Source organism: Cantharellus anzutake (genome assembly GCF_015039405.1).
Source record: "Cantharellus anzutake strain C23 chromosome Unknown EI90scaffold_69, whole genome shotgun sequence".
Classification (NCBI taxonomy): Eukaryota; Fungi; Basidiomycota; class Agaricomycetes; order Cantharellales; family Hydnaceae; genus Cantharellus; species Cantharellus anzutake.
In genome coordinates, this window is record NW_024067019.1 from 1 (window position 1) to 67134 (window position 67134).

Genomic DNA, 67134 nt, shown 5'->3' on the forward strand with positions numbered 1-67134 from the left:
AGAAACATGACTTTTCTTAGGCGAGAATCCGAAACGCCTGCCAGTCGAAAGGAATAGAATGACGTTGATGGCCCCGTGTGAGGCAGCAAGGGCATAGGGGAAGATCCGCATGCCAGGGGTTGGCTTATAGCCATGGAACTGACGGAAACGAGCCACAGACGTAGGAGTAGCGACGATAAGATAAGCTGAAACAGAAGAGATGAGCCAGGGGGTTGGGTGTATGTGATTATTGCACCCACTAATAGGATACCATCCCATCGCAATCGCAGCCCGCCTAAGGTCATAGTAAGCACGAAAAGGCGCCTGACGTAGCCACTTGTATGCTACCCAACCATATGCGGCGATCGAAACCGTTATCGCAACCCAGATCCACACAAATTGTGAAGCTGCATTCCAGATTCAGTTCCACGGGGCAATCACGGCAGCCAAGGTATTCTAAACTTACCGAACCGCAACCTCTGGCGGCTAGCATTTGTGCCAGAGATCCAACACCACAACCTGAGATGTGGGGTTAAATTAAGTATGTGTGATTTCATGTGCGATCCTCACCCAGCATTGCCATAATATGGATGGTTAATCGAAGCAGGAATCGCAACGACCAACGTGGCGAATACGATTGTAAAGCAAATGCATCCCACTACAAAAACCCTTGCTCCGTTTTTGCCTAAGAAGTCCCGGTGAACGACCTGAAGGTATGTCAATACCGCAATTGCCGTAGTAAACCAAGCTAGTGACCGTTGGGTTTCTTAGACATTGGCATTTGATGAAGTATAGGTCAACATACCGACGCCATTATTCCCGATCTGCATTAAAACCGACTGTCCCGTACAATATGGGCCCGAGGTAACTTCACCTTCGAGTACCCACCTGATGGACAGAACGTGCCCTAGTCCGCAGCTGCGGAACGTCCGATGAGTGATAAGTGACCTTGTTCATACGGGACTTACAGCATGTCCGCAAAAACACTGCACAGAAACAAAACTGATATAGGCTGGAGACCTGGTTCAACGTTGGATGTTGGTGTGTCGTTCCTTCTACGATACTTTTTGTATGTTTGTATCTATTGGGAGGCATAAAAAAACGGTTACTGATGTGCCTGAGCGGGTACAATTGTCAAGGACTCACCAGAGAATAACTGAGAAGTGAAAGCGGAAGAATGAAGGACAATAGGCCAGCTTCGACCACGAGCTCCAGACAATATCAGATAGCAGGCGTGCGACCAACATAAGGGCTCACAATAAGGCCAGCACGCAAGAAAAAATTGTTTTTAAAGCAGGGGGGGTCAGATTTTGAACAATCGGGAGCCATAATGTACACCGGGGGGGGGGACGAAGAGTTTTGAGAGAAAGGACAGGATTTTTTATATGTATGTGCCAGAAAAATGGCGCTACCTTGGGCGTGGCCTCAGCGACCGAAACTTGCCGGTGCATGGCGTGCCTAGCCGGGCGCCCTCACAGAGAGAAGCCTTTTTGGAAGTCGATTAAGGTGGATCGGGCGGAGGCGAATTGGTCTGATGCGCGCGATTGCTAAGGATCTTCGTACCCCTATCGCCAAAGACAGCATCAAGGAACGAGCATGCTCCACTCCCGCCCTTTTGGTGGTTTCCAAACGCAGAAAGATCACCCCGCTTAGCTGCACATCACCCTTTAACATGGGGCGTTGGTCTTACGCCGACCCTCAGGCAGTGCACGGCGCAACTGCACAACACGCGCGCAGAAGATGAAAAAGTTCAGGCGGCGCCCCAAATATGCGGATTAGCCTATTTGAAATTTGAGGTAGATTGCTCTATGCAGTGAAAATGCCTCTCCACGTGGATCTGGACCGCCATTGGATGGGACCTAGCTCTCTATCGGGGATAGGCTGATTGCCGGCGGTGTGATGTGAGAAGGGGAGTTGGCATTTTCAGCCAACCCATATTATTCGGGAGCCCTGAGCCGCCCTCCAAACGATCATATTTGGTGAGATTTTTCCTTCGTTTGGACGTCCCAATTACGCGGCCAGAGATTATTCTGCAGTCGCCTGGAAGCGAGTGGTCGGTTATGCTTCTCAGCTATGGAGGTGACAGTTGAAAGAGTGTTTGACGCATTGCATTACCCTCCACGAGGATTGATTGTAATGTGTGAAGGATGACTGGAGACCTGCTCTCCTGACGTCTTTCAACCTACCGAAAGCGGTAGTGGCCCCATGCGCACGTCACAGACACTCGGTAAGATGCAATTGGGCAACACTGATCAGTTACCCAAAACACCCGTCAGCGTCGGCTGGTTCATGGAGTAGATGGTTGACCGCCGTATATGCGTGTTCAGAGATACTCATGATTACTTCAAGTGCACTAGGACACATCTCCATTGCTCCGTCCCACTAATGTAGGACATAGAAGTTCTGTTACGCGGACCATGTGCCAAATTGCCCTTGACGAAACACCCGCCGGGTCCCAGCCTCAAACGTGAAACGACCATGAGGACCATATCAAAATAATCGATCTAGGTAGAGTGTGGGCTAGGAAATGATATGAACAACATATAAGGAATGACAAACCTCAGCGACAAAAGAACGGGATATTCCGATGGCACCGGAGCCCCTGTCAAAGGCCACGTGGATTTGTGACTTTGGCCGCTCGGGATGGCGGGAATTTAAGGGGGATTTGGCATTGCGTCATATCGTTCCCGCTACTCTGTAGCGGGTCATGGAAGCGTAGACTGAATGGCCGTGCACGATTATTGGTTGTACCCCTTTTTTACCTCAGCTTTCTGACACACCATATTAGCTCATCACGGTTACCGTCAGCTAAACACTGGAAAACATGCTCTACAACCTGACCCCCTCGCTTTTTGAATACCTCCTGTCTTCTCACGCCTCGCACTCCCTTTTGTATTCCGCGTGCATCGCTCTTTATGCTATCGACCCTAATCAATTCCCCCCCCTCTTTCGAAGTCTGCTGTGAGTTTTTGCTAGGTGTCAATAACATCCACCAACAATTCCCCAATCCGTTCACAATCTTGCGATCACTTGAACATCTCCCCCGATTTCAACTGCTTGCGCTTTGCATGTTGGTTTCATGGTTTACTTAACACTGTGACTTGTGGATACGCCCCATGTGAACATTTGCGTACGATCGTGTTTGAACATACCGTAAGCAACAGCCCATGCGATTTTGAATCATCCGCCCCGGAGGTTCGCACCCACTGTTGCACGCTTCCCACCTCTGACCATTTTTAGAGCAGAAAGAGTTATCACCAAATACAAATGAGCAAACAAGTGTCCGAAGACAATAATGTGCGGAGTCAGAACCAGAATAGACCCGGGTTCATCATCAGCGCAAAAAGCGAAAGAAGTGTTGGGGCCACTAGCCACCAAACTTGTTCTAAAGACAGACGACACGGTTAACGACAGAGGGTAAGGATGAGATCGAAAGAAGTGTCGATCGGGTACAAGACAACGGTAAAGGGATCAAGCTGAATAAAATAGCACACTCGAAATAGAAGAATGGGGTCAAGATTGAGTGCGATAAGAGCAGAGCGCTCGGCGAGTGCCAGGCTATAAACCAGCCAATCGACAGAATTTCTTGTGAAGACGAGAAAAAACGTTGGAGGATGGTTGTGATGAAAGCCAAGGCTCTCAGGGTGTGCCGAGACAAAGCACGTAGACTCCTGTTCACTGAAATCCCAATTCTCCAATCCCTTTTAAAGTCGAAAGCCTAGCCGCTGCGTCCAGCAGACACAAGGCATGAAGGCCGACGAAGGCACGAAGCCGAAGGCCAAGGACGCAAGGCATGCAGGCTGAAGCGCAACAGTAGGCGTGAAGGCACAGAGTCGAGGCCGTGTTGAATGCCTCCGCGTTACAGCGGACCAAATGAAGAAAGGGGTTGACGTGTAGTACAGTCACAAGAGAAACGAGTAGATGAAGGCAATCTGCTCAGTGGGCATGAGACAAGAAAGAGGGCATAGATGCAAATGCACTAAATGGGCACACTATAAGAAAAAAGAAGGCACGAGGCCAACGTGCCCAGCAAGCGAAGCACAAGAAAAGAAAGCACGGTAAGCTTCCAGTTGGATGACTTCTCATGGCCACCGTTGACTTGTCAGCGGGATGAGTGGCGGATATTGCCGCTTCAGGCGGGATTTGCGTCATATCAAACTCCCAGTCATGTATCTAATTTCATTTCAGTATGCCCAGCAGGTAGAGTCAATATTCCAGGAAAACAGGACCAGATGAGAGTACGCAGAATCGCTAACATTAAATGAAGGGATGTAAGCAACAGTAAATACATAAATTCGAGCCTACAAATATTTGTCGGGTAGTAATATTAAAACATAACATTGATCCAGGCTTAAGCTCTGCGCTGAGCTATGTACTATATGGCGGGTTTATAATGGTCACCGGAATGAGTGGGAAGAAGCGCGGATCAATTAATCTATATTGCTTATAACAATCGTTTGGTCGCTGTTCGGTGAACCAGGGATGGGAGAAAGAGAGCATGGATACATGTGAATGTCGTTTCCGCTGAGGCCGGGAGGCGAGGAAACTTGAGTCACTGAGGGAACGCTGCCATTAGGGCGTTCAGGCGTCCACGTTGGTGGGGGAATTGGAATGGTTACGGCTGAGTGTCGAACCCCATCACCATCCGTAGGAGTTGCTTGTGAGGTCGAGGTTTCAACATCTTTAAAGGAAAGAATCTCCGAGTCAGGAGAAACATTGTTCTTTTTGGGTGAGAATCCGAAACGTCTGCCAGTCATAAACCATAGAATGACGTTGATGGCTCCGTGTGAGACAGCAAGGACAAAGGGGAAGATCCGCTGGGCAGTGTTTGGTTTATACCCATGGAACTGACGGAAACGAATCGAGGATGAAGGCGCGGTGACGATAAGATAAGCTGAAATAGAAGAAATAAGCCAGGGGTTTGGGCTTGTATGATGATCGCACTCACTAATAGGGTACCATCCCATGGCAATCGCGGCCCGTTTAATGTCACAGTTGGTACGAAAAGGGCCTCGAAACAACCACTTGTATGCCACCGTGCCATACATGGCAATTGATACCAATATCGCAAGCCAGTTCCACACATATTGAGAAGCTGCATTCCAGGTTCAGTTCCACGAAACATCGCAGCAGCCAAGGTATCTTAGACTTACCGAACCGTAGCCTCTGACGGCTAGGATTTGTGCCAGGGAGCCAGCACCACAACCTGGGACGTGGAGTTAAATTATGTATATATGAGATTTCATGTGCAATCCTCACCCAGCGTTGCCATAATATGGAGAAACCATCGAAGCAGGAATCGCAATGACCAACAGGGTGAATACGGTTGTAAAGCAAATAGATCCCGCTGCAAAAATCTTTGCTCCTCTTTTGCTTAACGGGTTTGAGTGAGCCACCTGAAGGTAAGTCAATACCGCAATTGCCGTGGTGAACCATGCTGGTGACCGATGGCTTTCTTAGACACTGGCGCTCGATGAAGTATAAGTTGACATACAGACACCGTTATTCCCGATCTGAAGTAAAGCGGCCTGTCCCGTACAATATGGGCCCTCGATCACTTCACCTGCAACCACCCATCTGATGGACATAGAATGTCCTAGTCCGCAACTGCAGAAGGCCCAATGAGTCACAGCGAGTGATGGATGACCTTATTCACATCAGACTTACAGCATATCCGCGAAAATACTACAAAGAAACAAAACCGATATAGGCTGGACTCCAGGTTTAACGTTGGAGGTTGATGCCCTCTTCCGGCCATGGTACTTTATGTATAGTTGTCTCTATCGGGAGTCATTAAGGAACTATTACTGGTGGGCACAACTACGAAGGGCTCACCAGGGAGAAAATGAGGAGTGAAAGCGGAAAGATAAAGGACATTAAGCCGCCTTCAGCCACACGAGCTCCAGAAGATGTCAGATAGCAGGCGTGCGATCAACAAAGGCGCTCACGATAAGACCAGCACGCAAGTAGAAATTGTTCTTAAAGCAGGGGGGATCATGTTTTGAACAGTCGGTAGCCATGATGTGCACTGACGAGGGGGGCGGAGAGTTTTGAGAAAAATGACTGGTTTTTTATACCGCTAAGCCTAGCGTTAATCTCAGCGATTGAAACTTGCCGATGTGTGCCTGGCGGGGCACCCTCACAGAGCGAAACCATTTTGGAAGTTCGATCGGGTGGATTGGTCTGATCTAAGGATCTTCGCACTCAGGCTCGATGGTTTCTAAACGCGGAGAGATCACACTGCTTAGCCGCACATCGCCCTTTGACATGGCACATGGACCGACCCTCAACCGATCGTGCAATAGACACGCTGACGATTGGAAAGTTCGGGCGGCACTCCAAATATGCGAATAAGCGCATTTGAAATTTGTGGATTCGCGAAGGTGTTCTCTCGGCATGGATCTGGATCGCCGTGATCTGCCTCCTTAGGTAGGACCTAGCTCTGTATTAGAAGATAGACTAATTGCGCGCGGTGTGGTGCGATAAGAGCAGTTGACATTTCCAGCTATCCCATATTATTTGGGAGCCAGCCACCCAACCTACTGCATTTGGCGAGGTTTTCCCATCGCCCAAACATGAGGTCTACGCGGTTGGAGATTATTTTGCAATTGCTTGTAAGCGGGCGGTTCGGCTACGCCCCTCGGCTGTGGGGGTGACAGTTGAACGAGTGTTTGACTCTTTGTATGAAGACTGACTATAATGTGTGAAAGATGACTAGAAGACATCATCTCCTGACGTCTTTTCCTACTGAAAACAGTAATGGTCCCTTGCGTACCTTGTAGGCGCTCGGCAAGGCTTAATTGGGCCACGCTGATCAAACACTCACCAACATCGGCTCTGACTCGTGGTTCACGTCCGAGTAGCATCGGCACTATCGGGGTATGGCTGACTGCGGTGCATGTACGCATGTTCTAAGATGCTCACTACTTCCGGTGCGCCAAGACACAATCCCATTGCTTCGCCGGCTCCACCCGGCGGGGAGTAGAGTGGCGCTACAATGGCCCTTCTGGTTATTGAACTCGGTTAGCGTTTGTCAGCTCCCTTAAAGTTGACACTCGGTTGCTCTGTTGGACTGACAACACGCTGTTCTGACCACATCAAGTCACTATTGAAATAGAGGTTCTCTTTTCGCGGACCTTGTGTGCCAAGTCGCTCTGGTCATGACTTTGGCGCAATGCTGGAAACCACGACTAACAGTGTGGCTTAATCATTCTTGATTTCGACATCCCCTAGTCCACGCCGCATCCATGTGCAGTCAGGCGATTCCTCATGACATACCACACAAGTTACAATTTGGCCCTTTCTTCCTCTACACCCCCCTTGGTGAACGTTTGCACAACATTGACCCAGATCTGGGGCTCAAAATATTCACACCATGAATGTCCATACGCCTCTGAGGGCACACTCCCTGGCACCTTGCCAGTTGGATCGATTGCGATGCGTTTTGCATGTTTGATATGTCTGGTGAGATAATTGGATTCTGCGTAGTGAATGATACGATCTTTCGTGCCGTGGATGACTAGGATGGGAATTGATGATGGTATGGAGGGGAGGAGAGGGCGAGTGTCTGTGTTGCGGACCTGAAATGGCAATGACATCAAGGATCGGGTACCAAGAGAAAGCGGGTTTGCATACCGATAAGGCCTGGCGAGCTGCACGGCAATAACAAGATGAAGGTGAGTCACCCTCAAGCATGGGCATACGACACAACTCTACACACCAATTTGTTTCGAGGGTCTTTTAAGGATCATTGAAGGCAAGAGCTTTTCTACTTTCGCTTTTCCTTCAGGTGTCCTTAGAAAATCAGCATCGTAGCCAAGCTCAACCATAGGTCTCGCAATCATCATTTTCCCCTCATCCGTAAGTCGTACATCAACCGGTGGAGGTTTGGCAAGATATTCAATGAACTCCGGGTCACCGCGAGGAATTTTTGTCATTGTAGCTGCGAGAAGAGCATGGTGTATCCGGAAAGGAACTGCACTTGGTGTGGTAGAAGCGAGGATGAGGATTTGTTGGAGAATAACGCCCCCCATCGACCCGCCGCATGCATCTATGCCTCTGAATCCGAGATGACCGATGAGGGCGATTGCATCTTCTGCCATCGATAACGTAGTAATTTCCTCCCGCTTGCTCGTCTTCACTATAGAAGCTCCGAAATCTCTACATGAGGCCGGTCTGCATTCGTGGGCCACCAAGTTATTCATGTAATCCATACCGGTGATCGAATACCAATACTAACGCAGCGTATGAGAGTGAGCGCAATGCCATTAGAAAAAATTAACAACCTACCAGGTCTCAATTTACTGAGAGGCATGCTGAGGGTTTCCCAATCTTCATATCGCCCCGACATGCCATTAATGAGGACAATGGGACGGACACCTCTCTTCAAGTGATCGGCTCCTAGTATCTCGTACCCCAACTGCGCTCCATTCGCAAGAGGAAAAATCTGGGGTGTCATGATGTTGGTGGAATAACCGGACCCCGGCAAGGCTATTCCCGGATATTCCCATGCCTCACCGAATTCATGTGGCCGACAGCTGCTGTCAGCAGAGCTGTCAGTGTCAAAGCTCCGAAAGCAGGCACCCTACATCAAGACCACATATTGGGATGACTGGTAAGTGCGAACGTAGTGATACAAATGCTCGTGTCGGTATATACTCTACTGGTATGGCCTGCTCTTAAATTGGACCGTCTAGTGTGTAGAAACTGTGCATTGCGAATTGTGCGCCCAAGATAAGGCCCCGAACAATATGGAAACCCTGAGGATTTACTCCTTTGCCTCCCTATCCATAATCTCTTTCGTTGTTTCTATTCTAGGCGGATGCTGTCCTTTCCTCTCTTCAGACAGGAGCAGTGATTCCGGCCCAGTATCACTACCCTCAGGGCCAACCTCCTCCTCTCCAATCATCCTACCAATATTATTAAGACGGAGATAATCCTTCATGGAAACTCTTCGCACCAGGTATTGGAAAAGCACAGTGGTACACATGGAGAGTAACATCCAACCAATGAGTACAGCAGCGTTGAGGCCCAAGTGGTTCTTGGTGTTGAAGATGAGAGTACGGGTCGCTTGTGCAATTTCTTTCGGTAACTCACTTCATACCACCCTCTACTTCTTCGTTTCAGTATTGTCGCTACTCTGGCCCACAGCGCGCCATCATGCAAGTAAACGCATGTCATAGCTTGGATACCGCTCTGCATGCCCTTCCTCCTGTCTGGGCCACCCTCCTGTTTGAAGTGGTTGCGTATCTGCAACGCGATGACGTTCGATCTGACTCTGACCTAACATCTATATCATACTTCCCCTTCCCAGGTGAAATCCGCCAAACAAGACGAGGGACCACTCTCCATGTGCTTTCTTCTTCCAACGTTCAGTAGCAATGGTGTCCTTCTCATTCTCCTAAGTCATCATGAACTAAAGTGTGCTGTGGCAGAGACGGCGTTGATTGTGATGGAATTTGAACCAAAGTGGCATCATTCTCTAGACGGGCGTCTTTTCAAATATTTCAATGACCAAATATTAGGAGCCCAATACTCTCATCTTTATCCCCCGATTGCACCCGCGTGAATGGCTCAATATCCATGAGCGTGCAAGGAAGAGGTCTGGGCAACACAAGGAAATAATGATGTCAACTCAATAGGTCAAAAGGAGCAATTACATTCATATGCCAAGAATCCAATCCGGGGCCTGATAATAGGATGCCAGTAAACTCTCGCCTCCGATTGCTATAAGTTAAAATCAAAGACACCAGTTAAGTTAGAAACCAGTATTGGCAGTTACGATCCTTGTAAATGCCCCGAAAAATTAAAACCAACATGGTCATACCACGCAAGTGCTAAATGGAGGGGGGTACACGTCTGTCTAAATTGATGAATGCGATCATCCCTCTCTCTCCACCAATGCTAACATGATTACCGTGTTCCGCGATTGGACAGCTGGGCTTGAAGTAGTCGGGTAGCCAACAGATGTGCAGGGCAAGGTTTTCGCGCTTGATGCAAAGAGCGTTATGATCAAGAAAGAGATGGGTGGGTGAAGATTTGTGGAAGGATGTTGAAATTGGGTTGGATAGGTCGCTTAATTTTGGAAAGCTGAAATGTTTTGTCTCTTGCTGACCTCGGATGCGAAGTGTTAAGGCATCGGTGGAAAATAGCATTTGATGGGGACGAAAGATCTCATTGAGCTGTGTCTGCTCAATGCAACTCCTGTCGGCAATGTCCCAGGCACACACTCTGCCGTCCTTGGAGGCCGAAACAAGATGGCGTCCATCAGGCGAAAATTCCACACAGGATATGGTGTCAACATGACCTTTCGTTGCCTTTGGCCCTCGAGTGGGTAATTCCATCGTTGCATCCCAGACATGTACAGTGCCATCCCAAGATGCCGAGGCCAGATAACAACCATCTGGCGAAAAATTCACGGAGGAAACCCAACCAGTATGCCCTTTCAGCTCTCGAAGAGGCGCTCCTGTTGCCACATCCCAGATGCGCACTGTGCTGTCGTCTGAGGCCGAGGCCAGATGATGGCCATCCGGCGAGAAATCCAAGGAGTTGACACTATCGGTATGTCCCTTCAGCTCTTGAAGCGGGACTCCTGTTGCCACATTCCAAACACGTATGGGATTATCCGACAAGGCTGAGGCCAGATAACATCCATCGGGCGAAAACTTCACAAAATGGACGACGGAGGTCCGTTCCTTCAGTATTTGAAGAAGTGCTCCTGTCGATGCATCCCAGATATGCACGTTGCTATCATCTGAGGCTAGATAACGCCCATCTGGTGAAAAGGAAACGGACAGGACAGAGATATCATGGTCCCTCAATTCTCGGAGGAGCTCCCCTGTTGCTGTATCCCAAACTCGCACAGTGCGATCGTGCGAGGCCGAGGCCAGACGAAGGCCATCAGGGGAAAATGTCACAAATGTCACCGCGTTAGTATGCCCCTTCAGTTCTCGAAGGCATGCTCCCGTTACCGCATCCCAGAAACGCACAGCACAATCATCCGATGCCGAGGCCAGATGAATGCCATCTGGTGAATATGCAACGGAATTGGCCCTATCAGTATGTCCCTTCATTTCCCGAAGAAGCGCTCTCGTCGCCGCATCCCAGATGCGCACGATGCCATCCGCACAGGCTGAGACTAGATGACAGCCATCTGGAGAAAATGCCGCAGAGCGGGGTTTACTTGGGCTGTGGATTATCCTCACTTGCGGTGACCATGATTGGCTGCTATCCATTTGCTGAGAAATAATACGGCATTCAACAGTCCACTTCTTCGGAAATGCTGCATCCAACGCGCTACCTGATGGAATAAATGGATGGCTACTTCCAAGTATAGATAAGGACGAGGCCGCTAATGCACTCCGGGATCGCTCGACTAGACAGAGCAGGTCACGAATTACGTGACTTATACTATTGACTGCTTGAATACCGACCTTCAAAATGCCAAAGTGAGCCATACGCCAGTATCCAAGTAATTTTTGACGTACTAGCCATCGCTGTAGTTCTTTCATGCTTTGGCACGCTTGGTCAATTTCACCCATGATTGACATTGCGGCAATCCAGTGGAGAAGCGCCGGGACAGCGTTGGAAAGGGCCTTCATTATTTCACCATCGTGGGGCTCGTCCAACGTACAAAGGAGAGTGACCCAATGACGACACACAAACTTCAGCTGCGTCGTCATCAGCCTCTCAAACTCAGGTTGGAGATCAGGAATTTCTGTATCAAGTTGGAAACGCCATAGCGTTGGCAACTGATCCAGCACTGCACATTGCCCTAGCGGTTCCAATGCAAAAAGCACCGTGTCTTTACCCGGAGAGAGCTCAAAAAATGGATCCAGGTCACTTTTGAGCGAATCATAGGAAGGGCGATGCAGTGTAAGAGCACCTTGCAACTAGTGGATACATTAGACAGTTCACGACTCCGACTCCAGCGTGATCCACGTACAGATGATTCCAAGAGGTGTATGATACTCGATATTGGAGTGGTGAGATTATCTTGAAGTTGTTCCCATGATGGGAGGATCTGAACTAATTTACTAGAAAACAGGAAGTTAGCGGGAGTTGCCCGTTCAGTGGAATAACCAATTGATTTACTAACTCGGTGAAATCGTTTGGGAAGATCCGTGCGCCTTGGGTTCCATAGAGTCCATGTAGGCATTCGTGTAATGTCCGTTGCAATGCAGCAAGGAGTGCTTGAGTGGATGTGGAGATTTGGAATGCGTTGGGTGGGGAACTGTGATAAGCGGACTGATAGCTCAAACCTGATCAGTGACGGTGAATGACAGCACGCAGGCCATTCTCTCACATGGTGATGTTTTACAGTATCGAGGACAGACTTCACAGCCTTCCTTAGCCTTGAATCTGCCATTAAATCAGCGAATTTTATGATTGTCTCTGGATTAGCATTTATGTCTTTGGCAATGTGCGAATATGTCAGAACTGTGATGCGGTCTCGTCTCTCAGCACCGATTGTGGGATGGTTAAGAGACCCAGTCTCATACTTTGCCCCGAACCTCCGCAGCAACATTTCCTGAATGACGGAAGCGAAAAACCAACAATTTTCCTACATGTAGTCAGTGGATCACTGATGAGGACACCTGCTCGGCTATTGATGCTTACTTTGGTTAGCTTGTAACCAGGAGATTCTGCTGCGATTGCGTACAGAACTTGCGCAGCCGCGATCAGAGGAACGGGAGTGGGGAAGATCATGATGGCCTCTACGCCCGACTTCTTGTTGGTGAAATCAAGAAGGTGGTCGAGTCTACCAGAAACAGCAGCCTATCAATAGTCCCGCCTCTTAGCTGCGGTAAAGACATCGAAGGGTCCGCTACATACCGTATCTATCGCGCGTGACGTTCCCAAATCCCGTACCCCAAACAACAACAAGGGGACTTGGCGATCCCGTCTGCGATCCAACCGAAGGTAGAACTCCCTTCCATCGGCTCGAGTGACATGCATGATGAGAAATCGATGCGGCACCCCTTGAAGATCGCCATATCGTTGAACGGACACGATCCTGGCATTTGCGGCACGACGACTATTGAATAAGCTCTCGCAGAACGTTCGCACAGAAAAGATTCGATATGGCCTCGAATCCAAGCATTCGGCGAAGAAAGCGCCTGCCGACGCAATGCTTGCAACTCTCTTCCTTAAAGACGATGTGAACGATGCAGAAGATGTAAAAGATGGGGCGATTGTGGATGAACCATCGGATAAAGTGGGTGTTGACCAGGAAAATGGGACGCTAAGTCGGTCACGAAGCGTTGTAGAAGATGTGTCATTGGGAAGACGAGGCTCGAGTGAGGGCTCGATCCCCTCATCAAGCTTTAAAACTCGAATGAATGAGGATTCAAGACACCATAATATTGATTCTTACTTCGAAGAGAAAATCGTCGACCGAGGCAGGTTCTGGGAAAGCAGGAGGCTCGGTCGCTACCGGCACAAAGGTTGGCGAAGTCGAGCTTGAAGCGAAGGAGGGGATCGTGTCATGGAAATATCCTTCGGGGCCACGCTGAGACGGTAGTAACATAGCGATCGCTTCTGATAAGGAGGTCGATGGCTTGAGCAAGAAGGACCCCCAAGGCTCTGCAAATAGCAGACTCACTATCGACGGAATTGGTGACATTTTCGGTGGCATTTCCAGCGCCAGCAACAACATTTCCGGAGTCCTGGTGGTTTGGTGTTGTTGCAGCGGACGTAATAGAGGTCTGGGCCAAGCCTTCGTCCTCCGGAAGAACCAATGTAGGAACGTTCATGTTTCTAGATAGAAGAGATCGAAGGTGGAAGATGACTTGGAAATGGAACTAGGCGCGCGCTAGGCTTGTCAGCATTGTGACAAAGCCATCACCGTTGGGAGCCGCAGCGGAGGGAAAAAAGAGCAAGGTATCAACCTACTGCAAATTATCTGAGACCTTAAGTTGCGTGGCGTTGAAGCCGTCCGTCGCCGAGGTGTCCGATCCCGTCAAAATTATCTATCAGGAATGGTGGGAGAGATCAGCAATGTCTACGAAGCAGAGGCGAAGATTCGAGAAGACGTGTGGAAAAGGTGGGGGGTATTAGGGAAATGACCACGTGGATGCAGGCAGGGAAAGAAGCTCTTCATTTGCTTGTGAAGGTTGGACTTAATCCCATTGTGGAATAGTACTGTGTGTACCGAAAAGGTACAGATGGGCGGCGGAGCAGATGCATACCCACACCATGACTTCTCAACGGTTCATGAGGACGCCCGAGAAATGCGCTTGCATGTAGTTTCCGGGTGCAATCGAGCAAGACGTGTATCGGACGGCCATTGGCAAGAGGTTCCCAAATCGAGCATCCCCAGTTGAAGGCAATTGAACTTATTGAAGCCACAGCCATTCGTATCGGGCAGGTCCGTCGGCCCTGGACCCAAATAACACCCAACAACTAACCGCAACTAACTGGAGGATTTGTTGTGCGCACTGAGCACGACATACCGTTGTTCATGTTCTACTTTTTCGTTTCAGTATCGTCCGTCCTGCTGTACGGTGTCATGTAAGCCTGAGGCATGTCGTAGCTTAGATGCCGCTCTTCCTCCTGTCTGGGGCCGCCCTCCCGTTCGAAGCAGTTGCGTTTCGATTTGATTCTATATCGTGCTCCCCCTTCTCAGGCGGAATCTGCCAAACTAACAAGACGACGCAAGGGGCCACTCCATGCGCTTTCTTTTTCCAACATTCAAACGTGTGTTCTTCTCTCCTCAGTCATCGACTAAGCTATAAGCGTGTGCGGAGGCGGCGTGAGATTCGAACCGATGTGGCTGTTTTCCCCTAGGCTTCAGGCTCTAGACGGATCACCTGCTCTCCTGACGTCTTTTCCCACTGAAAGCGGTAGTGGTCCTTTGCATACCACGCTGATCAGCTGTCCAAAACATCGGCTCTGAGTGGTTCAACCGAGTAGCATCGACATTATCAGCGCATGGCGCGTACTTTGAGATGCTCGCTACTTCTGGTGCGCCATGACACATCCGGTCCATTGCTTCGCCGGCTCCACTCGGCGGTTGCAGTGGCGTTGAGTGGCGCTTCAACTTGGCTACAATGGCCTTTCTGGTTATTGGATTCGACCTCGGTTAGCGTTTGTCAGATTAATATACACTCTCCACGGTTGCCCTATTGGACTGGCGGCATGTACATGCTGTTCTGACCACGCCAAGTCACTATTGGAATAGAACTTCTCTTACGCAGTCCCCAAGTCGCCCTGGTTCTGCTTCATTGTGACTTTGACGCGATGCTGAAAACCACGACTAAGGATGAGGAGAGTGTGGCTTAATTCGCGACATCCCTCCAGTCTATGTCGCGTCCATGTACAATCAAGCGATTCCTCACGACATGCCACACACATTACAGTTTGATCCTCTCTTCCTCTACACCCCCCTTTGGTGAATGTTTGTACAACATTAACCCAGACCCGGGGCTCAAAATACTCATACCATGAATGTCCATACGCCACCGAGGGCACACTCCCTGGCACCTTGCCACTTGGATCGATTGCGATGCGTTGTGCATGTTTGATATGTCTGGTGAGATAGTTAGATTCTGCGTAGTGAATGATACGATCTTTCGTGCCGTGGGTGACTAGGATGGAAATTGATGATGGTATGGAGGGGAGGAGAGGGCGAGTGTCAGTGTTGCGGACCTGAAATGGCAATGACATCAAGGATCGAGTACCAAGAGAAAGCGGGTTTGCATACCAATAAGGCCTGGCGAGCTGCACGACAATAACAAGATGAAGATGAGTCGCCCTCATACATGAGCATACGACACTGACTCTACACACCCCCAAGATAAGGCCCCCAGCAATATGTAAATCCTGAGAATTTACTCCTTCGCCTCCCTATCCATAATCTCTTTCGTCTTTTCTATTCTAGGCGGATGCTGTCCCTTTCTATCTTCGGACAGGGCTAGTGACTCTGGCCCAGTATTACCACCCTCAAGACCAACCTCCTCCTCTCCAACCTTCCTCCCAGTATTAAGACTGAGATAATCCTTCATGGCAACTCTTCGCACCAGGTATTGGAAAAGCACGGTGGTACACATGGAGAGTAAGATCCAACCAATGAGTACAGCGGCATTAAGGCCCAAGTGGTTCTTGGTGTTGAAGATGAGAGTACGGGTCGCTTGACCTACGTTACTGTCCGTGAAGGGTTTATCAGTGATAAGCTGGAGGACTGAAAAGGGGACGACGGTCATACTAGATTGGAAAACCATATCCGTATCTGTAAATCCACGGCTCGAGAATAATGGGGAGAGATGCGGTGGAAACATTCGAAATGATCTAATTATTCCCATCCCCACCAATGAGAAAGATAACACCGAATCAGAGAAAAGCCACTTACGTATACCACCAAAAAATACGTGATAAATCGTTGTGTGAGCAATGTCACCATCGCTTCAGTCCCAAGTCCAAGTGCCGTCATGCTCAAATAAGTGATCGCCCAAAAACAAAAGTAGCCCCCCGCGTATGAATACCTATGATTGACGAACCAGGGAAGCGGCGGAGTAGCGGGGAAATGTTGATTCAAGGCAATCATAGACGAATGTGTGAGTTAAAGTGAGTGATGTTAAATATGATAAAACATACTTCGCTCCAAAGGGGACTTTAAACGTCAATGAAACCATCGAATAAGCAAGAGACAGAGGGATATAACATAAAGTAGGAACCGCAATTCTCAAGATAAGAAGTTCTTTGATTTTAAGGTACGGTTCGATTGCTTGACGGGCAGCGTAGCCTGCCATGGTCTGATAATGAAAACGTCAACGAGATCGGTAAAAGGGGAATAGAATGGTCACGAACGACTGTAAAGGCAAATACAATGACTAAAATGGACCCGACGAGCGTTAGTGCCGAAGCAACAGGAGCACTGCATCAAAGCTCAAATGAAAAAAACCGGGAAATGAGGAAAGGTGGAGATGAATAACTCACCTATAAGGTCTCAAATTGACCATCGTAAACCCAACGCTCGCACTTAATGTTTGTGGAGCTCTCGCCACATTTCCCATCATTGTCCCATTCGCACCATAATTCCCAAGAAATTCTCCAACACTCACAGCCCCAAACCGAGTTATAGTGGAAATCAATAATGATTGTGTATAAGGAACGATGAAATTGGCAGAGGCAAGTTCGTTTCGAGCTTGGGTGTAATAGACTGTTATGATGGCGGAGGAGTTGTATGTACTGTCGCCCGTTAGACGGGCGAGTGTTAAATTCTGGGAAGCCAGTGGTTGTACTGTTGCATAGTTTGGTGGCGGTGACGTTAGTGTTCATGGTACATTTACACCAGGGAAAACTGGAGGAAAACGCACCAACAACGGCTACCCAAACTTTCTCCTCCAAAACCCCTCTCTGGATCTCTTGATCTTCCCACCGGTCACCGGCGATTGGTATACTCCATCCCAACTTAGCCTTCGTCTTCGACCTTATGTTCTCCTCAAAAGCATTCTGGAAAAAGAGGCCGATTTCTCCCTTTGTTCCGTTCGAGTAATAGTCTTTGTTTATAAACCAGGAGGAGAGCTTGTCGGAGTAGGAACGTTGGTGCGCCAAAGAGCCAAAGAAAAAGGGTCTGTGAGTTGGAATAGCGGGAAGGACAAAGATCTCAGGTTTTAAACGGAGTCAAGAGAAGGGAGGGGAGCATACACCGCTATCCACATGACGAAGATGAGAAGTACGACGGTCGCCGCTATACCTTTCATGTATATTTGACGCTGCATCGCAACTTCGGGCGACCAGACTACGGCGAGATGGAAATTATGATCAAAGATTAAGCGAAATGGACGAGGCCAATGATGCAGCAGAAATGGGTAAATGAAACTATTAAATACGCGAACCAGTTGAACGAAAGCTTACATCCATGCGAGAACGGCACTAATTTTGGCTTAGAGAGCTGTCCCGGTTGAGCCTTTTCCGACTTGTGCTTCGAACCGCCAGGGACATCGCCACTGTCGCTCTTTGAAAGATCTTGGACTTGTGTACGGTTCGAATCGGACGTGCCTGGTCTTTTGGATTGGAGTGTCATCGCCTTACTATTTGTCAAGCTCTAGCTCTGCTTCTAAGCGTAGCCACTGCTGACGGTGCGAGAATGGAGGCGATGAAAGAGAGTGCTGGTGATTGCACGGTAGAAAAGCTGTCCTGCGCCAAAACGCAGCCTGAGTGCTCAACGAGACAAAGAAGAGCAGATGAGCACAAGATGAGCAGGCTGGTGAGAAGAAGGGAGCCGAGCAATCACGGCCGCCTACCGGCTCCAGAGTAATAAAAACAATGACAATGATGTCAGCCATGGTGCGGTCTAATCACTTGACACGGATTTGGATGAAGCAAGGCATGCCGAGAACCGGCATGGCCATGGCCCCAGTCTCAAGTGGCGGTTGTTCCCGGGGTTTGCGTTATCGAGTTGACAGACCGATCGCACTGGGGCTTTGGTTGCATGGATGCACATTTGATGCACAAAGCCTGCATACACACTAAGCCAAGAAGATGCATCCTCGGGTTGTTGCCGAGTGGTGTACTGGGACCGAGGGCGAGCAAGCCGATTAAGTGATCGAATCCGACGCATGAATCAAGAACCCCAATTTAAGGGTTTACGTAAGCGTCACCGATTCGACAATGGTTCGTGGCAGCTTTCTCTTTTTTCTTGTCTTCTTATACATACTTTACAGATTTTACCTTTAGGACCCAATGAGGGCGGTATTGTGGCGGAGTTGGCCGAATTTTGTAATTGGAGCGAATTGTGGGACCTCGCTTGTGACCAATCCAGTTCGCACTAGGCTAGGATATGGTTTGCGCTTACGAAATTTGACTCCGACCATGTCCGGTTATCAGACGATATGGGAAAGAGGTCGCTGTTTTTTGCTATGCGATGAAGTTTGCGCGCTATCTCGAGGACACCCAGGTGCGTTGGAAAACTGCACAGAGTCGGTATTGTCGTATTGACAACTTGCTTCCCCCCGCCAAGACTCCGGAATGGAAACGGGCCTATATGTGGGCGCTTTTGGCTAACAGATTGGTTGCGGGAAATCGACTACTAATATGGCTTCTCAGCGACTATCGCAAACTTAAGAGATGTGTTCGCGAAATTTCCGGTGTCCAGCTGGAGCGCTCAAGGTCTGGCCCATCTTCACGAACCTCGGTAAGATCAGGACCGACGGCTCCAGGGGTAGGACCAGACGGCGTAGTGGTATCTAGTGCGCGAACGCCAAGGGGTTCTCCGTTGACGTTCCGGGGCGCCAATCCACTGCCTCCCGCCTCTGAACACTCCTTCACCCCGTCTAGAGCAGGCAGAGAAGCGGATCGGTTGAGCGACAACAGACTCCCCTTCCCAACGTATGGCTCGCACGGGCACTCGCCACCTTTGACGAGAATGTCTTCTGCGCGGGAACCAGAGCCTACGTCTCCTGTGACGGAGCTACCACCGGCTTTGCAGGACCCTGCAGATGGGAGAGTACCCACTTCATCTGGGCAGGACTGGCAGACAGACCCACGTAACACGTCTAGGCGCCGTCTGAGTCTGAGTGCACAAATAAGTACCTACTTTCGGGTATCCCCTGCAAACGCTCGTCATCGAGCCTCTACCACTACTGGTTAGACCATGTTCTCATTCTATATTTTGGCGCTGAATCATTATTACTCACTCGCATATAAAGGCACATCCGTACAGAGGACTTACAGCTTAAACGAAATATATCACACTTTGCCGCCCCCAGAGCTACGTTTTTTCGATATTCTAGACAAAGAGTTGGATAAAGTCGAAAAATTCTACCTTGAAAAGTTAGAGGAACTCGTCATATTCTCGTCCTTGCTGAATGAGCAACTGCGCGAACTCGAGGCTCATCGTAAAGTTTATCACGTGTGTAAAGGCTTGCAGATTCTCTGTCGTTCTTGAGTTGACGATAGAGGTAGGAGGTACAGGACAATTCCGCTGCAGCCTCCCGACATTGGGGTCTTGTAGGAGATGCGTTGCATATTATCACCACTTCACAGGGTAGGACACGGGCCGAGGGACCCTCGGACGAGTTTTCTAGTACCCAAGAGCAAATCAGCGGAGCTCCACCCCCTCGTGATCCTGATCTGTATCATCAGAATAAGAAGAAACTCAAGAAAGCCACTCGCGAACATTACCGGTATGTTCTTATTCCAATCGTCAGATTTCCGAACCTATTACGTTCATACAGTGGAATCGAACTATTGAATGATTATCGGGTGCGCAAGGTCTGGAGCTAACTTCATCCTGTGTGTTAACATCCGTGTAGATTCTCAATTTAACTGGGTTCCGGAAAGCGTTGAAGAAGTTCCAGAAAGTGACCCGTATTCCCGCACAGCAGCCCTACATGACTGAGAAAGTGATTACCTTCCGTCTTCCCTAGTTTGATGCCCGTTCATTGGTGCGGTGATAGGTTGACAACTGCGCATTTGCATCAGAGCCGAAGATGCTTGAAATGATCTCCAACATCGAATCTTTATATGCTTTGCATTTTAGTAAGTGATGAATGCTCCACCGCGCACTCCAGAAACTCAATTCCCCGTCAGCTGATGGTGATAAGAAAGTTGCACGAGAGAGACTTCGAGACACGATGCAGGGAAACCCCCAACACACTCGATCTTTCCGGTCCGGATTATACACCGGACTAGGCATTGCTGCGCTTTCTCGCGTGATATTCCTAAGTACTATACGATATAATCACATTGCTGACTTCAACTGACTCGGTCGTAGGCTTCCAAGAGGAGACTCGGGAAGCAATCCCTGCTTGGGCTGCGCTTTTACAGGTTTATGGTGGATTCCTGCTACCGGTCGTTCTGGCATTACTTATTGGAGCCAACATGCTTGTGTGGAAACGACATCGGATCAACTACGGTTTCATCTTCGGTAAGCTCACCACAAAACTTATCCTACCCATATTTTGACACCCTGTTATGTTGTTGCCAATTCACCGTAGAGCTTGATGTCCGGACAATGATCGATCCTCGTCAATACGTCGAGATACCCTCATTCGCATTCCTTACGTTATCCTACTGTGCGCTACTCTCGTTCAGTCGTGTTGGCAACATTGCTGCAACTACCTGGCCATTAGGTACTCCCCGTTTTTATCCGCTTAATATTTGCCATTTGCTCATACTTGCGCGACAGTCTGGCTTGGATTCACGATTTGTTTTGTTCTGAACCCGTTGCCTATGTTCGCAAGATCATCAAGGCATTGGTTTTTGAAGAAATTCTTGACATTGTTCGTCTCTGGTCTCGTCCCTGTCGAGGTAGGCATCCTCTTGTTGGGAATTAGCCTACAGACATGCTGAATGTAATGGGGTGTCCATCTTCTAAGTTTTCAGGCAAGCAGAAATGTCACTACTCCCAACGCAAATCAGCTCTGATCCATACTTTCGCAGACTTCTGGCTCGGTGACCAATTCTGCAGTCTTACATTCTCCCTCGCTTCCCTCTGGACTCTTGCATGTTCAGTCCACAATGACTGGGCTCCCGATAGCTATGAAAAATGCGGACTTGCGCATCATTGGCAGACGCCGTTTGTTTTGAGCTGCATGCCGTCGTTGATACGCTTTGTTCAATGCCTAAAACGTTATTCCGACAGCGGACTTCGCATGCACATGATCAATGTCAGTCTGACTCCATCGTAGCAGTCATTTACTTGCCTGGTCTTCTGATGTGGGTACCCTCAGGGCGGAAAATATCTATCGAGTGTGATGTACTATGTTTTCTACTACCTGTGGAGGCACAACGGCGCAAAAATCGGAGACACTGCCTTCATACTGCTTTGCCTCAGTGGATCAGTCATGTCACTCTACACATCGGCATGGGTACAGTTTATCGCTGGTTTTGCATTTCGTCAAGCTCTCTGATCTGAATGTCACGTTCCCTAGGACCTGCTCGTAGACTGGTCCTTACTTGATCCGATGGCGGAGTACAGGTTCCTCCGCACCGAGCTCTTATACAGGGACTATATTCCGGTGCGCCACCAGGCCCAGCTATGGTAACTTGCTCACGTTTCGTCGGACAGCGTTATTATTTTGCAATCGTGAGCACTAAGGCAGTATTATTACTGGATATGTCCTGATGGTAGTTGCTAGGTATCCAACGTGCTTATTCGTTTTATTTGGTTCTCTTACTTTCTGGTGCCTTCGGGGCTGAACATCACGCCGAGAACGTTCATTGCCGCGTTTCTTGAAATCCTTCGCAGGGCCCACTGGAATATCTGTGCGTCCCTGGTGCCCCATCTGTCTGAATTTGTAAACTTGACATTTTGACACATGAAGACCGTCTGGAAAACGAACAGCTGGGTAACATGGACCAGTACCGGGCAACGCGGGAGATTCCACTGCCGTACACCTTCCAAGATGAAGGTGAGGACGACAATCGAGCCTCGACTGGCTTGAAAAAGGCCTTCTCGGGACGCCTACGGGACTTCAATCTCCCATCTGTGCGTTTACCGCAGATGAATACAGGGCACATCCGCGAGGTTCCATAAGGCAAGCTTGTATGAACTAACTCTTCGCTTTGCGGACGTTGCGTGTGTAGATTGGGCATCTGTGTTGATTGACCGAAGCATGCAACTAGTCATCACAAGCCGTGCAGTGACCACTCACCCAACTATCATGTGTAACCACAAGAGCTTTATGACGGCGTCTACTCTCTCTCTCTGCAGACCCACGTGTTCCTCTGAAACTGTTCGTATGCGCTATAAAAATACTCTTTTTTTGTAAATAGAGATTCTTAAAACGTCTGAGATATTAGGGACTTAGATTTGACCCGATTTCCAGCCGTTTCTGGATAATCACAAGACCCGCCTCAACAATAAATGTTTTATACTATACTGAGTATAACACGCTACTTTACAACCGCTATCCTGATATTTCTGACTTTCCATTGTCTTGCTTTGTTTGATTTATGTAATATAATATAATTTCGATGGTATCTGTTCTGCGCGGCTGGGCCCACCCGAACAGGGCATTTTCAACAGGGGGGCCCCTACCACCACACGCTATGATGTAAGCTGTGATCAATGGTCGAGCTTGTAAGGAATTTGCTCCCAGGTTCTTTTCGCTGCTTCGCAATTCTTAGATATGTTATGTATTACCTAATTTTCGACAGTGACACCCTCTGATTGTACTTCGGAGACACCAAAGGTGAAGCTGAAACTTTGTGGATCTCTGCAATTATCACCTCAATCTTGGCGGAGGTCATTAACGGAACAACTGAGTCATAATTTATCTACCTGGTCCTTCACAAACTGGGAGTCACCCATGCTGCGTCGCTATGCCCTAGTCCGCTCTTGTATCAGTTCAGAGCTGAAGGATGTGGCGGTTCATCCCTGGGAAATAGTGGGTATGTTGCGAACCTCGTCTTCCTCATTTTTCAGTAACACATCTTTCAAGTCTTGAAGAGCTCTATGCTCGTCCTGGGCCAAGGCTTGTTGCTGACACAGTCAAATGTTAGACATACGGGGAATTATATACTCTAACACATTTAACTCTAACATACGATTGATTTTAAATGTTTAAGTCGCTTCTCTCTCTCTTCGACCAAGGCCTTCCCTAGTTTTTATACAGGGTTGCTATGAATGAACAACCATATTATTTTCGCGTCCTGATGGTGTTTTGAAGGACTAACCCTGGCGTGTCCATATGGAGGTTGGAGACTCCGGAGGTATAGCATTGGTTGCAAATTGCCATATGAAGCTATTTCGCGTAAGGAACGAAAACAGCCCATAAACTAATCCTGAGGGCTCAATGGTATGGGGGAAACTCTTTTGATGATAGCAGATCTTCTCTCATTGAGTTCTGAAGAGGTGGGATGAGGAAGGTCTGTGGATCGATCTGAGTGAAATAGCACTTACGAGGGTTGCAATGGGTAGAGTCCAAACAAATAATACCACGAGATTCAGAGGTACAAAAAAATGACCAGGAGTAGGAACTAGTGCAATAAACGGGCGGGGTGCAGTGAATAATGGGGCACTGGTTTTCGATTCGGCTTCGACATACGGCTGGGCCATGTCTAATAATTCGACCTCATGAAAATTAACGCATTCATGCACAGGATCCGGTATCAATAGCAAACCCTAACCAAATGCTTGCGATTTACTGGGCTCAGGGCACCGGTATGATGGATCTTTCTTTTGATCACGTTGAAGGGATTCATAGAAGGTAAGAGGACTGATATCGTCTTCAGGAGACCTCGCATTCGGAAGATTAGGGCCACTAGGCGTCTGCATCTGCGCCTGCTGATAAAATAATCTCAGTGGGCAGATCTTCTATGCAAAAGATGAAGCTTACTCTCAGAGGCCCTGTCATGTTGTGAGAAAACTAGCGATGTATAAATGCTAGACAATTACACGTTAATGGTCTAATATGACCAAGAAGTACGATTCACCTCTGTTCACGATAGTGTAACTGGGGAGAGAAAAAACAGTCGCGACGAGTGGCTTTTAAGCCTACAACGCCGCCTATCAACAAGAAGAATAAAATGGGAATAGTGGACAATCCTAGGTGGCTGATAGGTCTGTGCGCCACTATAGTGGGACGTCGACCTTTTCTCTAATACATGTCCCTGGTCCCTGTCGAGGTAAGGAAGAACACAGGGCAGTGGAATTTGGGCATACTGAGTGTATGGACTCCGGCGCATGTCTCGGCTTGCTCAGCCCAAGGCAGGTTGGGCCCGATACCTCCTAGACGCAAAGTGGACACTCCAGTATAGATCCGCCATCAGAGCTGTCGATCTCAGCCTCGAACACACTGACCAGGTTGAAGGGTCCTGAGTGCGACATGATATCTTGGTCACCTGAAGCTCCCACTCTCGGAAACGATTTGCGGGCTCAAGCAGCGTCAAATGAGAACTTGTTGAGTAAACAAACACATCCACTTTGACGGCATCTTTGTGATGCGCGCGTCTATCACGTCTCTATTGGTTCTTCCGGAGGAAAGCCCGGCCCAGACCTCTATTACACCTACTGCAACAATGTCAGGCCATCAGAATCCCGGGAATGCTGTTGCTGGCACCGCTATCGAAAATCCCATTGATCCCATTGATAGTGAGTGAGCTATATGCAGTGCCTTGGGTATTTCGTGTTCCAGCCTTCTAACTCCTTATCAGAAGCGATCTCTATGTTATTGCCGTCTCAGCGTAGCACCGCTGAAGGATGTTCCCATGACACGATCCCCTCCTTCGCTTCGACCTCGACTTTGCCAGGCTTTTTGCCGGCAGCCACCGAGCCTTCCGCTTTTCCAGAACCAGCCTCGGTCGATGATTTTCTCTTCGAGGTAAGAATAAATTTTACGATACCTTGAACCCTCACTCATCTGAGTTTTAAAGCTCGATGGAGGCATCGAACCGACACTCAAGCCTCCGCTGCCTGATGACATACCTTCTACAACGGCAATATCACCTCGTGGCCGACTTAGCGTCCCATTTTCCCGAACGCCCACTTTATCATCCACAATTGCCCCATCTGTTGCATCTTCTACGTCTTTTACATCGTCCTTAAGGAAGAAAGTCGTAAGCATTGCATCAGCAGGCGCTTTCTTCGCCGAATGCTTGGACTCAAGGCCATATCGAATTTTTTCTGTGCGAACGTTTTGCAAAAGTTTATTCAACAGTCGTCGTGCTGCTGACGCCAGGATTGTGTCCGTCCAGCGATATGGGGATCTTCAAGGGGTGCCGCATCGATTTCTCATCCTCCATGTCACCCGAGTCGATGGAAGGGAGTTCTACCTTCGGTTGGATCGCAGACGGGACCGCCAAGTTCCCTTGTTGTTGTTTGGGGTGCGGGATTTGGGGACGTCACGCGCGATAGATACGGTATGTAACAGACTCTTCGATGTCCTCACCGCAGCTAAGAGGCGGTACTACTTGATAGGCTGCTGTTTCTGGCAGACTCGACCACCTTCTTGATTTCACCAACACCAAGTCCGGCATAGAGGCTGTCATCGTCTTCCCTACTCCTGCTCCTTTGATCGCAGCTGCGCAAATTCTGTACGCAATCGCAGCGGAATCTCCTGGTTACAAGCTAACCAAAGTAAGCATCAATTCTCGATCCTGTGTCACCATTAGTTGATTCATCAGCTACGTGTAGGAAAATTGTTGGTTCTTTGCTTCCACCATTCAGGAAGTCTTGGTGCGGGGTTTCGGGGGGGTGTATGAGAGAGGGTCGCTTAACCATCCCACAATCGGTGCTGGGAAACGAGATGGCATTAAAGATCTGGCATATTCACACCTTGAAAAGCAAATCAATGACAAGTCGGAGGCAATTCTTAGATATGCCAATTTAATTGCAGAATCAAAGCTGACGCAGGCTATCAAGTCCGTCCTCGACGCTGTAAAATATCACCATGTGAGAGAATAGTCCACATGCCATGCTATTCACCATTGGGTAACTGATCCAGTTTGAGCCAGAAGTTTGTTTATCACTATTTTTCCCTACTCAACGCATCTCAAGTCTCCTCATCCACCTGAGGACTCCTTGCTGCACTGCAGCAGGCATTACACGAACATCTACATGGGTACTATGGGATTCAAGGAGCACGCATATTCTCGAACGGTTTCACTGAGTTAGTAAATTTGTTGCCAACTGCACTTTTCACGGATTTCCGTTAAACTTTTGCTTTGCAGTGAATTAATTCGGATGCTCCCATCTTTGGAACATCCTCAAGAAGATGGCATCATCACTCCAATATCATCTATCATAGGCATCTTGGATTCATCGGTATGCAGATTATGCTGTCGGAGTCGTGAACTGTCTAATCTGTCCACTAGCTACAGGAGGGTCTTATACTGCATCGCCCTTCCCCAGTTACCTATGATTCATTCAAAAGTGACCTGGATCCATTTTTCAAGCTCTCTCCAGGGAAAGACATGGTGGTTTTTGCATTGGAGCTGCTTGGACGATGTGCAGTGCTGGATCAGTTGCCAACGCTATGGCATTTCCAAGTAGATGCAGACATTCCTAATCTTCAACATGAGTTTGAGAGGCTGATGACGACGCAGCTGAAGTTTGTGTGCCGTCATTGGATTATTCTCCTTTGTAAGTCGGGCAAGTCCCAGGACGATGAAATAATGAAGGCCCTTTCTGGCACTGTCCCGGCCCTTCTCCACTGGATTGCGGCAATGGGGATCATGGGTGAAATTGGCCAAGCGTGCCAAGGCATGAAAGAATTACAGCGATGGCTAGTACGTCAACAATTACATGGGTACTAGTGTATGGCTCACTTTGGTGTTTTGAAGGTTGACATTCAAGCAGTCAATTGTATAAGTCACGTAATTCGCGACCTGCTCTGTCTAGTCGAGCAATCCCGGAGTGCATTAGCAGCCTCGTCCTTATCTATACTTGGGAATAGCCATCCATTTATTCCCTCAGGTAGCGCATTGAGTGCAACATTCCCAACAAAGTGGACTGTTGAATGCCAGATTATTTCTCATGAAACGAATAGTAGCCAACCATGGCCGCAAATGGAGATAATCCACAGCCCAAGTGAACCCCGCTCCGTGGTATTTTCTCCAGATGGCTGTCATCTAGTCTCAGCTTGTATGGATGGCATTGTACGCATCTGGGATGTGGCGACGAGAACACCTCTTCGGGAAATGAAGGGACATACTGGTGGGGCCAATTCCGTTGCATATTCACCAGATGGCGTTCATCTGGCCTCAGCCTCAGATGATCGCACTTTGCGTTTCTGGGATGCAGCAACGGGAGAATGCCTTCGAGAACTGAAGGGACATGCTGGCGTGGTGAGATCTGTGACATTTTCCCCTGATGGCCTTTGTCTGGCCTCGGCCTCGTACGATCACACTGTGCGAGTTTGGGATACAGCAACAGGCGAGCTCCTCCGAGAATTGAAGGACCATGATAATTCTGTCCGTTCCGTTTCCTTTTCACCAGATGGGCGTTATCTAGCCTCAGATGATAACAACGTGCGTATTTGGGATGTATCAACAGGTGTACTTGTTCGAACACTGGAGGAACATGCCGACTATGTCTATTTTGTGAAGTTCTCACCATATGGATGTTATCTGGCCTCAGCCTTGTCGAGTAGTACCATACATGTCTGGAATGTGGCAACAGGTGCCCCGCTTCGAAAGCTGAAGGGACATACCAATGGTGTCGAGTCCTTGGATTTCTCACCGGATGGTCATCATCTAGCCTCGGCCTCAGGTGACTGCATGGTGCGCATCTGGGATGTGGCAACAGGAGCGCTTCTTCGAGAGCTGAAAGGGCATACCGATCGGGTTTGGTCCATGAATTTTTCGCCAGATGGTTGTTATCTGACCTCGGCATCTCGGGATGGCACTGTAGGTGTCTGGGATGCGACAATGGAAATACCTCCTCGAGAGCTGAAGCCAATGAAAGGCCATGTTGGCACCGTCTCCTGCGTGGAGTTTTCGCCTGATGGCTGCCATCTTGTTTCAGCCTCCAAGGGTGGCAGAGTGCGTACCTGGGTCATTGCCGACAGGAGTTGCATTGGGCAGAGACAGCTCAATTTTCGACCCTACCATATTTTATTTTCCATCGATACCTTAACACTCCGCATCCAAGGTCGGAAAGAGACGAAATATTTCAGCTTCCCAGAGTTGGGCGACGTATCCAATCCAAGTTCAACATCCTTCCGCAAATCTCCACCATCCCATCTCTTTCTTGATCACAACGCTCTTTGCATCAAGCGTAAAAACCTTTCCCTGCACATTTGTTGGCTACCCAACTACTTCAGACCCAGCTCTCCAATCGCGGAACACTATAACCATGTTAGCATTGGTGGAAAAGAAGGGACGATTGCATTCATCAACTTGAACGGACTTGTGCCCCCTGCCGATTAGCACTTGTGTAGTATGACTGAGGTTATACAAGGGACTCATTGTAACTGCTAATACTAAATTAGCTGGTGTCATCAGTTTCAACTGTCGATGGAAGGTGAACCTATTCTGAATTCTATTGGCTTCCTGCTATTACGCGACGATCAACCAGCGAGGACGCATGGCATATATATGGATCGATATGTTGTATGAGTCCGTCCATGATGACCAATCTATGATTATTCGATTCCCCATGAACCCTGGCCTGCCCCTGCTGGAATGGCCTTCGAAGCCTCGATCTACCCATCAAGCGCTAATCAATATCGACTATTGGCTGCAAGGTAAGAAACCTCTTGCGCACTTCCGGCTCGTCTCTAGTGGCGTGTGCGTATCAAATTGCCTCAGTACTAAACCTTGTCTGGTGCCCACGGTATAGTAAAGTCTGCAAATTCTTCGGCAGGCCAGTTAAGTTTGGTGGAGGTTCCCATGGGCTTGGAGCAGCAGCAACTACCAGATTCGACTTACTCCTTGCGCTTGATTAGATTGCACTTACGAGGACAAGAAACGAAGGGGCAAAATTAAAAGGCCAAGATACGTATGTTCCTTCTAGTATTTCAGTGCCACTCTTTGGCGCAAATATATAACTGGGCTCCTTATTTTCGGCTCATACATATTAATATCGATTCAAGCAGAAGGAAATTTGTCCAAGCTGAACAGGCTGACCGTTCATGCGCGCACTGACGTTGCTTCGTTCCGAAAGCATAGCTCGGAAACGATGGCCAGTCTCCGACTATCCGGACTTGTTTCCAACTAGAACTGGCTTCAGGCATATGGGGGTGCGTGGACCAAGTAGTAGAACGAACAAACTAAAACGAAAAAGTGAAGGTTACGACGGTATATCGTGGCATGGCTCTGTGCGCACGACTAATCCTTTTCTCGCGTGGCGCTTCCAATGCATTCTAGGAATGAGCGGTTCAGTTGTTTGGTCTGAAGCTGAGAAACCTCGGCTAACTCGATTTGGGAAGACCTATCCGACCCAATTCCAGCATAACCCAGCTTTATCTCTCTCCGCATCATGCAAGCGTGGACGTTTTCCTACGTGTTTGTTGGACTTTAAGCCCTGTTCTCCCATTGCCGAACACGTTAGCATCGGGGGAGAAGCAGGGATGATTGCGTTCATCAATATTATTAGCTATTACGCCACTGAACCGACTGGCGAGAATTCTTGGTAACATACTGACATCATCATTTCCACGCCAACGTCGGTCGAGTTCACAATGTCTCATTTTCTGATTATTCGGTTCCTGCGGACCCTGCAGAACGGCTGCGAAATGAATCTCCTCACCAAGTGTTAATCGATATTGACGATCGGCTGCGAGGGCACAGATCTCTTCCTTGTACGCTCTTGGATATGCATTTGGTAGAGTGCACATGCGGAACTGCCTAGGGTACCTATGGTAACGCACCTAAAGCCTATCTCTGGTGATGCAACGGTCTAATGATCTAAACCAACAAATGCCTTCGCTAGCCGGTCATCAAATCTACGTGATCTTAGAGTAATATTTGGTGAGGAAAAATATGATTCAAGTGACCACGGGTTTGGAGCAGCATGCAGTGGGTCTCATCACAGTGGCGTGTCGGTGGAGTCGACAATCACATACATTGTGGGGGTGATCGATGCTCGACGCCGAGGGAAAAAGCTAGCCGGTTTGGTGAGCTTAGGAACGATTAAATGGAGTGGAGCTTGGGGGTGGCATGGGCCAGTGTGAGAGTTGCATCGAGCGGTGGGGATGTGGGTGCAAGGACATCAGTTGTGCGTCCGTCCATTCATCGGTGCAGCCTGTTCGTCCCAAGATCATGGAGCGGCAGTAGCATGCAGAGGAAAAAGGAAATGAATATGGGTTAGCGTCCATCTTGAAGCGTGTGTTGGGGAACGAATGGAATGGTAAGATAAATGCATTCCTGAAGTGATTAGTTTTGAGCGCAGCGCATCGAACAAAACCCGTTTGCACCGAGCACCGTCCTCTTCGTTGTCTCGTTTAGTACGTTCCGCTCAGGAGGTGAAGGGCTGGTTTGAATTTGAGGCTAGATCTATATCGTGTGTGGTGCGTTGCGTGGATTGGGTACGGATATAGCTCAAGGATGTCTACCGTTGGACGGTGGCCAAGGCATAGGCACAATTATAGATTGCGGGTGCGATATTGAGGAGGAAGGGGAAAGGATAGTTGTACAATCGATTGATTGGGTGATTGAGTGTTTGTCGCTGCAGGCGGAGAGACGGAGGGAAAGCACGGACTATCACGGATTACGGTTAGTGCACGCCAGGCCAGATAATGTTCTCGGATTTAGGGCGTTGCTGAACGCTACTCTTCGGCCATTCGCGTGGGCGCAATCCAGAGATAAAGATGAGAATCACAGCCAATGCCATCTCTGCCTGTACCGCACACACTGTGGTTCAAGAAGAAAGCACATGGAGAGTTGCGTCGTCTTGTTTGGCGAATTCCGCCTGAGAAGGGGAAGTATGATATAGATGCTAGGTCAGAGTCAGATCGAACGTCATCGGGTTGTGGATACGCAAACAGGAGGTTGAGCGACATCCAAGCGACCACATGTGGTTACATGATGGTGCACTGTGGGCCAGAGGAGGGGACGGATACTGAAACGGAGAAGTAGAGGGCGGTGAAGATGAACAGTTGCTGCAGCGAAGTGCAACCACTACTTATCAACCGGGTGACCGTGTTCGTTTAAACCTGGTCCCATCGTCAATCGAAATTTCCATAATAAGCGGGTACGACATGGCCCGCCGTGTAAATGCAACACGCACTTAGCCGCTTGCATCGTTGGCAAGTTGTGAAACCGCTCCCCGGGAAAATACTTGGCGACCTTTTCGACAAAGCCGTTCGTAGTGTTCATCATGTAGCTGAAAAAAGATTCTGGGAGCAGGCTGACGTCTTCAAAGTCGATCAAGACTATTCTTTCCGACACCACAAGGAAGTTGCCGACTGTGGGATCGGCCTGAATGAAGACGGACTTCTCCATGCGGGCGGTGGCCTAAATTTAGAAGGAGATTTACTCAGCTGTCTGAAAATACGTAGCAAAGTGTAACCGTAACCCTATTCACATATCTCTCAACGGCACCGATGCTTGTGGCGGGCTGGCCCGCCCCCCAATTGGCCAATCGGCACATCGGGCGGAGCGGGGACGCGACGGAGCCAATCCAAGGCATTCGCAACCGCGCAGTAGCCAAGCGCATGCTGACTGGGGTTCGTACATTCCAACCAGGTTCCAATGGTGGGAGCATCGATGAACTCCGAAACCAGGTATGCGACATAGTCGTGGGTGAAGTGGGTGATGACCTTCGGAATGATTGGTGCGTCTGGGTCATCTCGTTGCGTCTTGGCCTCGTAGAGGAGCGATGGATCTCCAAACTTGATAAAGTAGTCCCCCCAACGTAGGTTATGGTTAGTGGTGTCGCTTTCGAGAGCCTCGGCGCTAACTGCGACGATTGAACCACAAAATGGGTCAAGGGAGTCAAAGGACATGTCGAAAGAGCTTGACCCATTCGTATCCAACTTCTTCGTTTCAGTATCGTCCGTCCCGCTACTCTGGCCCACAGTGCGCCATCGTGTCGTAGTTTGGATGTCGCTCTTCCTCCTGTTGCGTATCCTCAACGCGACGACGTTCGATCCGACTTCAACTTAACGTCTCTATATCATACTTTGCGGAATCCGTCAAACAAGACGACGCAAGGGACCACTCTCCATGTGCATTCTTCTTCCAACGTTCAGTATCAATGGTGCACGCGTCCTTTTCATTCTCCTAAGTCCCCGTGAATCATGAACTGCAGCGTGTGCGGCATGGGGCAGAGATGGCGTTGGTTATGATTCTCATCTTTATCCCCCGATTGCGCCCACACGAATGGCCAAAGAGTAGCGTTCAGCAACGCACTAAATCCGAGAACATTATATTCATCTGATGCGTGCACTAATAGCAATCTGTGATATCTACCCTTTTCTTTTATTCGCGGTCAGACTCACAACTCGAGTACGAACTGTCACGCTACTGTGAGTGAAGGCGGAGCGGAGATGTGTACATTTAAACTCCTGAATGTTTCGCACTTGGAATACTACGTGGACTCAGCGGTGCACGCAGCCTTGTCCTGCCCAATTCTCTTCCTCCAGCTCATTTCCGATCGTGTTTCCACCTGCAACGACGAACACTCAATCACCCAATCAATCGATTGTACAACTCTCCTTTTCCCTTCCTCCTCAATATCACACCCGCAATCTATAATTGTGCCTATGCCTTGGCCACCGTCCAACGGTACACATCTTTGAGCTATATCCGTACCCCTCTTCATTCTCTTCCCATCACAATCGAACCCTTTTCGTTTAGGCAGCTGCGTATGTGCCCCCCCATTGGCCAACCCACGCAACGCGCCACACGTGATCTAGATCTAGCCTGAACCAGGCCGAGCGGAACCCACTAAACGAGACAACGAAGAGGACCATAACTCGGTGCAAACGGGTTTGGTTCGATCCCGTTCCTTGCGCTCAAAACTAATCACTTGCTAATCCATATTCATTTCTTTTTTTCCTCTGCATCCTACAGCCGCTCCATGACCTCGGGACGAACAAGCTGCACCGATGAATGGACGGACGCACAAGTGATGTCCCTGCACCCACATCCCCACCGCTCGATGCAGCTCTCACACTGGCCCACGCCACCCCCAGGCTCCATTCAATCATTCCGAAGCTCACCATACCAGCTAACTTTTGCCTTCAGCGTCGAGCGTCGATCATTGTGGGTGATCGTCGTCTCCACTGACACGGCTGCATGCTGCTCCAAACTTATGGTCATTTTTCCTCACCAAATATCGCTCTAAGATCGCGTAGATTCAATGACCGGCTAGCCAAGGCATTTGTTGGTCTAGATCATTAGACCGTTGCATCCACCAGGCAGGCTTTAGGTGCGTAACCATAGGTACCCTAGGCAGTTTCGTATGCAAATACATGTCCATGAGCGTGCAAGGAAGAGGTCTGTGCCCTCACAGCCGATCGTCAATATCGATTAGCACTCGGTGAGGGGGTGCTTCAAGGTCGCTTCGCGGCCGTTCTGCAGGGTACGCAGGAATTGAATAATCAGAGAATGAGATTATCGTGAACTCGACGTTGGGACGACACACGGAAACGATCGATGATGTTAGTGAGTTGGCTAATTATGTACATATGCCAAGAATTTTCGCTAGTTGGTTCAAGTGGCGTAATAATTAGCTAAAAAATAATTTAGTATTGGCAGCTGAGCTCTACGCAATATCTCAGACGTTTTAAGAATTCCTATTTACAAGGAGTATCTTCATAGCGCACATGAACTGGTAGTAGATGCAGTTACAAAGCTCGTGGTTACACAGGATAGTCGAGTGGTCATGGCACGGCTTGTGATGACCAGTTGCATGCTTCGGTCAACCAACACATATGCCCAATCTGCACGCGCAACGTCCGCGAAGGGAAGAGTTGATACAAGCTCGTCTTACGGAACCTCATGGATGTGCTTTGTATTCATTTGCGGTAAACGCACAGATGGGAGTTTGAAGTCCCGTAGGCGTCCTGAGAAGGCCTTTTCAAGCCAGATGAAGCTGGATTGTCGTCCTCGCCTTCGTCTTGGAAGGTGTACAGCAATGGGATCTCCCGCGTTGCCCGGTACTGGTCCATGTTACCCAGCTGTTCGTTTTCCAGACGGTCTTCATGTGTCAAAATGTCAAAATTACAGTTCCAGACAGATGGGACACCAGAGATGCACAGATATTCCAGTGGGCCCTACGAAGGATTTCGAGAAACGCGGCAATGAACGTTCTCGGCATGATGTTCAGCCCCGAAGGCACCAGAAAGTAAGAGAACCATAACGAATAAGCACGTTGAATACCTAGCAACTACCATCAGGACATATCCAGTAACAATACTGCCTTAGTGCTCACGATTGCAAAATAATAATGCTGTCCGGCGAAACGTGAGCAAGTTACCATAGCTGGGCCTGGTGGCGCACCGGAATATAGTCCCTGTATAAGAGCTCGGTGCAGAGGAACTTGTGCTCCGCCATCGGATTAAGTAAGGACCAGTCTACGAGTAGGTCCTGGGGAACGTGACATTCAGATCAGAGAGCTTGACGAAATGTAAAACCAGCAATAAACTGTACCCAACATGAGTATGAAGGCAGTGTCTCCAATTTTTGCGCCGTTGTGCCTCCACAGGTAGTAGAAAACATAGTACATCACCACACTCGATAGGTATTTTCCGCCCTGAGGGTACCCACATTAGAAGACCAAGCAACTAAATGCACTGAAGAAAGCGTATCAACGACGGCATGTAGCTTAAAACAAACGGCGTCTGCCAATGATGCGCAAGTCCGCATTTTTCATAGCTGTCGGGAGCCCAGTGATTGTGGACTGAACATGCAAGAGTCCAGAGGGAAGCAAGGGAGAATGTAAGACTGCAGAATTGGTCACCGAGCCAGAAGTCTGCGAAAGTATGGATCAGAGCTGATTTGCGTTTGAGCCCCGGGTCTGGGTCAATGTTGTACAAACGTTCACCAGGGGTGTAGAGGAAGAGAGGGAGAGGGTCAAATTGTAATTTGTGTGGCATTTCATGAGGAATCGCCTGACTGGACGTGGGACGCGGCATGGGCTGGAGGGATGTCGAAGTGTGAATGAATCAAGGATGATTAAGCCGCACTCTCCCGATCCTTAGTCGTGGTTCCCAGCATCGCGTCAAAGTCACGACAAAGCAGAACCAGAGTGACTTAGCAGGACTGCGTAAGAGAAGTTCTATTCCAATAGTGACTTGGCGTGGTCAGAACAGCATACACATGCCGCCAGTCCAACGTAGCAACCGTGGAGAGTGTATATTAATGTGAACTTTAAGGGACCTGACGAACGCTGATTGGGTACGTTTAATAACCAGAAGGGCCATTGTAGCGCCACTCAACGCCGCTGCAACCACCGAGTGGAGCGGGCGAAGCAACGGGGATGTGTCATGGCGCACCGGAACTAGCGAACATCTTATTATTACGAAGTCATAGAGGCTGGAGTCCTGCCTACGAACATCTCAGAACACGCGTACACAGCAGTCAGCCGTTGAACCACTCAGAGCCGGTGTTTTGCAGTGTGGTCCTTACCGAACGCCTACGAGGTTACGCAAAGGACCACTAGTACTACCGCTTTCAGTAGGAAAAGATATCAGGAGAGCAGGTTATCCATTTCTAGAGACACATCAGTTCGAATCCCACGCCGCCTCCGTACACGCTTAGTCGAATGACTAGGAGAATGACAAGGACGCATGCTTGTACGGCACATGGACTCGGAGAGCGGCTCCTTGTGTCGTCTTGTTTGGCATATTATGCCTAAGAAGGGGAAGCATGATTCGAAACGCAACTGCTTCGAACGGAAGGGTGCCCCAGACAGGAGGAAGAGCGGCATTCAAACTACGACATACCTCAGGCTTACATGACGCCGCACGGGCAGAGCAGCAGGATGGATTATACTGAAACGAAGAAGTACAACATTAACAACGGTATGTCGTCCTCAGTGCGTACAACAAATCCTCCAGTTAACTATCAGGTTCTGCACCCGATCGATGCGGTTAGTTGTTGGGTGTTGTTTGGGCCCAGACAGAATTGCCTTCAACTGGAGATGCTCGATTTGGGAACACCTTTTGCCAATGGCCGTCCGATACATGTGTTACTCGATTGCACCCAGAAACTACATGAATATTTCAGGCGCCCTCATGAAGCTTTGAAGAGTCGTGGGTGAGTATGCATATACTCCGCCGCTCAGCTGTACCTTTCAGCACACAGTAATATTCCGCAGTGGGATTAAGTCCAACCTCCATAAGCAAATGAAGAGCTTCTTTCCCTGCCACGTGGTCGTTTCCCTAATATTCCCCCACCTTTTCCGCGCGTCTTCTCGAATCTTCGCCTCTGCCCCATAGACATTGCCGATCCCCCACCATTCCTGATAAATATCGAGAATTTTGACGGGATAGGACATCTCGACGACGGACGGCTTCAACTTAAGGTCTCAGATAATCTGCAGTAGGTTGGTGCCTTGCTCTTCTTTCCTCCGCTGCGGCTCCCAATGGTGATGGCTTTGTCACGATGCTGACAGGCCTAGCGCCTAGTTCATTTCCAAGTCATCTAACACCTTCGATCTCTTCTACCTAGAGATATGAACGTTCCTACATTGGTTCTTCCGGAGGACGAAGGCTCGGCCCAGACCTCTATTACACCTACTGCAACAACGTCAAGCCATCAGAACTCCGGAAATGTTGTCGCTGGCGCCGCTGGGAATACCATCGAAAATTCCATCGATCCCATCGATAGTGAGTGAGCTATTTGCGGAGTTCTAGATACTTCGTGTTCAAGCTTTCGACCTCCTTATCAGAAGCGATCTCCATGTTATTACCGTCTCAGCGTTTAGCTGCCGAAGGATCTTTCCATAATACGATTCCCTCCTTCGCTTCGAGCTCCACTTTGTCAGGCTTTGTCCCGGCAGCCACCGAGCCTCTCGTTTTTCCAGAACCAGCCTCGGTCGATGATTTTCTCTTCGAGGTAAGAATAAATTTTATGATGCCTTGAACTCCCACTCATCCAATTTTTAAAGCTTGATAAAGGCATCGAGCCCTCACTCGAGCCTCCCCTGCCCGATGACACATCTTCTGCAACGGCAGTATCGCTTCGCGACCGACTTGGTGTCCCATTTACCCGGTCGACTTTATCCGATTCTTCATCCACAATTGCCCCATCCTTTACATCTTCTGCATCTTTCACATCATCCTTGAGGAAGAAAGTCGCAAGCATTGCATCAGCAGGCGCTTTCTTCGCCGAATGCTTGGACTCGAGGCCATATCGAATTTTTTCTGTCCGAACGTTCTGCGAAAGCTTATTCAACAGTCGTCGTGCTGCAAATGCCAGGATTGTGTCCGTTCAACGATATGGGGATCTTCAAGGGGTGCCACATCGATTTCTCATCATGCATGTCACTCGAGCCGATGGAAGGGAGTTTTACCTTCGGTTGGATCGCAGACGGGACCGCCAAGTTCCCTTGTTGTTGTTTGGGGTACGGGATTTGGGAACGTCACGCGCGATAGATACGGTATGTAATGGACTCTTCGATGTCTTTACCGCAGCTAAGAGGCGGTACTACTGATAGGCTGCTGTTTCTGGTAGACTCGACCACCTTCTTGATTTCACCAACACCAAGTCCGGCGTAGAGGCCATCATGATCTTCCCCACTCCCGTTCCTCTGATCGCGGCTGCGCAAGTTCTGTACGCAATCGCAGCAGAATCCCCTGGTTACAAGCTAACCAAAGTAAGCATCAATGGCCGAGCAGGTGTCCTCATCAGGGATCCACTAACTGCATGTAGGAAAATTGTTGGTTTTTCGCTTCGGTCATTCAGGAAATGTTGCTGCGGAGGTTCGGGGCAAAGTATGAGAGAGGGTCTCTTAACCATCCCACAATCGGTGCTGAGAGACGAGACCGCATCACAGTTCTGACATATTCGCACATTGCCAAAGACATTAATGCCAATCCAGAGACAATCATAAAATTCGCTGATTTAATGGCAGATTCAAGGCTAAGGAAGGCTGTGAAGTCTGTCCTCGATACTGTAAAACACCACCATGTGAGAGAATGGCCTGCGTGCCGTCATTCACCGTCACTGATCAGGTTTGAGCTATCAGTCCGCTTATCACAGTTCCCTGCCCAGCGCATTCCAAATCTCCACACCCACCCAAGCCCTCATTGCCGCATTGCAACGAACATTACACGAGCACCTACATGGACTCTATGGAACCCAAGGCGCACGGATATTCCCAAACAGATTCACCGAGTTAGTAAATCAATTGGTTATTCCACTGTGAACAGCCTATTTACGCAACTCCCGCTAACTTCCTGTTTTCTAGTCAATTAGTTCAGATTTTCTCATCTTTGGAACAACTTCAAGAAGATAATCTCACCACTCCAATATCGAGTATCATACACCTCTTGGAATCATCTGTATGTGGATCACGCTGGAGTCGGAGTCGTGAACTGTCTAATTTATCCAGTAGCTGCAAGAAGCTTATACACTGCATCCCCCTTCCCCAGTTACCTACGATTCGTTCAAAAATGACGTGGATCCATTTTTCGGGCTCTCTCCGAGGAAAGGCATGGTGCTTTTCGCATTGGAACTGCTTGGGCGATGTGCAGTACTGGATCAGTTGCCAACGCTATGGCGTTTCTAAGTAAATGCAGAAATCCCTGAGCTCCAACATGAGTTCGAGAGGTTGATGACGACGCAGCTAAAGTTTGTGTGTTGTCATTGGGTCACTCTCCTTTGTGAGTCGGATGAGTCCCATGATGGTGAAACAATGAAGGCCCTTTCCAACGCTGTCCCGGCTCTTCTCCACTGGATTGCCGCAATGGGAATCATGGGTGATTTTGACCAAGCATGCCAAAGCATGAAAGAACTACAGCGATGGCTAGTGCGTCAAAAATTACTTGGATACTAGCATATGGCTCACTTTGGCGTTTTGAAGGTCGGCATTCAAGCAGTCAATAGTATAAGTCACGTATTTCGCGACCTGCTCTGTCTAGTCGAGCGATCCCGGAGTGCATTAGCGGCTTCGTCCTTATCTATACTCGGAAGTAGCCATCCATTTATTCCATCAGGTAGCGCGTTAGATGCGTCACTTCGGAAGGAGTGTACTGTTGAATGCCGTATTGTTTCTCATCATATGGAAAGCAGCCGACCATGGTCACCGCAAGCGGGGACAATCCACAGCCCAAGTAGACCCCGCTCTGTGGTATTTTCTCCAGATGGCTGTCATCTAGTCTCAGCCTGTGGGGATGGCATCGTGCGCATCTGGGATGCGGCGACGAGAGTGCTTCTGAGGGAAATGAAGGGACATACTAGTGAGGCCAATTCCGTTGCATATTCACCAGATGGCATTCATCTGGCCTCGGCATCGGGTGATCACACTGTGCGTTTCTGGGATGCGGCAACGGGAGCATGCCTTCGAAAACTGAAGGGGCATACCAACGTGGTGAAATTTGTGACATTTTCCCCTGATGGCCTTCGTCTGGCCTCGGCCTCGTGCGATCGCACTGTGCGAGTTTGGGATACAGCAACAGGGGAGCCCCTCTGGAAATTGAATCATGATAACTTGGTCTTTTCTGTATCCTTTTCACCAGATGGGCGTTATCTAGCCTCAGATGATACCAACGTGCGTATCTGGGATGCATCGACAGGAGCACTTCTTCAAACACTGGAAGAACGTGCCTCCAGCGTCCATTTTGTGAAGTTTTCACCAGATGGATGTTATCTGGCCTCAGGCTTGTGGAGTGGAATCATACATGTTTGGAATGCGGAAACAGGAGTCCCGCTTCATGAGCTGAAGGGACATACCAATGACGTCAAATCCTTGGATTTCTCGCCAGATGGCCATCATCTGGCCTCGGCCTCAGACGACAGCACAGTGCGCATCTGGGATGTGGCAACAGGAGCGCCTCTTCGAGAGCTGAAAGGGCATACTGATCGGGTTACCTCCGTGAATTTTTCGCCAGATGGTTGTTATCTGGCCTCGGCATCTTGGGATGGCACTGTACATGTCTGGGATGCAACGATGGAATTACCCACTCGAGGGCCAAAGGCAACGAAAGGTCATGTTGACACCATATCCTGTGTGGAATTTTCGCCTGATGGACGCCATCTTGTTTCGGCCTCCAAGGATGGCAGAGTGTGTGCCTGGGACATTGCCGACAGGAGTTGCATTGAGCAGACACACATCACGAAAATCGGACAGGCAACTAGAGCAAAGTCCCCTGGTCCAGAGCACTCCGGAGGCTCCAGAGCACCTGGGAGCATCTGGACCATGTGGGAGCGCCAGTCCGATTTTCGTGATGCAGCTCAATGAGATCTTTCGTCCCCACCAAATGCTATTTTCCACCGATGCCTTAACACTTCGCATCCGAGGTCAGCAAGAGACAAAACATTTCAGCTTTCCAAAGTTAAGCGACCTACATCAGCAAAAGTCTGTTATGCTCCGGAGCATCAAGAGTGGCTGGAGCATGTGGGAGACAAAACAGCAGATTGGGCACTCCTGGAGCCAATAGTGTTCTCCTGGGAGGGGGTTCAGGAGCAGCAGGGAGTGGTGAGGAGTATGTAATGTGCCAGGAGCAGTGGGAGGAAAATTTTGGTCTCTAAAAAGTTGAAAAAAAAATTTTCAGGAAAAATCAAAAAAAAATCAGGAACTATAGTGCCTTTAAAGTGCTTTCAGGACATATAATTATTTGCAAAATTGAGGAAGAAATGATGGAGAAAAATGGAAAATACTTTCGGAGACCCGAGAAATAATGAGAACTGAATTGATGGGAAAGTCTGAAAATTGAATAGGAAAGTGAGGGGAAGCCTTGTAAGCATTGTTATTTTCTGCTGTTCTGATTTTTCCTGATTGTTCTTGGTCTCACTCCCAGCTGCTCCTGGACCCTCCCAGGAGCTTTCAGGAGCTTCCAGGAGTATTGAGGAGCAGCTGGGAATGAGACCAAGAAGAATTGGGAAAAATCAGAACAGCAGAAAATAACAATGCTACAAGGCTTCCCCTCACTTTCCTATTCAATTTTCAGACTTTCCCATCAATTCAGTTCTTGGGTCTCCAAAAGTATTTTCCATTAGCTGCTCCTGGACCCTCCCAGGAGCTTCCAGGAGCATCCAGGAGTATCCAGTAGCAGCTGGGAGTGAGACCAAGAACAATCAGGAAAAATTAGAACAGCAGAAAATAACAATGCTACAAGGCTTCCCCTCACTTCCCTATTCAATTTTCAGACTTTCCCATCAATTCAGTTCTCATTATTTCTCGGGTCTCCGAAAGTATTTTCCATTTTTCTCCATCATTTCTTCCTCGATTTTGCAAATAATTATATATCCTGAAAGCACTTCAAAGGCACTACAGTTCCTGAATTTTTTTGATTTTTTCCCTGATTATTTTTTTCAACTTTTTAGAAGTCCCTATTTTTCAAATTTTCCTCATTTCCCTCTATATCCCCCCCTCATTCCCCTCATTCCCCCCCTCATTCCCCCCCCCTCATTCTCCCCCTCATTCTCCCCTCATTCTCCCCCTCATTTCCCCCTCATTTCCCCCCCTCATTCTCCCCCATTTCCCCCTCCCCCATATTCTGCCAGCCCGAAAGTGATTAAGTTGTCAGATTAATCATATATCAGGCCATAAATTTTGATTGTGTATTGGTGAGTCTCAGTGTCCTTGATATATAGTATAGTGTTTGATCTAAATGTTAAGCAGTGTCTTGTTGTGTTAGTCTTGTGGTAGGAGGTATTCATGGGGGATCTTCCCTCTTTTTTTCCTTTTCATTTTCAAATGCTCCAGGAGCTCCCAGAAGCTTCTCACCCCTATACACTTTGAAGCATTTAAATTGTATTTACTGGATATGTTTGTGCACAAAGCAATGCTCCAGGCCCTCCTGGGAGTGCCCTGGAGTACCTAGCCAACTCCGGAGGAAATGAGCTGTTCCTGGACTGGCCAATCTCCTCCTGATTCTCCCAGTGCTCTCGATACTCCGGAGCACTCAGGAGCATAACAATTTTTTGCTGATGTATCCAACCCAATTTCAACATCCTTCCACACATCTTCACCCACCCATCTCTTTCTTGATCATAATGCTCTTTGCATCAAGCGCGAAAACCTTTCCCTGCACATCTGTTGGCTACCCGACTACTTCAAGCCTAGCTGTCCAATCGCGGAACATGGTAACCATGTCAGCATTGGTGGAGAGGGAGGGATGATCGCATTCATCAATTTAGACGGACTTGTACCCCCCTCCATTTAGCACTTGCGTGGTATGACCACGTTGGTCTTAACTTTGCTGGGCATATACAAGGATCGCAACTGCCAATACTAATTTCTAACTTGACTAATTTTTAACTTTTAGCGATCGGAGGCAAACCTGTTCAGAGTTTACTACATATTAGCAGGCTCTTGGCATATGCATGTAATTTGCTCCTTTTGACATGTTGAATTGACATCATCATTTCCTTGCGTCATCCCAATGCCCCGTTCATGATGACCAATCCTGATTATCCGATTCCTTGTGTACCTGTGCCTCATGAATGAACATTTAGCTTTTCATTGGGCATTATATAAGGTCCGCACTCGGATACTTGAACAGGTGAATCTACCACTGGGCTAATTTACAGGGAGTGTGGGAGACGGTAAAAATGGAGGAAATCATGTATATGAATATTGAGAGGGGTACGTAAGACCCCAATCTGATGTGCAGAACCTAGGAATTTGTGTAGGATCCCTTGCGGATGGTCTGTAAACGAATATGATGGGGTAGAATGGAGATGTTCCACCGAGGGGTGTCATGCAGCGTCCATACCGTGCCACAGGTTTATAGGAGGGCACATAGTGATTGAGAGTGGATGATACTGGGACGAAGAGGTAGAGAATAATTAGGAGCGGACTCGTGTACCGGATATTGGCCAGCTTGCATAGTGGGTCTATAAAGTATCTAGGAGGTGTTGAACCCAACGCCCCCGGGCTGAGCAGGTACAGCATGCCGAGACTCGCGCTGATGTTCATACACTCAGTCCGCTCGCAGCGCACAGTTGACTGGACAGTGACAGAGAACGGGCTTGACCCCTGTAGCCTTCGTGGGATCCGGCTCGGATCTCAAGTGCTTGGCATGGCTGTGGCTTTCAACTGGAGATGCTTGATTTGGGAACCTCTTGCCATTGAATGGCTGGCCATCCAATACATGTGTGTTACTCGATTGCGCACAGACACTACATACAAGCGCACATCTCAGGCACCCTCATGAAGCTTTGAGGAATTGTGGTGTGAGTATGGATGTGCTCCGCCGCCTAGCTGCAGTACACTCAGCAATAGGATCAAGTCCGACAAGAGCTTCTCCCTGCCTGCATACACCTGGCCGTTTTCCCGATATTACCAATGTAGTTCCACACTCTCACCATGCGTCTTCTCGAATCTTCGCCGCTCTGCTCCGTAGACGTTGCCAATCTCCCCCATCATTCAAATTGTTGAGGATAATCTGCAGTAGGTTGGTACCTTTTGCTCTTTTTCCCCTCCGCTCTGGCTCCCAACGGCGATGGCCATATCACGATGTTGACAGCTCTGGCGCCTAGTTCTATTTCCAAGTCATCATCTTCCACCTCCGATTTCTTCTATCTAGGGACATGGACCTTCCTATGTTGATTCTTCCAGAGGACGAAGGTTTGGCCCAGACCTCTACTGCAACGACACCAGGCTACCGGAACCCCGGCAGCGCTACTGGCTCCCGGAATGCAGGTGAAAGTTCAGTAGATTCTGTTGGCGGTGAGTGGTATCTGTGAGCCTTGCTGTTCAAGCCTTCGATACCCTTATTAGAAACGCTCTCTGTGTTGTCCCTATCCCAACACACAAATTGCCGGAGACTCTTTCAATAATGCGGATACCATTTCGGTTTTCAGTTCGACTTCGCTAAGCCCTGTGACCATCGATCCTCCCTTATATCCTGAACTAGCCTCCGTCGATGATTTCCTCTTCGAAGGATGGGTTTTGTAACATCTCGAACTTTCACTCATTTTGACTCTAATAGCTTGATGCCGGCATCGAGCTCTCACTCGACCCCCTTCCGACGATGACGACGCGTTTTCCATGAAAGCACCATCGCTTCGCAGTCGACTTAACACCCCCATTTCCCATTCCTCCTCTTCATTATCAGCATCCTCTGCAGTTGCCCCATCTATTACTTCCTCCTCGGGGCCCGAACGCCTTTCCTTCAACAACCCATTTTCCATAAAAGCACCGTCGCTTCGCAGCCGACTCAGTGGCCCCTTTTCTCGTTCCTCCACCTCATTATCAACCTCGTCCACAATTGCCCAGTCTTTTACCTCGTCCTTCAGGAAAAAAGTCACAAGCATTGCATCGGCAGGCGCTTTCTTCATGGAAATGCTTGGACTCTCGGCCATATCGAGAATTTCCTGTACGAACTTTTTGTGAAAGTTTATTCAACAGTCCTCGTGCTGTTAATGCTAGGATTGCGTCTGTTCAGCGATATGGCGATGTTCTAGGAGTGTGACGTCAGTTCCTCATCTTTCATGTCGCTCAAGCTGACGGGAAGGACTTCTACCTCTGGTTGGATCACAGACTGGACTGCCAGGTCCCGTTGCGGGCATTTGTGACACAAGGTTTCCAGATGTCAAGTGCCACAGATACAGTATGTAATGATGAATTTCTAACGATGGCCCCAGAGCTAAAATGTGGGACCCTGACAGGCTGCTCTTTCTGGTCGACTTGACCACCTCCTTGATTATGCAAACAAAAAGGCCAGCGTAGAGGCCATTATGGTCTTCCCTACCCTGCCTCCTCTCATTGCAGCTGCGCAAATTCTATGTGCTATTGAAAAAGAGTCCCTGCAATACAGGTTGACCAAAGTATGTGTCAATGTTCACTGCTTGGCTATCACCGTTGATCTGCAGACACATAGTACAATTGCTGGTTCTTCATCTCTACTGTCCAGGAAGTGTTGCTGCTGAGGTTTGGGGCCAACTATGAGTCATCTCATGGTTAATCAGCCCGATTTATTTACCAGTTACTTCAGTACGTTCTTCAAGCTCTGTCCAAAACATGAAGTCGTGCTGTTGGCAATGGAGCTACTGGGGAAATGCACGGTACTGGACCAATCGCCAACGGAATGGCATTTCCACATAAATTGTGACATTTCCAATCTCCAGCCTGAACCGGGAAGTTGGTGTCGACCCAGCTGAGGTTTGTGTGCTGTCATTGGATCACCCTCCTTTGTGAGCTGGACTCCCAAGATGATGAAGTAATGCAGACCCTTTCCCACACCGTACCAGCACTTCTTCACTGGATTGCAGCAATGAGGATCATGGGAAAAATTGATCAAGCATGCTGAGGCATGAGGGCTACAAGCAGGGAACATAGCAACAAGTGTGGGTAATTTGCTTCGTAGAGACAGTCAAGACAATAGGTTCAACGGTGCAGTGCAGGACAGGAGTCCAAAGTTGTTAACTCGATGACATGCAGCCCCAGGCCAGGAACGATCGTCATTCGGAGCAGAGCCAAAAGCTCATGCAGTCTCGGCACTACTAGCTGTCTTACGAAATTCCCTGCATCAAGTGGTAGATGTTGACTGCTTGTTTTAACTCTGCTGTTGGTGCACGTCATATGTGTAATGAATCAAATCGATCTCGGATATAAGTTATTCATCCAGAAATACTATCATGGCACGGCCTCTCAATGGCTTGTTGACCATAGAAGATAAATGACACCCCCAAGTAGTATGAAAACAAACAAGGAGAATGTCAGGGCACACCCACCTCACCCAGCTCCACCCAGCTCCACCCCACCTGCTACCCCCTTCTTCCCCTTCCTGTCTCCTCCTCCCTCCACTTCCCCCTCTTCTTATTTCTCCTCTGTCTCATTCTCTATTCTTCCTATTTCTATTTACATGGACGACTTTCCTTGATCGATGTACTACTAACCCACCTGCGACCCATGCACGATGCACCCAGCCCCGGACGCTCCGGACGACCCCCGGGTACGCCCAGCACGCGTGCCTGCAGCGGATCCCTTCGTGATCCCCCATGGTAATACCCGGGCGGCTGGGGCTGTGCATGGGGACGATGTGGCAACTCTCATGTGACCTGAGCACCATGTATATAAACATACCTGGGGTGGGAACCAGAGAAGCAGTCTTCTTCTCACCATTCCCACTTCAGGGACATCTGCCTGTGCCGGACCCGTTACCGTACATGCCCGCTTCACACCCCACTGGGCCCTCAGCGCCAGGCGATATACCCAGACGCTCTCGACCCCGGACCGGTCCCTGACAGAGAAGAGTCATCTCTTGGCGCGATGTTTAGCTACCAGTACCCCTTCACCCAAAGTAACAAAGTAAAGAACCCGGGGAACCACACTGAAAAGCAAATCATTCACCAGGTAACCAATGGTGTTTTAGGGTCTGATGACATACTTTGCAGATTTGGAATCATGGTGGTGGAGTCGGTGACGGTGAGAACACCAATCGAGGAGATAGCATAATGGTATGTAAACCTAATAATGACAAAAGCCACGTGCACAATGATGAAAATGAGGAAATATATTTTAAAACCAACTAGAGATGTGAATATGTATCATATTTTATCATAAATAAATGATCAAGGTGTGGGGATAGTGTCAGGGATGGGTCCGGGGTGGAGGGGGCCCGGATGTAGCGCCCAGCAGAGGGACCCTCTCGAGGTGTGAAGCGGGTGTGCATGCTGGTGGGCCTGATGCAGGACAGCAGTCCCTGGCCACTTATACTGAAGTGGAAAAGGTGAGAAGAAGGTTACTTCTTCGGTTCCCACTTCAGGTACATTTATGTACATGCAGCTTGAGTCACATGATGGGTGCCACGTCATCCTTGGAGACAGCCGCAGCCATCCAGGTGTCCCTGCAGGGGATCCCGAGGGCATCTGCTGCAGGTGCGCGTGCTGGGCATGGCAGGGAGCTGTCCGGGGTGTCTGGGCCAGACGGGTCAATAGTACATTGATGCAAGGGAAAGTGGTCCATGTAAATAGAAAGAATAAACAGGAAGAGAATGATGGGAAGAATGAAATAAAGGTGTCAGGGACACGTCCGGGGTCGAGGCGGTCTGGGCGTAGTGTCCGGTGCTAAGGACCTCACAGGGGGTAGATCGGGCATGCATACTGGCAGGCCCGAAGCGGGACAGCGATCCCTGGCCACTTAGACTGAAGTGGGAATGTTGAGAAGAAGGTTACTTCTTTGGTTCCCACCCCAGGTGTGTTTATATACATGCGGCTTGGGTCACATGAGGTCTGCCACATCACCCCACATACAGCTGCAGTCACCCGGGTGTCCCCACGGGGGATCCTGAGGGCGTATGCTGCACACGCGTGCACTAGGTTGCACCCTAGAGCCATCTGGGGCATCTGGGGCTAGGCATGTCATGTGCACCTTGCGGGTGGGTCGATAATACATAGATATAAGGGAAAGGTCATCCATGTGAGATAGAAGTAGAAATAGAAATAGAAATAGAAATAGAGATAGAAGTGGAAGAGGGATAGAGAGGGGAAAGAACAGGAAGGAAGGGTGCAGGATGAGAGAAGAGGTACCGGGTGAGGTGGGCCCGGGTGGAGGCGGGTCGGGCGGGTGTGCCCTGACAAAAGGAAAGAGAAGAGAGAGAGAAGAAAGAAAGAAAGGGGAGGGAAGGAGGAAGGAGAAGGATGGGCAGCGGGTGAGGTGTGGCTGGGTGGACCCAGGTGGACCCGGGTCAGGCAGGTGTGCCCTGACAGATAGTCTCTGAATTGCTCAACTCTGAATCTGAACTATGGTATAAGCAACCCAACCCAACCTGACTCATTTTAAAAAATAGACACATACCCAATACACAGCCACCAACCCCCCCCCCCAACCCAATGCCCAATGCCAACCCACCAACCCAACAACCCAACAACCCAATCCCCTGGCCCAGTCCCAGGGGGGAGTAAAAAAAACAGCATAATAGCTACAAATTGAACTGAGACCCAACCAAATCAATGATGAACGGTAATTCATTAGCCATTAGGCTGAAGCACCACCAATTATGTACTTGCCAGAACTTAATTTGTAAATACCCTTTTATAAACATTACAAATATGGAAATCTGGAATCAGATTTGCAGAACTAATTTTATGATTTTTGAGAGATTTTTTAGCGCACATGCCTGTGCATGTGACTTTTGTCCATTCTACTAAGGGGTGTTAGAACTGGGTGAGGGCAGATGATTCTGGAGTGGAACCGGAGACTTAGCAAGGAGGGACCTTGGCCTCAGCGACTCAAGGGGAGCACTGTGCCATTGCTGTTTGTCCATTTGGTCCTTAATTTCAGAAGCAGTGAGCAGGGAGTCCCTAGGGGGCATTTCTGGTCTATTTTAGACTGAGGGTCCAAAACGAGTATGTACAAGTGCTTGTATATAATGGGGAGATGAAAGCACAAGGAAATCAAAGGTGTCCGAATGGAGACAAAGGGAATTACGGAAACGGAGCAGTACCGAAGGTCATGGGTTAGACTCTATGGTACATCTGAAAGGAGGTAGGGAGGGCAAAGCCCAGAGGGGCAGGAGGATGAGGTGAAGTGGGGTTGATGACTAACTGGCTAAAATAGAAGGAAGCAGTAGTCCAAATAGGGATGAGGGGAAAGTGTGAAGATACAGTACAAGCAGTGAAGGTGCCAAGAACATTCTGTGGAGCTTGGAGGTAGCAGAGCTTATGGAGGTTGTGGAGGCAGAGTCGGAAGTCTGAGGAATATTGGCAATGGCGTTTATAGGTCACCAATGCAATGGACTTAAGCTGAGGTGGAGTCAAAGTCCGAGGTCAGGACCATGATGGAATCTCGGAGCGAAGGCATGAGTGGTGTCCAAGTACAGGGTACGGGATGGTGGTGGAAGGTCATAACTTGGTGGAGGTTGGCAGAAGAGGGGCAGAAGGAGAAGGGTGATGAGGAGAGGAGCGATGTGAGGAGTGAGGAGAGGAGCAAGGTGAGGAGGTGACAAGACAAGTGAGGAGAGGAGGTGACAAGACATCTGAAGGTGGGTATTGGAGCGGGTGGGGGTAGGGTAGGACTCCGGAGGTGGTGAAGCGGAGGGTCCGGGGGTTGGATTGGGATCAGGTATGTACAGATATGACAAGGGGTGTTGTTAGGTTTACTGGAATGTTCAGAAATGGATGTGGTGTGTGAATGTGATAATGTCCTTGCATGACATCGTAACATTGAGATCTGCTGGTTGTGACTGCATTGAGCAAGCACGGTTTTTGCTTCAGCACAGACGACACAGACATACATTGCAGGGTGATTGGGCAGCAAAGATTGAGTTAGACTTTTCCAACTGGAGTGTCTTGGAGAAATGGGAAAACTTCTTGGGCCAATGAGAGACACAAGAGTGTTTTCCACTCTTTGTAAAGAACATCAAGAGAGAGAGAGCGTGGTGGGGTGCTTCTCAGGATAAACAGCAGGTCGAAGCAAGACACAACACATGATAGGCACGTTTGCTGAGGATCCAAAGGGCAAGTTGGAAGTGTGAGTTACATATGTCCAATCACACACACCCATGCTGGGCTGGAATTCCAACAAGTATGTAACAGCCACACAATTACCATGTTGTTGTTTAGGCATGTAGGTGAACACTGAGAAGCAGCAAGAAGCAAAATCACAAGGGAGGAGAAGTTGGAAACTAAATGAAGTGAATTCACTTGAATGAGGGAGTTGATAGTATCCAAATCACCTTAGAATGGTAACAGATCAGTCTCTTACCTTCAAACATGGAAACCACTTATTTGGAAACTGGGTATGTACAGACGTGCTGACCAAGCACTCAATGCAGAAGTGGTAGCAGTTGGCAATGTAATCATGTTTCATTCATCGTTAAGAACTCTTATAAACCCTCACTCATAGCATCATTGGTGATGGTGGATTGAGAAGCTGCTGGTGCAGCTCAAAAAGAGAATGGCCTCCTGAACAAGGAGTGAGCAAATGCCTTGGCATGGACAACAAACCTCACTTGAGTTGGCATTTGAGGGAAGGAAAGAAATTACAGCAACCATCAAAAAAAACTGCACATCAGATTTGGATGCATGACCCGAGTTGGATCTCATGATTGTCCAAAAATGGTCGGAAATCAGGGTCAATTTCAGTGTCAATACATTCGGCATTTAGCGCTTGTGGTGCAGGGGTCTTCAGGTTCACAAGAGCCTCTTCCATACTCATGTGAGGCATGGATAATAATGATATAGCATGAATACTAAGAGCGTCGTCGGCCACGGGTCTCAGCAAAGGTGGTCAGGGGATTCCTGATAAGGCAATACTCAACTCGCGATCAATCAGAGGTAAGCTAGAAACTATCTTGTCAACGCACATCTGTGCATATTTATCAAGTATTTATACATACACGAAATATATTACAACGTGAATATACATAAAATAGGTAACTGCGCAAGCGCGCATATGCAAGCATGAATATCCTGGAATTATCTGGGGATTTCCCACAATAATCCAGAATATTCCGGCAGGTTCTGGTCACTTGCGGATTCCAACAGGATTACAGAGATCCTCATGGATGGTGCATGGAGACAGCTGGGTTACTGCTGAAATATCGTGTGTGCTCTGTTACGGGCCTCATGGAGCTAGGACATAGGATCAAATGAGATGGAAGCAAGAGAGCTCAGATCACGAGAACAAAACTAGGAGCCAAAGTCAAATTGAGGCAGGTAACCTGCGTTGACCAGTTAAGGGACTACTCCTTACTGGTCAACCGCATTATATACACATCGTGTAACAGTTCTGACTAGGCAAATGTGGTCCACTTATAAACTAGGCTGGATTATCGGGCAAGGTGCTTGGGTCCGAACTAGATCCGTCGGTGTTACGTCAAACCGTAACATTATCTTCCCCTTCTCAAAATGCGAGGCCTAACTCGTGATCGAATTCGTGATTCTATCTTTGTTGACGGGGCGAGATATGCGACCTGAGCGTAAAGTCGTCTGAGGCGGCGGTGTGTACATGTTGCTGGGTCTATCCATTGGTTGCAGGGGAGGAGCAGGAGCCAAAACGTCGTGTGATCGCTCAGATGTCGGTTTCGTGTCTGGGAAAATTCTCCGTGGCTGTGGTAGTTTCGTATGTCGACAGTGGAAAGTTTCTAACAGTTCGTTATAGGTGTCCGGAATGTCGTTGAGCATGAACCAGGATGTTTCTGAGCTGGGTTTATCTGATTGTTCCAACAGGTACTCGAAACGTCTGCCCACTTTTCGTACATCCAAGATTTTCTTGATGTTTAATGGGTTGTCTTCAGCAAGCAAGGACAAGGCTTCCCAGGAAGGGTGCTCCAACCTTAGTCATTTTGCCCACTCTTCTGGGTGGATGTAATGCTTGAGCAGGTTAATGTTGAACACTGGATGTAGCCTCATGTAGGAGGGGGGCAATTGCAGACGGTACGCGTTATTCCCTATTCTTGCCAGAACTTTACATGGTCCGATTTTCCGGTAGTCGAGTTTTGATGAAGGGCGGCCACTTCGAATGTTTCATCGAGATACCAATACTAAATCACCCGGTGTAAAGTCAGGCGAGTCCGATCTTTTCCCATCATAAGCTCTCTTTGCGGATTCCTGTGCCAATTTCAACTCCTCCTGCAGTTCTTCTTTTATCAACTCCATGTGTGAAGCGAATTCCGCTGCTGCTGGGTTTACCACCCTCGTACCTGGAACCAATGTGAACGTAGGGTGGAAGCCGTAGTTTGCCCAGAAGGGGGATACTTGTGTAGGTTTGTGCTGCAAATTGTTGTACTGGAACTCTGCTATTCCAAGGAAATCTACCCAATCATCCTGCTGGTATGAGCAATAGACCCTAAGGAATTGCTCCAGTACTTGGTTTACACGCTTGGTTTGTCCATCGGTTTGTGGATGATATGTTGTTGATAAGTTCAACTGAACTTGTAGCTGTGACGTCAAGGCTTTCCAAAATTCAGACACGAAGACTGGTCCTCGATCGGATACTATTGAGCGTGGAAACCCATGCAGTTTGAAAATATTCGCAATGAATAGTTGGGCTAAGCTGGGGGCATCAAGTGCTTTGTGTGTCGGAATAAAATGTGCTTGCTTAGACAGACGGTCTATGACTACCAGGATGGAATCATAGGTGTGTGATGGTGGCAAGTCTGTGATGAAGTCCATTGAGATCGCTTCCCAATTTCTTTCTGGAATCTCCAAGGGGACCAGTTTCCCATAGGGTGCATGATGGTTCGATTTAGACTGTTGGCAAATGTCGCAAGATCTGACATATTGCCGGACATCCGCACTGAGACGTGGCCAGCTATAGTCCCTGGTGATAAAGCCGATCGTTTTTGCCCATCCTGGGTGACCTGCCAACAGGCTATCGTGATGTTCATACAGCACGCAGCTTCGCAAACTCAGGGGGACATAGATCTTTTGTCGAAACAATGGGAGCCCTTCTTCCAACTTCCAGTCTTTGTCTCCTGATTCCATCGCGGACTTCCATACTTCGTCATCAGAGAGCGCCTCATTCAACTCCTCCTCAGATATTGAACTCGAACTAGGTGGTTGTGGTGATGGAGGAGGTGATGGAGGAGTAGCAGCTGCGGATACCTCAGAAGTAGACAACATGAGCAGGTCAGCATCGGGTGTAGCGAGCAGGTCAGCTGTGGTGCTTGCTGCTGTTACTGGTGAGTTTGTTGGTATTTCCACCCATAATCTCTCCGTATGTTCCTGAGTTAGCAGTTTCTGAAAGTTGACTTCCTTTTCGGCATCTCCGTCTTCAGGGACAAAGTCTGCCCGGCGAGAGGGGGGGTCCGCTGGGTTCTCTTTTCCAGGGGCATATGACAGTCTGAAGTTGAACTCTGCAAGTTCTAGTGACCACCGAGCTTGGTGATGGTTGAGGTGTCGAAGAGTCATGAAATATTCGAGATTTTTGTGGTCCGAGATGACAGATACCGGAGTGTCCGTTCCCACTAGCCAAGGCCTGAACTCTCTCAGGGATTCCATGATGCCCAACATCTCCTTATCGTGGATACCATAATTTATTTCCGACTTGGACAGCTTTCTTGAAAAGTAAGCTAGTGGGTGTAGATGTCCCTCATCATCTTGCTGATGGGGAATACCCGAGATAGCGAAGTCAGAGGCGTCTGTGAAGAGGAAAATTGGCCGAGAAGGATTGTGGTGTGCAAGTACTGGGCTTGAGGTGAATGCCCTCTGTAACCTGTGAAAAGCCTCGAGGGTCACCCCTGCCAGTGGAAACACTCCTGGTCCTTTTTTCTTTGTCAGTTCAATCAGTGGGATTGCAATTTCCGAGTAGTGCGATATAAATCTGCAGTAAAAGTTTGCAAATCCCAGAAGTGACTGAACCTCCTTTACCGTTTTTGGCACAGGCCATGACTTGATTGTGTCGAGCTTCCTGGGGTGCATTGCAATGCCATCTTTACCCATGATGAAGCCAAGGTACTCCAGTGCCTCCTTATCAAACTCACACTTGTCTACCGATGCAAGCAGCCCATTTTCACTGAGAGCTTGGAGGACTTTAAGGACGTGTTGATTGTGCTGCTCCTGTGAGTCCGAAAAGATTAAAATGTCATCGAGGTAAACCACACAAAAAATTCCCAGGTGTTCACGTAGAACCCATTGGATAAAACCTTGAAAAGCAGCAGGGGCATTTGTAAGACCAAAAGGCATGACCAAGTATTCAAATAATCCTTCATTCGTTCTGAAGGCTGTTTTCCACTCATCTCCACTAGCCACCCTGAGGAGGTTGAATGCGGATTTTAAGTCGATTTTCGAGAAAACACTGCATCCTCGTATCACTTTGAGCAGGTCATTGACTAGAGGCAGTGGGTAGCGGTTTCTCCTTGTAATCGAGTTCAAACCCCGGTAGTCCACACAAAGTCGCAATGAACCATTCGACTTCTTAACGAACAATATCAGTGATGCTGCAGACGATGTTGAAGGACAAATAAACCCTTTGGCCAGGTTGTCAGAGAGGTAAGTTCGCAAGACATCCCTCTCCTTATCTGTCAAAGCGTATATTGGCCCAAAAGGGGGATTCTTCCCATGTTCCAGCTCGATTTTGATATCATGAGGTCGGTGTGGTGGAAGCTCAGTTGCCTCTTTATCCACAAAGACATCCAGGAACCTATGGTATTTAGGAGGCACTTTAACAGCAACTGACTCACGTGAAGTATCGGCAACCAATGGCCCAGGAGACCCTACACTTGAGGTGCAGGCAAAACTTGGAGCAGGGGAGAAACTGAGAAGACCCATGTGGGAAACATCCTTAATCCATAGGAACTTGTGCACTGAGAGCACTGCGATATCTAGCAAATTAGTTTTTTCCTGAGATTGAGAACTTTTTTCCTGAGATGTTACCGTTGTGAACCCAGAACCCATGCAACCTGAGTCACAGCAAGAAAACTGCATGGAACCAGACTTCCAATTTATGTCCGGGTTATGCCTTCGAAGCCAATTGATGCCCATTAATAAGTCCCAAGGCATCTTGACAATGCCAAATGTCTTGAATTCCGAATGATCCCCAATTGTAACATTGAGAATCACAGCATGAGAAATTGAGCCTTTAGAGAGTGGATTGCCATCTAAACCCCGAATAGGAATGGCAGGCCTGATGGGAACACGATTTAGCTGATGTTTCATGACGTACGTTTCTGATACCAAAGAGGACTGTGAGCCGCTGTCGACCATAGCACCTGCAAGAAAAGCTTTTCTATTCGGTACACGGACTGTAGTGTCACATAACAAATGTTCCGCTGCTAATAACCCAACAACTTCTGGGACAGACCCTCCAGACATCCATGTATCATCCATCAATCAACTATCCTGTGTTATAACCCCAGCAACACCCCCAGATGTATGGCCCCTTACATCTGAGGTGGGACTTTTCCTGCATCAGGATCATGCAAAGAGTCAAGGCTTGCTGCTGCCGTCATGGTGGTCCTTTTTCCAGGGCTACGGCTGGTCTGGACATTGGAAGTCTTCTTGAGACAGTTCGCTGCCACATGGTTTGGCTGGCCACAGTAGAGACAGAGGTTTTCTCGGCGTCGGCGTTCCTTTTTCATCTTGTGTGAGATGGGAATGGGGCGTGCCAGGACGGGGCATATCTTGACTGAAGTTAGTATTCATCCTAACGGCATCGACTTCCATAGGTGCTGGCCTGTTCACAGGCGCCTTAGCCTCCACCAAAGGCTTCGAGCCATAGTCCAAGATATCGAGCATATCAGTCCTGGTCTTCTTTCGCATGTTCATCTTGAACAAACGCATGTCAATCTTGATAGACTTGGCTACCAGGACATCCAGAGTGTTGGGGACATCAGTCACCATATATCGTTGGATTGCAACATGGAGCCCGTCAAAATAGATGGAACGCATATCATAGTCGGAATGTTGACAGTCAACAAGAATACGTTTGAACTCGGCAGCATAATCTGCTGCTTTGCCAATAACGGTGTGCCTGAGATTGCACAGCTTCCTATGGGCAGTTTCAACATAGTCTACATCGCCAAAATGTTTCTCGAAAGCGCCCTTCAGATTCGTGTAAGACTGTAGAAGAGCCTGATCGGAGCGAGTGACTCCCATAAACCATTTGGACGTGGTCTCATTTTTAAGCCATGCTCCAAAGAACGTGGTTTTAGCAAACTCGTTGTTGAACTGGTTAAAAAGGGTGAAGCATGATTCGATCTCGGCGATATAGGATGGGACACCGGACGGTTTTCCAGTGAAAGCGGATGGGTCTGGGAACTTAGCTGTAGGCGTGTGCATGGCTGAGACAACGGGTACATTAGCCGTAGGGGGGATCGGTGCTGCTGCAGCAGCCATGTTCTGAAGGTGAATCTGAAAGGTTTCCATCATAGCCTGCTGCTCTTGCTGTTGCGCCTGGATCGCGGCCATCAGGTCCTGATGTTGAACCATTTGTTGATGCAAGAGATTCATCATGACCTCCGGGGTAAACGTGGCTGGGCCTTCGCCTGGGACAGGGGTAGACCCCATAGAAGAGTCCGAGAACGACATAGCTTCTGGAAGTTTGTGTAGAACTGGTCAAACTGTTACAGGCCTCATGGAGCTAGGACTTAGGATCAAACAAGATGGAAGCAAGAGAGCTCAGATCACAAGAACAAAACTAGGAGCCGAAGTCAAATTGAGGCGGGTAACCTGCATTGACCAGTTAAGGGACTACTCCTTACTGGTCAACCACATTATATACACATCGTGTAACAGTTCTGACTAGGCAAATGTGGTCCACTTATAAACTAGGCTGGATTATCGGGTGAGATGCTTGGGTCCGGACTAGATCCATCGGTGTTACATCGAACTGTAACATGCTCATCAAGTTAGGCATCGTGATGATTAGATCCTTGGCTGCGGGTTTGAGGTGTCTGCCCACTAATGCACAGCCTCTATAACAATAGAACGATGAGTAATATCCTTTTTTGGTGGTGCCATTGGGACACGGTGATTTTTCCCTAAATCACAAATCACATGTTTTGCCTGATATATCCATCAAGATTTGATGTGCAGATTTTTTTTGACGGTTGCTGTAAGGTTGGAAGAATGTGCCAACATGGGGTTGGGTGGGGAGGTGGAGGTGGAGAGTGGAGAAGGCAATGGGGAAATGTGTCACAGTCATGCATTCTGGCCCATTAGTCACCTGTTCCAATGCCACCTGAGCCCATCCTGCTGCACGAGCATGAGTGTGAGCCCCAACCCTCATCCCTATTCTCCTTGAGGACCCCCTGCTCACCCCCCTGCTTTCCCCTAGGCTCCCCTGCACCTGGCCAACTCCCCTCCAGCCACACCAGCCTTCCCACCCCGAGTCTGCCTCCGGCACCATGCCCAGCGTGACTCCTTCTACCCCACCCACTTGGCCCTCACTGGGCTGCTATCATTCCCACACCCGACTCCGGCCCAACTCCGAGTCTGGCACCACTACAATACCATCACCACTATTGTGGCCCTATGTCATGGCCATGCATTCCAGCCTGTTAGCTGCCTGTCCTGATGCTGCCCAAGCCCATCCCGCTGTGTGAGCATGAGCACGAGCCCCGACCCTCATCCCTATTCTCCTTGAGGACCCCCTGCTCACCCCCCCACTTGCCCCTAGGCTCCCCTGCACTTGGCCGACTTCCCCGCAGCCACACCAGCCCTCCCACCCTGAGTCCGCTTCCAGCACCGTGCCCAGCACGACTCCTCTGTCAGGGCAATGGCCCTGAACCCCAAGCCATATGTAATTATGACGTACATATAGTCACGTGGGTAAGCGGGAACTTCCGGTTAACCACTTACACACACTGTAAAATACACATCATCGTATCACTTATGGCCTTGTGTGCTGAGCAACCCCACTGAGACCTCACACTTTTTTAAGTGTATGAGGTGTGTTTTACAACACAACCCACAAAACTATAACACATTGCTTTAATAACTTGACTTGGTAGTGCTGATGGTGCCAAAACATGCCTGCAAGGGCAAGGTCGCTTCTGCAGTGACGATAAAGAAGAATGAGCGGTTTATAAAGAAACTGCAATCTCCCATTATGGGAGATTCAAATTGTCAGATGACGACGAGGATCAACATGATCCAGGAAGAACAACCACATCAGGGCTGGTCCCTGAAAGTTTTAAAAACTTATGTGGAGTAAGTGCAGGGCCCAATACCCCTAGAACTCCACATCACATCGATCTCACCCAAGTTGGGGAAGATCTCTTGCCTCCAGAGGAGGTGATTGACTTGTGCAATAAACGCGTAAGTGCTGAACAATCAGCCCAAAAAGCTGATTGGATACAGTTGCAGGAAACTCCAGGGCCCCACTATCCCCTGGAGTCTTCCCCCATTTCCCCAAGTCAAGCCCCAAAGGCAGACAAAGGGAAACAGAGGGAAGAACCTCTGCATCGGCTATCTGAAAAATTACTGGACTTGTTCCAGGTCCCATATGAATGGAGGATGGGAAACGAAGGACAACTTCTTCTCAGGCCTTTAGCCTGAGAAGGTGCAAAGAAACGCCCTGAGAGCAGGATCTCTCAAGCGCTGTAGGAGAAATAACGGTCACCCTATGAAAACTCATTATGGAAATATGTCAGATAAATCATGAAAAACCCCATAGGACAAGTAGATATCAGAAAAAAGAAGAACCTAAATTTTAACAAATTTTTACGAATTATTACAACTACATACGATAAATTGGGAGAAAGGAAATTAATAAAAATACTTCAAGCTTAGCACCAACAAGACGGAATGCTTGGGGGAATTTATAGCGAATATTGAACAAGGGACTAGGACAATCAAGCAAGATTTGACTATAAAACCAACCAGAGAACCTCCATGGAAACTACTTTCCCATGCCTGCACACGTAGCCGAGGTTGGAAGTACCACGGAACAAGGATTTCTTAGGAACCAATGCAAAATTCAAAGTCGTGTTTATAATAGGGAATGTAGATGTCTCTCAAACGGACCCAATGAAAGTAATTTCAGGGAAAACTACCCATAGACGATGGAGATATGACCGAAACTCTCGGAAAACGAGGACAATGTTCAAAAGGAAAGCGCGAAGAACAAGCAGTAATGACCGAGACGAGTTTGATGGCCCATTAGAAAGGAAGGGATATATTCTTAATCCACCCAAATTTTCATAATAAAAGGTTCACGCATCAATGAGATATTCATTAACAGGATGAGCAACATCAAAGTCATGGCTCAGGGAAAAGATGACGTTCATGCAAGATCCATATTTAAAACGCATAACAAAATTTACATGGAAAATATAATAAATTGGAAACTATCGTTATGCAAAGTTTCAGCCCAAACGGTCCAGCCGTTGTGAAGTTACACCAACAACGGGAATATAGAAATCCACATCATGCTTAAAGACATGTGAGGGTGGCAATGCGAAGGGAACCGGCTGTTGGAACTGAGATCCACACTTCAGCAGATCGTGAAGACCAATTGCTGTCCAAATAAGGAAGACCCCGGTCAAAACAAAGCATGGAAAGTACAAAAACACCTTAGATCATGAGGGAAAAATCTGAAATAAATCATGGAAGCCTGTATTGAGGATACAAACACCTGCGCATACAATAAATTCCGAACAATTAAACAGAAACGGCACCCACATACAAATGAGTATGGGAACAACACATGTGATTACTGAATGTGCGTGCGAACTTTTGCTAACTTGACGAATACCGAGAGATAGAGTACAATTTTAGTACCATTGGAAAGGTGGGAATAAATGAAAATTTATGATGCCGAGAACGTGAAAAACCATTCAGAAATGAATGAGATACAAGGACATGAAGTTAGAAACCTGAAAACGTGTGGGAAGAGAGCTTCTAGAGGTCCCAAGCCCCAAATAAAATACATAAAAATATGATATCTTTGAGGACGACCTATTATAACAACGAACAATACATATGAAGGACTAGGATGCAATAATACAAATGGGAGTCAGGGGAGATGGACAAAATCCACGAAATCCACTAAACTATGACAGACCATGGTGGGAATTTTAGGGAACGATATACTAATAAAGCAGAGAGCTATAACACATTCGTTTGATCAATTATTGACTACTAGCAACTTTTTCTTTTGGTTCTAAACCTGAATAATTCACTCATTTATCATTTCAAGTCTCATTTCAACTAAATGTCACTGGATAAAAATAGAATAAATCAGCTGAAGGTCTCAGCACAGCCATATGCACAGTAATGCGAAGTGTGAATTCAGAATCACCGAGTCATAGCAGACTTAATGGTAAATAAGAGGAATTTGAAATAGAAAACTGTGACAAATGCAGCGCAGTCAAGTTCTAATTAAAACCATTAAAATAGCTTAGGCAAGGAAGGACAATAAGGATTCTAGGTGCAGTCTGACTGCAGTAGAGCCACAGTTCAGCGCAGCTGAGTGCAGTAGAACTATAGTTCATTTTTATTCAGTTTGAGGAAAATACACTGTAAATAAATCCTGTAAATACGAGGTAGAGCATGAAAAAGGAAGGCAACCCAAGGAGTATAAAAGGGAGACCCTTTCTGCGACTTTTTGCCCCCTCAGAGAAGTAAGAAAATAGAGTATTATTTTTCTCAAGCATTTCTGGTTATCACTCCAGCGCAAAAAAGTGATATACAGTTAAGATTGTCACTGTAGTAAAAGGCAGCAATTAGGGAGAGGAATATTAAGTAAATATTTCAACAGGAGAGCTGGTTAACACTCCAGATTTCAAAGTGTAAACACAAAACAGTTATTTTGCTACTGTTAAAACAAGCAACAAAAATAAGATAAAAATAAGACAAGTTCAAGGGACACTTCAGACACAATCTAAACCTATTAACTGAGTAGAATCTTTGAAAGTTCACCAAGTAGAAGATTTAATTCAAGTTAAAATCCAAATTAAACGATCCTACACAGAATTACACCCAGACAAATTGAGAAATTACAATAGAGGAACAGCTCTGCAGGGCTTTGTTTATCTGTAAGTCAATTCTCAGAAACTTTTAGACTAACCCATAAAATAGAATTAGCCAAAACACTTGGATTGGTACTATAATTACAACAAATTTAACTAGTACACTTCCCCATCCTAACTAAAGAACCAGGGAACAGCTTGGTGGTGGTCTCATTTGAACCTCCCAACTGACCTTCCTTCGTTCTCTCCTTCGGCACAGAAGCTCAAAAAGAACTTCCACTGTTTACACAACCCCACACCATGCCAGACAAGGCAAGGTCACCAACCTTGGAGGAGGTCTCTGAGATTATGAAGAGAAGGTGAACTGAAATGAGGGAGTTCGCTGAGGAAGCCTTATGGAAAAGTAAGGAAAAATCAGCGAACAGACCCCTCCATGAAAAGGAAGCGCCCTCCACGACTGCCTCACCTAAACAAAGCGAGTGTGGTGTTATAGAGCGTGCATCATTGTCCAGAAGCGGAGAAGGGACTCAGTAAGGAGGGACCTTGGCCTCAGCGACTCAAGTGGAGCGCTGTGCCATTGGCTTGTTGTCTAAGGTGGTCCTTAATTTCAGGTTAGCAAGGGGGAGTCTCTTGGGGGGACAATCCAGTCGATTCTGGTTCTCTAGTCCTTGATTTCAGACTAGGGGTACAGGAAACTAAGTACAGAGTGTATATATAATAATACAGGAGTGGAGTCAGAGAACAAATAGAACCCAAAGGGAACAAAGGGAACTGGAAGGAGACAAAGGGGGACTGGATGAGGGAACAACCCCAATGGTCAAGGGTTGGAACTCTATGGTGCTTCCCAAAAGGGCAGGGCCAAGAGGGGAAGGAGTGGAGTGGGTTGTGGGGAATGACAGCTGACTACTATGGAAAGGAAGCAGCCATCTAAATAAGGAAGAAGCAACAAGAGGATTAAATGAAACCATACAGTAGAGACTGCAGGGTCCAGAGTAAGTTCTGGGGGTCCAGAGTTGGAAGTCAAAGTCCGGAATATTGGCTAGTGTCATATCCATCCCCGGCCATCGACTTCCGGTCCCTCCGATCCCTCTGGTCTAACTCCGCTCCTCCCTCACTAACCTCGGAGCCCCCATATTCCGCAATCCTCTCGGTACCCCTCGATGGTCACCACCCCCTCATTTCAATTTATTACCTACGCCTCCCTAAGTACGGAGCCCCGAGGACTTCCGGACAGCTCCGACGTCCGCTAGCGCACCCCCGCCTCCGCTGGGCAATACACTCGCCTGCCCTGCAGAGCCCACCTTCGGGCCTATCCCTCCTTTCCGTTTCTGGGTTATCGCCTGCCTTTCCGCTAACCCCGCGAACCAACTCGTCGGTAATATTCAGTTGGCTAATGTTTAAACCCCGTTAGCTCCGCTCCATTCGGCTCCGCCAATTGCGGACCCATCTCCGCTGTAACCATATATATATCCCACTTGTACATAGGTTACACCCCAGTAGTAAAATCAACTAGAGTTACCCCCCTAGGTTCTAATTGCCAGTCAGTAAGTTAGGGCACGGACATGTCACTAGGCACAGCGCTCTTGGCAGAAGTCGCTGAGGCCGAAGCCCTCCGCTACGGAGACATTCCTTCGTCTCGAATCTGGTCTCTGACAGCTAGACATAATAAATGAAATGCAATAAAGAACACAAGGAGATAAGATGGAGGAGGAGGTCAAAGTCTGGGGGCAGAGATGTGACTGGAGTTCTGGAGGTGGAGGTGCGATGGGGTTCCGGTAGGGGAGTCCAGAGCCAGAGGTGTGGAGCATCACAAGCTCTGGTCTGGAAGGTATGAGGTTGGGATCAGACCCAGAGTAAACCGGAGTCAGACTGGAGGTAGTGTTGGATGTTGTGTTGGAGCCAGAGGTAGAGTGGGCTCTCAACAACCAACAGGGGGAGGAGGAGGTGGAGGATGTGGAGTTCTGGAGGAGGAGATGGAGGTCCAGAATCAGGAGCAGAGGTCCGGGTTGTATGGATATGACACGTGGAGTCTTTACTCCAAGAACCCCTTCTGGAACTCCCAGAAGCGGCAATGTTAACTGGGGAGAGTCACTACTTGCCCAGCCAAACTTCTTCCTGGAAAACCAGGAATTGTGCATAATAAATGCAATAAACTTGATCCAAAAAAAAATTGAGGAAATGAGCCACAATAGCATGGCTCATCTAGAGATAACTCTAGAAAGAATGGCCAACGTGATTGATGTATTGACTGACAAAATCAGCAAGCAAATGGACTTGCTGAAAGAGTTGAACTTCTCACAAAATAGTGAGGAAACAAAAAAATACCCCTGGGCCATGGGCCAGGAAAAAACCGGAACTCGTGAAAAATTCATGAAAAGAACAACCAGTGAAAGTACACTGGAGTATCATCAGTGACTCGACAGAGATGCAAAAGAGATCCTTCTCCCAAAAATAGGAGAAGACAATGCCAAAAGGAGGCACCATTCAGAAATCAGGAGGAGAATTGGCACATACCAAAGGTTCGGCCAAACCTCCACCTTTGACGAGCCTCTTGAACAGAGAGGTAACACAATCACACTCTCTCAAAACAATGAGAGAATTCCGATACAACTTCAGGCAAAATTGCCCAAAATGAAGGAAATGCTGTGAGAGAGACTCCCTCCAGCGAAAACCTCTCCAAAGGAGAAATCTCCATTGGATAGCGACCCTGCGAAGGCAGGGGAGCAAGAAGAGTACCTGGAAAAATGGTACAAAAAGGCCATAAGAATGGCCAAATGTCAGGGCACGCCACCCTGTGCTGTGCTGCACCGCCTCCTTCTCTCTCCCCTGTCTGCCTTTCTTTCTTCCTTTCTTTCTTTCCTTCTTTCTCCATACAGATGACCTTTCCCTTTACACCTGTAGCATGGACACATCTGACACCAGGCACCCTGCATGGGTACTGCACTGCCGGATGCGCCGCCCACCTTGTGAGTTTGGGTAGCTCAGCACACAAAGCCGTAAGTGATACAAGTATGTGTATTTTACGGTGGTGTGTAAGCAGTTACCCGGAGGTTCCCGCTTACCCACGTGACTATATGTATCTAATTTACATATGACTCGGGGTTCGGGGCTATTGCCCTGACACACCTCTACTTGTATTTCTCTTCTTTGACACTTGGGATCACCCATGGAGCCACCTGCGACGGCCTGGCTCCATCCAGGGGTGACATGGCATCCTGTCAGGGATGGCTCTGAAGAGGTGGGGGTAGTGGCGTAACGCTTGGCATTAGCAGCCCAGATGGCAGTGGGGCGGTGAGACCATATGGCAGGTAGCCCTCACTCGGGCTGGTGTCCCTGTGCGGCTTCTTAGGCTGAAGTGGGAATGTATTGTCATTAAGGTGAAAAGCTAAACTAGGTTGAAACACTTGCCTGAAGCGGGAATGAGAAGAAGGCAGCTTCTTTGGTCCTGCTTCGGCTAGGTTTATATACATGTGAAAATGGGTCATGTGTGTCAGGGCCCAGCCTCAGACTTGGAGGCTCCCTGACCTCAACCCCCAGCTGACCTGTCCTCACACTATGTGGGGCATGAGATGTATAGTAAAAGAAAGTGAAATATGTACACTTGCCTATGTGGGGCATGAGATGAGAAGAAGGGTAAAGGTCTCATCTCCCTGCATGGTTGCTATATAAAGGAATGGGTCACATGCCCACAACTATACAGCTCCTAGAGTTGTGTAGTGTGACCCGGAGGGAACATCCAGGTGGCAGTGCCCAGTAAGCATGGGAACGTTCTGGGCGAGTTGCTTGCCCAGAATTGTGGCTGTGACCCATGGGAACATTCTGGGCGAGCTGCTCGCTCAGAATGTTCCCACGCTATCCCGTGCGTGCATGTACACAACACACAAAGGCAACAACAAGGCAACAATCAAAGAATAAAAGGGGGTAAAGTAGGTGGGGAGTCCGGGGCACCCTAAGGCAGGGTGCTGAACCCTGACAACATGGAGGTGCCACATCGACCTCGGACGAAGCTGGGTTGTCATGGGCAACTCTGCAGTCTATCCTGGGTGTAAGAGAAGAGAAATACAAGTAGGGATGTGCAGCACGCTCAGCATTGCAGCACCCATGCAGGGTGCTTGGCATCGGACGCATCTGTGCTACAAATATGGAAAAGGGAGAGGTCGTCTGTATAAGGATAGAAAGGAGAGAGAGAGAGAAGAGAAAGAAGGAAAGGAGGAAGGAGGGAGAGGGAGAAAGAGAGGGTGGAGAGGGGTGCGGTGCAGTGCGGTGCGGCATGCCCTGACATCACCCCCCCCCCTTAAGCTGCTTCACCTCGAAGTGGCTAGGGGGTTCTCTCGTTCCCTTCCGGGGGCACCTGGGTGTGCTCTGTGAAACTCCTCGATTCAGTCACGTGCATTGGTCAGGTTGTCAAGGGGGAGCCATTCATTCTCAGAGTTTGGCCAGCCTGTAAACTTCACCAAATACCAGAGTTTTCTGCGGCACCAGTGGGAGTCGAGGACCTCCTCGACCTCGTACTCTTCTCCCCTGTCTATGATATTGGGGCCTGGGCAGGGGTCGGTGGGTCGTTCAGCAATCGCGTCTGGGCGGTAGGGTCAGACGTTTGTTACTGACACCACTGGGTGGACTCCCTTTTGCCATGCTGTAAGTAGGAGCTTGACTGCAGTGGGGGATACAACCTTGAGGATTTTAAAGGGGCCTGTCCATTTGTGGTCTAGCTTCTTGGTCGGGCAGTCTGTGGTGTAGTTTTGGGTACTGAGCCAGACCTGGTCACCTTCCTTGTACTCAGGCACTACTTCTCGATTTCGGTTGTAGTAGCGGGCCATCTCCTCCGCTGCATGCTCCAGCACTGCCTTCGCCTCCTCTTGCATTTTCATCATCCTCGAGGTGAATGCATCTGTGGCTTCGACTTCTGACGTGTGCATGGGTTCTGTCCCCATTCTGGGGTGCTGACTGGTGTTGAGCTCAAAGGGGGTGGTGTGGATGTGGTTGTTATGGGAGAATTCCGCTAGCGGAAGCCAGTCCGCCCAGTCATCCTGGTGGTGGTTGACAAACACTCGGAGGTAGGCTTCTATCTCCTGGTTCACCCACTCCATCTGTCCATCCATCTGCAGGTGGTAAGGAGCAGAGGGGGTCAGCTTGACCACTAGCAGGGCTGCTAGTTCTTTGGAGGACTGAGAGATGAAGGCGCTCCCTCTGTCACTGAGAATTTCCTTGGGGAGGCCATGATGCTTCCAGACATGCTTGAGGAAAAGTTGGGCAATTCCCGCTGAGTCTACTGTCGTGACTGTGGGGATTGCATGGATGCGCTTGGAAAGGCGATCCACCACAACCAGGATGGCATTGTAACCTCTCGACTCGGGGAGCTCTCTGATCATGTCTACAGAGATTACCTGCCAGCAGCGTGCAGGGATCTTGTTCAGCATGAGCTTCCCCACCTTCCATGAGGGGAACAATTTGACCCTGTTACAGGCATCACATCCCACTACATAGCGGCCTACCTACTCCGCCATCTGGGGCCACCAGTAGTTGCGGGAGACGAGCTCTAGGGTCTTCCATTGCCCCAGGTGCCCCGTCACCTGTGCATTGTGGTGTAGCTGCACCAGATCGTGGCGGAGTTGTGGGTCTTTTGGGATGTACACCTTCCCCCTGTAGAGGATCAGTTCCCCGTCTCTGCTCCATTCGTCTGACCTGAGCGTCCCATCCCCTAGTTCTTTCAGCGCTTTCACCACCCTCTTGTTGCGGTCCTTCGCCATGCGTATCCTTCCCAGGATGGTCATCTCTTCCCCTTCTACCATGATGGCTTCTGTTGCACGGGCTTCAAACCACTCTGGCTGTAGGAGGGTTAGGCTTTCATTGTCGTCCTTCCCTTTTGGGTGGTTGGCGCAGCGGGAAAGGGCATCTGGCTTCCCCATGAGCTTTCCTGGCTGGTGGATGAGGATGAAGTGGAAGTGGGACAGGAAGAGCGACCACTGTGCTTGGCAGCGATTAAGCCGCTGCATGGTGCAGAGATAGCCTAAGTTGCGGTGGTCGGTGTAGATGTCAACCTTTTCTTCTGCTGAGCGCTGTGCCAAGTTACATGTCTGTGCCCTAATTTACTTACTGGCAATGAGAACTAAAGGGGGATCAACTCTAGTCGATTTTATCACTGAGGTGTAACCTATGTACAAGTTAAGTATATATATAGTTACAGCGAGGGTGGGCCTGTGAATGGCAGGGCTGAGCAGAGTGGGGCTAATGGAGTTAAACATTAGCCGATTGAATATTACTGACAAGTCAGGTTACAGGGTTAGCGGAATGGCAGGTGATAACCCAGAAACAGAAAGGAGGGATAGGCCCAAAGGTGGACTTGCAGGGC

The 67134-nt window shown here is 48.6% G+C and overlaps 19 protein-coding genes across 19 annotated transcripts; 7 read left to right on the plus strand and 12 right to left on the minus strand.

Annotated features, from left to right (window-relative positions):
* Positions 1-11: 11 nt before the first annotated feature.
* Positions 12-1308, minus strand: EI90DRAFT_3019984 (uncharacterized protein; the record flags this gene model as incomplete). The annotated part of the gene is made up of 8 exons (XM_039057444.1): positions 12-185; positions 240-386; positions 446-498; positions 550-727; positions 785-897; positions 948-1060; positions 1126-1188; positions 1237-1308. Coding segments are annotated over 8 exons (913 nt in total), but the record flags the coding sequence as incomplete, so codon positions are not given.
* A 3101-nt stretch (positions 1309-4409) lies between these two features.
* EI90DRAFT_3130729 (uncharacterized protein) lies at positions 4410-5567 on the minus strand (the record flags this gene model as incomplete). The annotated part of the gene is made up of 5 exons (XM_039064334.1): positions 4410-4873; positions 4928-5074; positions 5133-5185; positions 5239-5416; positions 5474-5567. 5 exons carry the CDS (start codon positions 5565-5567, stop codon positions 4410-4412), a joined length of 936 nt encoding a protein of 311 aa, XP_038910976.1.
* Positions 5568-7064: 1497 nt separating this feature from the next.
* Positions 7065-8396, minus strand: EI90DRAFT_3077317 (Alpha/Beta hydrolase protein). Its single transcript, XM_039061721.1, has 5 exons — positions 8269-8396; positions 8195-8213; positions 7700-8139; positions 7615-7631; positions 7065-7559 (listed from the first exon to the last, which is right to left on the minus strand). The coding sequence occupies exons 1-5, from the start codon at positions 8327-8329 to the stop codon at positions 7266-7268; spliced, it is 831 nt and encodes a 276-aa protein (XP_038910977.1). The 5' UTR covers positions 8330-8396; the 3' UTR covers positions 7065-7265.
* A 3675-nt stretch (positions 8397-12071) lies between these two features.
* EI90DRAFT_3019987 (uncharacterized protein) lies at positions 12072-13603 on the minus strand (the record flags this gene model as incomplete). Its single annotated transcript, XM_039057445.1, has 5 exons — positions 12072-12170; positions 12284-12508; positions 12598-12756; positions 12814-13302; positions 13355-13603. 5 exons carry the CDS (start codon positions 13601-13603, stop codon positions 12072-12074), a joined length of 1221 nt encoding a protein of 406 aa, XP_038910978.1.
* Positions 13604-14402: 799 nt separating this feature from the next.
* EI90DRAFT_3077375 (uncharacterized protein) lies at positions 14403-14846 on the plus strand (the record flags this gene model as incomplete). Its single annotated transcript, XM_039061722.1, has 2 exons — positions 14403-14579; positions 14690-14846. A coding segment is annotated over one exon (177 nt), but the record flags the coding sequence as incomplete, so codon positions are not given.
* A 237-nt stretch (positions 14847-15083) lies between these two features.
* Positions 15084-15755, minus strand: EI90DRAFT_3077378 (uncharacterized protein). Its single transcript, XM_039061723.1, is given in 4 exon segments — positions 15084-15112; positions 15266-15365; positions 15385-15627; positions 15683-15755. The coding sequence occupies 3 exon segments, from the start codon at positions 15746-15748 to the stop codon at positions 15333-15335; spliced, it is 342 nt and encodes a 113-aa protein (XP_038910980.1). The 5' UTR covers positions 15749-15755; the 3' UTR covers positions 15084-15112; positions 15266-15332.
* A 54-nt stretch (positions 15756-15809) lies between these two features.
* Positions 15810-18004, minus strand: EI90DRAFT_2936677 (uncharacterized protein; the record flags this gene model as incomplete). The annotated part of the gene is made up of 9 exons (XM_039055162.1): positions 15810-16122; positions 16184-16266; positions 16328-16460; positions 16573-16730; positions 16786-16852; positions 16915-17218; positions 17295-17551; positions 17626-17719; positions 17836-18004. 9 exons carry the CDS (start codon positions 18002-18004, stop codon positions 15810-15812), a joined length of 1578 nt encoding a protein of 525 aa, XP_038910981.1.
* A 1034-nt stretch (positions 18005-19038) lies between these two features.
* On the plus strand, positions 19039-20639 carry EI90DRAFT_2397741 (SPX domain-containing protein). Its single transcript, XM_039052970.1, has 9 exons — positions 19039-19089; positions 19140-19565; positions 19629-19831; positions 19885-19887; positions 19966-20105; positions 20157-20184; positions 20235-20324; positions 20404-20460; positions 20512-20639. The coding sequence occupies exons 2-8, from the start codon at positions 19346-19348 to the stop codon at positions 20422-20424; spliced, it is 705 nt and encodes a 234-aa protein (XP_038910982.1). The 5' UTR covers positions 19039-19089; positions 19140-19345; the 3' UTR covers positions 20425-20460; positions 20512-20639.
* A 717-nt stretch (positions 20640-21356) lies between these two features.
* Positions 21357-22348, plus strand: EI90DRAFT_2837864 (EXS family-domain-containing protein; the record flags this gene model as incomplete). Its single annotated transcript, XM_039053671.1, has 6 exons — positions 21357-21590; positions 21654-21791; positions 21855-21941; positions 21992-22009; positions 22062-22188; positions 22248-22348. Coding segments are annotated over 6 exons (705 nt in total), but the record flags the coding sequence as incomplete, so codon positions are not given.
* Positions 22349-23296: 948 nt separating this feature from the next.
* Positions 23297-24281, minus strand: EI90DRAFT_3130735 (uncharacterized protein; the record flags this gene model as incomplete). Its single annotated transcript, XM_039064335.1, has 6 exons — positions 23297-23407; positions 23473-23525; positions 23602-23755; positions 23828-23985; positions 24055-24208; positions 24264-24281. The coding sequence occupies 6 exons, from the start codon at positions 24279-24281 to the stop codon at positions 23297-23299; spliced, it is 648 nt and encodes a 215-aa protein (XP_038910984.1).
* Positions 24282-24945: 664 nt separating this feature from the next.
* Positions 24946-26539, plus strand: EI90DRAFT_3019991 (uncharacterized protein; the record flags this gene model as incomplete). The annotated part of the gene is made up of 7 exons (XM_039057446.1): positions 24946-25018; positions 25081-25247; positions 25300-25482; positions 25621-25785; positions 25844-26002; positions 26060-26317; positions 26423-26539. The coding sequence occupies 7 exons, from the start codon at positions 24946-24948 to the stop codon at positions 26537-26539; spliced, it is 1122 nt and encodes a 373-aa protein (XP_038910985.1).
* A 2749-nt stretch (positions 26540-29288) lies between these two features.
* EI90DRAFT_2400248 (uncharacterized protein) lies at positions 29289-30102 on the plus strand. Its single transcript, XM_039052972.1, has 2 exons — positions 29289-29365; positions 29460-30102. Exon 2 carries the CDS (start codon positions 29499-29501, stop codon positions 30000-30002), a length of 504 nt encoding a protein of 167 aa, XP_038910986.1. The 5' UTR covers positions 29289-29365; positions 29460-29498; the 3' UTR covers positions 30003-30102.
* A 979-nt stretch (positions 30103-31081) lies between these two features.
* On the minus strand, positions 31082-32312 carry EI90DRAFT_3019992 (uncharacterized protein; the record flags this gene model as incomplete). Its single annotated transcript, XM_039057447.1, has 5 exons — positions 31082-31204; positions 31241-31276; positions 31390-31426; positions 31595-31821; positions 31956-32312. The coding sequence occupies 5 exons, from the start codon at positions 32310-32312 to the stop codon at positions 31082-31084; spliced, it is 780 nt and encodes a 259-aa protein (XP_038910987.1).
* Positions 32313-34193: 1881 nt separating this feature from the next.
* On the minus strand, positions 34194-35038 carry EI90DRAFT_3292457 (uncharacterized protein; the record flags this gene model as incomplete). Its single annotated transcript, XM_039067336.1, has 4 exons — positions 34194-34320; positions 34348-34586; positions 34813-34899; positions 34958-35038. 4 exons carry the CDS (start codon positions 35036-35038, stop codon positions 34194-34196), a joined length of 534 nt encoding a protein of 177 aa, XP_038910988.1.
* Positions 35039-38178: 3140 nt separating this feature from the next.
* On the plus strand, positions 38179-39083 carry EI90DRAFT_2399796 (uncharacterized protein). The gene is made up of 4 exons (XM_039052971.1): positions 38179-38445; positions 38504-38652; positions 38726-38819; positions 38873-39083. Exons 1-4 carry the CDS (start codon positions 38224-38226, stop codon positions 39044-39046), a joined length of 639 nt encoding a protein of 212 aa, XP_038910989.1. The 5' UTR covers positions 38179-38223; the 3' UTR covers positions 39047-39083.
* Positions 39084-42971: 3888 nt separating this feature from the next.
* On the minus strand, positions 42972-43507 carry EI90DRAFT_3077436 (uncharacterized protein). Its single transcript, XM_039061724.1, has one exon. The coding sequence runs from the start codon at positions 43397-43399 to the stop codon at positions 43043-43045; it is 357 nt and encodes a 118-aa protein (XP_038910990.1). The 5' UTR covers positions 43400-43507; the 3' UTR covers positions 42972-43042.
* Positions 43508-44084: 577 nt separating this feature from the next.
* On the minus strand, positions 44085-44787 carry EI90DRAFT_3130740 (uncharacterized protein; the record flags this gene model as incomplete). Its single annotated transcript, XM_039064336.1, has 2 exons — positions 44085-44185; positions 44238-44787. The coding sequence occupies 2 exons, from the start codon at positions 44785-44787 to the stop codon at positions 44085-44087; spliced, it is 651 nt and encodes a 216-aa protein (XP_038910991.1).
* Positions 44788-45014: 227 nt separating this feature from the next.
* Positions 45015-45389, plus strand: EI90DRAFT_3130741 (uncharacterized protein; the record flags this gene model as incomplete). Its single annotated transcript, XM_039064337.1, has 3 exons — positions 45015-45035; positions 45094-45252; positions 45306-45389. The coding sequence occupies 3 exons, from the start codon at positions 45015-45017 to the stop codon at positions 45387-45389; spliced, it is 264 nt and encodes an 87-aa protein (XP_038910992.1).
* Positions 45390-51480: 6091 nt separating this feature from the next.
* On the minus strand, positions 51481-51774 carry EI90DRAFT_2825793 (uncharacterized protein; the record flags this gene model as incomplete). Its single annotated transcript, XM_039053587.1, is given in 2 exon segments — positions 51481-51703; positions 51722-51774. Coding segments are annotated over 2 exon segments (276 nt in total), but the record flags the coding sequence as incomplete, so codon positions are not given.
* Between the last annotated feature and the right edge of the window lie 15360 nt (positions 51775-67134).

Coding starts and splice junctions, on each gene's coding strand:
- EI90DRAFT_3077317 (XM_039061721.1), bottom strand. CDS start 8,329: ATGTCGGGGCGATATGAAGATTGGGAAACCCTCAGCATGCCTCTCAGT.
- EI90DRAFT_3077378 (XM_039061723.1), bottom strand. CDS start 15,748: ATGCTCATGTATGAGGGCGACTCATCTTCATCTTGTTATTGTCGTGCA. Junction 15,628..15,682: donor CAGCTCGCCAGGCCTTATTG/GTATGCAAACCC, acceptor TTGCCATTTCAG/GTCCGCAACACTGACACTCG.
- EI90DRAFT_2397741 (XM_039052970.1), top strand. CDS start 19,346: ATGTCTTCTGCGCGGGAACCAGAGCCTACGTCTCCTGTGACGGAGCTA. Junction 19,566..19,628: donor TCGAGCCTCTACCACTACTG/GTTAGACCATGT, acceptor TCGCATATAAAG/GCACATCCGTACAGAGGACT. Junction 20,106..20,156: donor GCCACTCGCGAACATTACCG/GTATGTTCTTAT, acceptor ACGTTCATACAG/TGGAATCGAACTATTGAATG.
- EI90DRAFT_2400248 (XM_039052972.1), top strand. CDS start 29,499: ATGCGCGCACTGACGTTGCTTCGTTCCGAAAGCATAGCTCGGAAACGA.
- EI90DRAFT_2399796 (XM_039052971.1), top strand. CDS start 38,224: ATGTTGCTGCGGAGGTTCGGGGCAAAGTATGAGAGAGGGTCTCTTAAC. Junction 38,446..38,503: donor ATACTGTAAAACACCACCAT/GTGAGAGAATGG, acceptor TTGAGCTATCAG/TCCGCTTATCACAGTTCCCT. Junction 38,653..38,725: donor TTCCCAAACAGATTCACCGA/GTTAGTAAATCA, acceptor CCTGTTTTCTAG/TCAATTAGTTCAGATTTTCT.
- EI90DRAFT_3077436 (XM_039061724.1), bottom strand. CDS start 43,399: ATGAACATCAGCGCGAGTCTCGGCATGCTGTACCTGCTCAGCCCGGGG.